This window comes from Pyxicephalus adspersus, chromosome 6 (assembly GCF_032062135.1).
Source record: "Pyxicephalus adspersus chromosome 6, UCB_Pads_2.0, whole genome shotgun sequence".
In the NCBI taxonomy this organism is placed as follows: domain Eukaryota; kingdom Metazoa; phylum Chordata; class Amphibia; order Anura; family Pyxicephalidae; genus Pyxicephalus; species Pyxicephalus adspersus.
This window is the reverse complement of record NC_092863.1, coordinates 35,896,111-35,968,199: the sequence shown is the minus strand read 5'-3', so window position 1 is coordinate 35,968,199 and position 72,089 is coordinate 35,896,111. Positions and strand designations below refer to the sequence as shown.

Genomic DNA, 72,089 nt, shown 5'->3' with positions numbered 1-72,089 from the left:
TGCTTTAGATGGCGTGTGGTTGCAGTAGCTTTCTTGTTGTGCGGCTAGGAAAATTGTGATATCTGCATTTGAACGTTACCAAAAAAGAGTTTTAGCTCTTCTGTTGTTTTGTTGACCTGTCATTGCTGCAGGGTGGCATACCTGCAGATTTTGTCAAAAGCTCACTACCGTTGACAAGTATAATTCTTCTTTAAAACCATCTCATAAGCCTCTTCCTCAAATATGATATTTTTCTGAATGTAGGTGACCAGTGTAAGAAAGAGAACTTCTCAACATATAGTAGTTGTAGAAGAAGATGAGGGGGAAGATATTGTGCCAATTCCCAAACCCGAGAGGGCAAAACGGTCAAAGCTAGCTGATGTAAAAGAGCCGAATGAAGTCGAGGTGAAGGTAAGAGTAACTTCCTAATAAATTTACATGCATTTTTTTCAGGTCTACATGGTAACTCCAAAAATACAGGAAAATCATATCGAACCTGGCTGCTTGTGAAACTATTAAAAAAGTACATGAGCTGAAGCAATGCAGTCTTCTAGATGTAAACCTAAGGGGAAGGAGTTGGAGTGCACTAGACATAGTAGAATGTGCCATGACCAGTCATTTAGGGCATGCTGAGATTATGTACTTTCCATCAATGATAGTAAAATTATTTTACCAGGAGTGCAAAAAATGCTGTGTTTGAGGAAATCTATTTGGTTTAATCACGTGAAAACTTTAACATTTGTCCAAAACTCTACATTTCTACTGTGCAACAAACTGTTATTCTTTTTATTTTTTATTTTTTTGGGCTTCCCTTACTGATAAAATGTGTTGGATATGTGTGTTAGGCCCGTATTGCCTTTTAAAACTCATATGTGACTTTTCTCTGCAGGCTAAAGACTCGGTGTCTGATTCTCCTATGTCATTGCAATTTTTGCAGCAGACAGACAGTCCAGGTGCTGATGACCTTATATCTACTAAAGCCGCACAAAAAGGTAATAAAGCAAATTATAAAGCTTGTAATGCGCTTACTAAATAGTATAACATATTTATTATTTTCAGCCAGATGGTGAACTAATATTATTATTATTATTATTGTTATTAATAAACAGTATTTATATAGCTCCAACATATTACAAACTAAGAGTTTTAATATGGGTCCAGGTGAAGATACAGACTCTGAATGACACCTGATGTAAAGATGGCACCAAGAAGAAAAAAATATAAATGCATTGTCAAGAGATCTCTGTAAGGGGTTAAAAAGTAGAAAAAATGAATGCATTTAACATAAAAATATGTATTTGAGACTAAATTCGCTGTAGGTCTTTGATATGAATAATTTAATGTACAGCACTGCGTAATATGTTGGTGCTATATAAATCCTGATTATTATTATTAATATTAGGAATAATAATAATAATTATTATTATAATTTCTAGAGAATTACATTTATTTGCAGTCCCAATAACCACTTTTACCTTTCCTCAGATAAAGGTTTACATGTAGAAGTGCGTGTAAACAAGGAGTGGTTCACAGGGCGTGTAACTAATGTAGTAGCTGGGACAGAGGGTGTTCGCTGGAAGGTGAAGTTTGACTATGTTCCCACAGACAAAACGCCACGGGATCGATGGTAAGATTTGTTTGTGAATGCGTTGAGTTTGCAAATCTTAGTGATATTTCACCACTTGCGTATGTTTTCATTTCAAAAATATATGCATAAATGTAAGTATAACCAGCAATTACCTCCTATCTGATTGGTGTGGGTGATGTCACTGTTGGCCACCAAGCACTTGAAGTCCTTCGAGAATGACGTTACTTCCCAAAAAACTGGAATGGAGGGGAATTATTGTTTATTTTTATTTTTTGCAAACTATCTTTTATTGCAGATGTATATTAGATTTATGTAACACAGCACAATGGTACAGCCTTTTACTTTAGGAGAGCTTTATTCCCCTTTCAAAAAATACATTGCAGCACATGAAAAAGGTTTGCGTATATTGTTAGTATAACATTAAGAATAATTCAGACTGACCTGGGAAGTTGGCACAATGGCTGATTTGTGATTGCTAAACATTCTAATGACCTTGCACTAACTTGAAAACATTTAAAATTAATGTTAATTTCTATGAGAGATTATGAAAGCTGCCATTGCTAGCTCTTTCTAAAGAGCAATTACAATTTACATAATCTCTCAGTGGTATGTCCACTTTAGGTGAGCATTTAGTTCTTGAAAAGTATACACAAATGTTTATCCAGATCATTCAAAGTTAGTCTGGGGATTATTTTTGAAAGGTTTGGTTTTTTTTAGCTTTAGTATGTGATTTGTGTTTTTTAACATAGTGTTTACATTCTTTCTGTTTGCACTTGAAGAAACATTATTAATTAAAAATTTAGAATAATAAATGAAGCTGTGCAGCAACAGATGATCCCCTTCCCCTCCCATTCTTCTGTGCACAACACATTTATTGCTGGCTACAATCAGTCAGAACTAGATCACATTAGTAGTGATGTGCTGCTGCAGAATGAGGCAGGTCAGAGCTGTTTTAGCTGTGTCCTAGCTTCCACTCTAGGTGATAACGCTATGATGTCACATCCCTTCATATAAAACACAATTCAGAAGCATTGCAATGTCGGTGATCTGCTATATGCACGTCTATTCTAGCATACCTACCCTAGCCTGACTTATTTCCTTGCCTCACCACAAGTGTACTATGTATCAAATCATCTAAATAATTTTGAATGAATGGTTTTACTGAGTAAAATTAGAAATTTTGTAAACGGTGTAAATTTTTTTATTCTTAGGGTGGAGAAGGGTAGCGATGATGTTAGACTAATGAGGCCACCGTCACCAGAACATCCAACACCAGATACACAGGTAGCTGAACCCTCTACCTCTGACAACAGCAGAATAGAACCTGACACTACGGAACCAAGTGGTAGCCTTCCACAGGTGGAACAACTTGCACAAGTTTTAAGGTACGTTTAACCTCCTGGGCACTTAATTTCTGTCCAGATTTATATGTCTAAAATCGGTACATTGTCTTTCATGAATTCATTTTACATTGCAATCGAAACATGCCCAATATTTTTATAAATGTATTAATAAACTTTAAAAAAAATCTGTGTGTGTGTGTGTATATATATATATATATATATATATAATGATGTTTACTTTGTATTGGATTCAATACAGTTATTTTGTATTGAATCCAATACAAATGAAATTTAAAATTCCTGCCACGCTCCCAGGCACCCACCTATACACTGACTGGGAACTGCTGGGATAAATCAGCACACTCGCTGTTGGACCAATCCAAGCAAGAGGACTTGGCCAGAGGATGGGAGGGATCAGATAGGCTGGACACCGAAGGACGCAGGTGGTACCAGGTAAGTATTTATTCTTTATTTTTTAAGCCATCACCATGCTGCTATCCAAATGGAACTCTGATTCAGGTTTTCAGGTTTATCAAATTTTCAAGGAAACCTCTTGCCTTCCCGGTTTCCGGTAGGTCAGAACTTTTCCTGTGTCAGACAATTCCTTTTTTGGTGTAAAAAAGAAAAAATCGATGTTTAGTATATCACCAGTTTTGTTAAGGTTTTAGTGTTGATTAAAAGTAAAATTGCTGATGTACAAAATCATTCGTTTTTCTGGGAGACTTGGCTAAAATTTGCGTTGTATGGGTCCTAAAACAATTATAAATTTGAAATTGCTGATACAAGTGAGAAATGTTTTTGCTATATTTTGATGGACGTTTCCTTTTCAATTTAGGAACTGCTTAAGGTATTTCCTACCACCCAATTTTCATATAACCAAGAATGAACTGAGCACAATGAGCGCCGAAGACCTTATAGCCTTTCCTTTGGTGAGTGAGGTGCACAGCAGTGACAGCACATCTGTATTGAACTTGTGTATATAAGAGTAGTGATTTAACTTTTACTGCAAATATGATCATAAGCTGTTAATTTCAAAATTACTTTCCTTTGCCTTAACCAGCAAATCGATTGAATTTGTCTAAACAAGTATGTATGGATAGTGCCTGTTTGTGTAGAATTTGTTAAACTGGTATTATGAGATTGCATGTTTCTTTTTCTGTAGATCAAGACAGCTGGTATACATGTTACTTTAATTCACATGATGTCTCTCACTATAAATGTATATATAGCTGTTTACACTTTTTCCTTAGCCCATCTGTTTGTAATAAGAAAGCTGTGTTACAGAATCTTTACATCTAACAAACTTCAGAGTGTGTTGGATTCCTATGTCCCCATCGGCCCACAATGGTTCTCACCCTCCAGTCACTACTGTGCCCTAAAGGCTGGTGGGTGTAACAACAGTGTTGTGCAAAGGTACAACCATCTGATTTACTGGAAGTGTGCAGGTTGTGATTATTTTGCTGGAGGCTTTGCTGTTTTATGAAGCTTGCTGTTGTTCTGTTGGGTGAATATAGCAGAATCAAATTAATAAATAAAGGCATTATCTCAACATAGGCAAATGGTACTTTGGAACTTACAACAAGCAGCCAGTAGGTGAATGCCTGCTATGTACAGTGGTAACTGGTGGTCTGTTCACCATACCAACAATTCATATTCTTTGTTATACAGCCAGCTGGAGTCACAAAGTTGGCCTTTATATTAATATTGTAACATTCACAGAGCTATTTATAAATATATCCTGTTGTTACATCATGTTGTAAATTGATAAAGATAGAACCACAGACCTCAAAGTGCGTGCTGAAATCAGGATAAACATATTATGTAAGGTGCTGGAAGAGTATGACTACACCATAATGCCTTCTATTGCCTTTGTTTGGTCTCTAACCAGAAACAAAAACTTTTGGTAAAATAAAATTATTTGCAAATATTTTAGGACACCCATGAGACATACAAACTATGTATATATAGTAACCAGTGACAGAACCCCAGTCCTCTTGCTGTTCTCATGAAATCTACTCCTCTCTATTTGTAGAAGGAATATTTCAAGCAGTATGAAGTGGGTTTACAGAATCTGTGCAACTCGTACAAAAATCGAGCTGATTTGCGTGCTAAAGCCAGTGAAGAGCTCCAGCGCAACACAGAAAATAAGTTAAAAGAATCTGAAGAGAAGCTGCAAAAATTAAGAACAAACATTGTTTCACTACTACAGAAAGTTCAAGAGGTGAGATGCACCCTTCAATAAATGACCACTATTGTAAGATACTCTTATCTTTCTAAAATGTTCAAGAAAGCATTTTATAATACAGTGACTTCTGCAATTTTTAGAGAAAAAACAAAATGTCAGAACATACTAGAACAGGGGTGTCAAATCAAATACAAGGGAGCCGAAATTAAAAACTTAGACCATGTCAGGGGCCAAACTTGAAATTTAGTGAAAAAATTAAGGAAGTTTACTACTTCATCCATAACTAACAAAAACAAACCCCTCTACACACAATTTAGGGTTGAAAAGACTAATTTCTATCTATGCAGGCTGTGTGTTGTTCATCCTCTCACATCACAAGTTTGTCTGACACAACATTAAACTGTTTATTTAGTGCCAACATATTACGCAGTGATGTACAATAAACAGGGATAGTTTGCCCTTGTCAGTGAATTCTTTTAATGGGCTTCGGGTCTGCTGGAGATGTAGTGGGGAATAATTATTACTAATTATTATTAGTTGTAGTCTATAATATATGTGCACGCTAAGCAAACTGGTTGCGAAATAGAAACAGAAAAAAGAATGGAGGTGGGGGGGGGGGGGGGGATGAGTAGTTCCCAGCAAGTTAATAACTAAACTTGGATCCTAATACAAAAGACCAAACCTGAAATCTAAAACTGCACATACTTGTTTGATTAAATACTAGCACTATTTGTTATATTAGTTTTTACTTTAGTACACAACCTTTAACCTGTGTTCTTGTTTTTCCAGGACATTGATATAAATACAGATGATGAACTGGATGCTTACATAGAAGACCTAATAGCAAGAGGGGACTGACCTGACTGAAACTACTTAAATTTGATGAGGGACTGAATAAGCTGATTTGCCCCTCCCCAGTTACATGGGAGTGCCAAAGGGGTCCAGCCCGATTTCCTGGGCAGACATATATTATGATGTTACAGTTTCCTATGTTTTCATGGTTTTTACATACCAGGCATGTGCTTTTCTTAAAGTTTTAAACATTGTAGTTCATTTCTTTGTTTATAAATATTTATTTTTTACTGGAAAACAAAGTACTTTAGGTGGTTTATAAATCCTTCTTACAAAGAAAGGAGTCGGCCTGTTGATTTAAAGTGGATCAGTAACTATCAGTAACTAATCAGCAAAAATTATCTCCTGTCGTTTCACCGTAACTGAAAACTTTCATAAATACCTTTTTATAAAAAAAAAATCGATCCTCGAGCCTTAGGTGATTTTACAGGTTAGATCAGTGTGTCTCAACCTTTTTAACATGGAAGAACACTTGAAATAACTTTCAGGTTATCAGGGAACCCCTGCTATTATTATTATAACTGCAGTATTAGTGGGATTGTCATTGGGAAGAATGCCTCCTACATTGTTGGCCAGTGGGAAGAAAGTCACCCTTACAGATAGCCAAAAAGATCAATGGTGTCCGTTATAGTGACCTGTGAAGAACAAATTGCTCATTGCTTAAAGCGGACCTAAACTCAAAATATTTACTTTGCATGAAAGGGCTTTATTAAAGTAAAAATTTTATTTATTTATTTGAAGTGCAACACCCTATTTTAGCTGATCTTGCACATGCACAATGAGATGGCAATCTTTTTCCCGATGTACATCACCTGATCTCACGCCTGCGTAGTGCGAGATCAGGTGACCAGAGCAATCGCCGTACCGAAGAAGGATACCAGGACAACACGGAACCCAATCAAAGAAACCTCCCGATGGATATGGGATTAAAGGTAGGTGTGTTGTTTTTTATTTTAACTTTAGTTCTGCTTTAACCTCCTTAGCGATAATCCCGAGTGTGGCTCAGGGTTAATTTGCAGTACCAAAAGCGGTAACCCCCGAGCCACACTAGGGGTAGAATTGCCAGGGAGTTTAAAAAGCTTACCTGATAAGCGGTGCTAACGGCGTCCTCCAGCGTTGCCCAGCATCTTGCCCTTGTAATGCTGGCCAGCATCTGCGTCCCCAGCGTGTGAACTTGGGGATGCAAGGCCAGGAGAAGCAGGTGCTGGCTGGGAAATTTAAAATACTAAGTATTTTTAAATGTACCGCTTTTACATTTAAAATACTTAATATTCATACCTCCAGGGGCGTTAAGGAACAGTTTAGCATCCTCTGGAGGAACCCTGGGTGAGAAACAGCTCTTAGGAATGGCTTCTTTAAAGTCATGGGGTATTTGCCAGTAAATGTTTTGAATCCTGGACAAGATCTATTCCAGGTTTGCTTGATCACCTAGCTTCACTAAAGAAAGTGTACCATCTCCAGCCTTGGAGAGCTTGAATAAATCAGGCCCAATGTTCTGACAGATATCTAAGCAGGTCTATGAGGGGCTGATCAGTTTGAGACTAAAGGCTTCTTTTACCATTGAGTCAGAAGGTAAGAGGACCACCGTGTGAAAGATCTTTATTCTGGCTAATCACTGTGTGGGAGCAGCAGGGGTCTAAGTTACCCTGAGTGAGTATTCCTGTATAATACAGCCAAGGCAAAAATTTTTGTACAAAAAACAAAAATATGATTGTGCCTTCTGAAGTCCCAAAAAGAGATGCTTCTAGGCTGCTGTAAAAGACAAAAAGATGATCACTTTGTTAGGAAAAACACTGATGGATGTGAATTGTGATAAACACATTTGAGTAGTTAACACATATTATATTTACTGAATATGAAAAATAGGCTACTGCGTTTACTCTGAATTAGTAGTACACGGTTATTTATATTACTTCTACAATGCTACATCAACTATGAGATACAATCCAGCATGATCCTTATCCTCATCCTAAACTGCCTAACACTCACTTCATCCCAGTTTACAGTCATGTTATCAATAACATGCGTGCCACTAGACTGAGCATATACCAGATAATGCACTCAAATACTGAGCCCTGTCTACTACCATCCACAATAACGTCCCACTAAAGATTTGTTGTTAGTGACATTCAGCCAGGTTTCTATAAACTAGTGAAGGTGTGAATCTTTTTGATTTGATCTGTAAGCTAGGGGTAAAATACAGTGTAGATAGCATGTCGGAGGAATGGACCACTCTAGCACCAAGTGCAATGCCCTACATCTACAGCAGTTCTATACACCCTCTGCACAGTGCTTCAATCAACACCAACGTTAAGCAATCGCAAGCATTGTTAACCACAGCACTGTGGCCCTCTGGGATTTCATTGCTAATTTTACCAGTATTATATATGCAAAATAACTATAGAATTGGTGGTGACCTTCATTAATGCAATTGCTCAAAATGTAAATTCTATATGCAGCACTACTTAAACATGCCAGATATTTAACCAAACATTAATAATCTAAATGAAGATTGAAAAAAAAATTCCTAGAGAGCAACAGTTCTGTGGGTGCAGAACATGTTTTTTAAAACACATTACAACTTATTCACTCCTGAAATTCTGAATAGTATGAAAGCAAAAGGTGGTCATACCTGGTTTACCTAATACACGCTAAGTATATTTGTTAGTTATATGTCTAAAAAACCAATAGTTTTTTTTTTATCTAGTAATGTTTGAAGTTTTCAAGGTTGGCCATTGCTTGGCATTTTACCTGATGAAGAGTTCAGCAAACACTGCCAGAGGAATGTGGTACATAATAAGCAATACAACCGGAATAATCAGCTACTCGGACAATGTAAACTTTTACCAGATTCCAGCCAAGTTCAGGGAGCAATGATATTGGTATGCTTTTTACAATACATATTCAGCTAGTTATATAAAATGAGATTCTTTGCCAGGACCATACTGCATACATGATATGTTCTATAATGAGAAACTTTTGTTTTTTGCTTCATTTATTTTAAAGCTTTTTTAATTAACTTACCAGCTATGTTGTCCCACTTACCGAGGCAGCGGGTCACAATCTCTTGTATGACAAGTCGTAATATGCTTGTATGATTTCCATGACAGTGAGGATGTATACTTGGATTTTTGTCACAAGGGGTATGTGTACTAGTCTAGTGCTTTAGAGTTCAAGGGCTTCATTGGCCTAAATTTTATCCAAATGCCATTTTGCCAGAAGATAATATTAGTCATGCTGACATTATTAAAATATGAGCGATGCCAGCATGCATATTTATGGAACCGTATTTATGCTACTTGAACTTCCATTTAACATTTTGGCCCTCCAATGCCTAAAGGGGGATCCTAAAGTCAAAGCAAGGTAAAAATAAACTGAAGTATTTCTTCCATTTTGCTACAGGCCAAAAACTATTAAATGTACCCAGGCTGCACTTAATTTGATCAAAATTTTAATTTTATACATACATATGACTTAACAATAAACATAACTGATTTTAGAATAAAGCATATATAAAAATGTTATTAGTGTTAATAAATCAGTCTAACGATAAGAAATATCCGATGCGGTTTCATCAGTCAGACGTCTCCTTCATTTGAAAGCTCACAGTCAATAGCAGCAGAGTAGGAAATTTCACATTTTCTCAAGTACCGCTTTTAGTTTGTCTGATGCTTAATTTCCAGAGGGAATTTGTGCAAGAGTTCCTGGACTTCAGCTTGTAAAGCCACATGCCAGTCATTTATTTCTCTAAGCAGGCTCTCTGCCTTTTGGAACAGAATCTCCTGACGGTGCTGCAGGACGGCCAAATGTTGCTTGTTGTCCTCCATCTGCTGCACTGTGCCCTGTATATTACTTCCAGTCATGTAACATCCTTTTGACTTCTGCTCCATTAGATGATTAAACTCCTCCTCTGTGAGTCCAAGAGATGAAAAATTCATAGTCTCAATGTAAGATGATGCAGAACACTAAATAGGGCAAACAAAATGATTATTTAGTAACTGATCACCAGTTTTTCACTTCCTGTCTAAAATTAGTTCATTACCGTTCTAGAATATGTTAAAAAATGTCTTCTAGCAGCTGTTACCTGTGCCAGCGATACACCATGACAGATCAAAAAATGACGGTGATAACCTCTGTACAAACAACAGATTTATATTGGAGACTATTATAATTATTTTGGGTGATAATTATTTAGCGTGTGTACACAGCCTTATACCAGCCAATAGAAATGCTCCCCACTATGTTTATTAGGAATCATCAAGCCCTGGTAATTTAATCATCATCAAGCCCAATAATTTGTTTCTAAAGGTAAATCATTCAGCTTTAACCCCATAGAGTTCACCTAAAATGCTAATTTTCACAATAATGATCATTTTAGTACAATTAGTTACAGCAACTTATTTAACAAACCATGAGCGTGGGACATATTACTATTGCATTTAAATCCATTATGTCATTCCCTGTGGTCTGTGCAAATGACATAAGATTAGCCCTTGAGAACAAAGTAATGGGGTTCCATCTGTTACACAGGAAATCATATTTTTAAAAAATCTGTTCAAAAATGTATCATGTAGCAAAGAACATTTAGATGCCATGAGAGGCCCCCTGAGATCTGATTGATGTTGCCCGGCCAACTCCCTGAACAAAGGATGATCCATCTTTCAACTTATAAAACAATATTAAACACAGACCTTGTTGAAATTCTTTCTGAGGCTTTGCTACAGTATGTGGTTCTGTTATTCACACTTGCCAGACAACATGTGTTATCAGCATGCTGTAAGGTAGTTGTCAGAGAAACAACTGCCAGACTTCAGATGACCTCTCACCTTCGACTCCTATGTTCTATAGTTATCTTTATAGAAAGTTAGGTTTACAAAGGGAAAACTATTAATCTTTTATAAGCCTGATTATTATATTTATTGGCCTTGTTTCATGTATAGGTTAAGAAAAAATTCTCTTTCATTTGCTGAAAGCTTGTTTAGGGTCAAGGACAAAGGCTTAATAAAATCACACATTGCAAGGTAACTAGTGTTGTCAGAAGGTGGCCAGTAACGGCAGACCACATATTTCTCTTGACAAGTGTTATTTTACAATGTCCATATATTCATGTGACCACTAAACTACAGTGATGACAAACTGAATCTGAGCTGTTCCAGGTTTCCCACGTTATTAGCTATAAAAGTTCATAATAAATGTTATCACTTTACATCACAGATCTGAAGGTCACAATCTGTTTTAGCAGTGTTGTAAAGCACATAAACTAAAATATGCTGTGCAGCTGTATGCAAAATAAAAACTGTTAATGAATCAGGGTAATTAGGAGTAATAGATGATTTTTGACTACTCAGGGGTAAGCTTATAAGGCAGCAATTTGTTCACTTTGGTATCTGACAGAATTTCCAAAGCCAGCTTGGTAGCAGTTTAACTAATCATTTGACACAAAACCATTATTGTTTCATAATAAATCTGTATTTAAAGATACAGAAATATAGAGGCTGCTATTGCCAAGTTCCTTCCAAAAATCTCACACATACTTCCAAAGAACAGACCTGGAACAAGAATGTAGCTAGTGAAAACAGAAGAAAGTTAGAACTAACATGCATACTTGGTTTAGGTCAGTAAGTCAATGTATTTCAGCCAACATAACATATGCATTGTGGTAGCAGTCTACTTATTTTCTCATTACAGTATGGTTTAATGTTCAAAACTACTCAATGCTATGAATTCCTGTACTTTGCATGCCATTGTTACTCTATAATTTGCTAAATTGGCTGCTAAAGTGCTAATGTCAGCTTGCTTGTGCTTGTACTAGTACAACTTACCGCCACATAAATATCAACTGAAATGCAAAGGAAACTTGATGCTGGTGAAATAAAGGTCAAGAGAGGGTCAACTGCAAGTAAACTTTATATGTCAGTGGAATTTGGAAAGATCTCAAAGGTGTTTTAAACGGAAGTCACATGCATACTGCATTAGCAACAGAAAGCCTGCCAAACCTAATTGTCAAATACTCACAAAATTGGTAAACCAGTAGGCACACTTTCCCGTCATTAGTCTCTTGGGATTGCAGAATCTGGTGATATACTTTAAATTAGAAAAAAGACGAGGTGGATTTGCCTTAATAGTGATGTAGACAAGGCCAGATATGAGGTCATCAGTGTTAGCCGGCTCCTTTGTAGATGCTTTTATGGCTCTGAAAAGGTGGTCACAAGCCTTTGTCACACAGGACAACTTGTCTTGTGGAGCCCTCTTGGAATCTATTTCTAACAGAGCTACAAAAGAACGAGAATGTTATGGTTACTAATTTTTTTTTTTTTTAGGTACAAAAATACACAAAATATTTTACATGGATTGAGAAAAATATGAATATGAACAATATAAGCCTATTTAGTTTCACTGTCATTTATCTAGAGCTGACTGGACAGGGATCAATTATCACCAGCAGCCAAACAAACACTGACATGTACACCACAAGGATACAAGGGTCTACATACCACTCACTCAACGCGTGATTACTGGCTGAATCTGGCATGTACAGATTTACCTATTTTACTTACAACTCATTGGTAAAAAAAAATATATACTTCACTGACCCGAAACAGCACTGGCAATCTGATCAGCGACTTCTTTATCATGTTCACACAAAGAAAACTGAAGGATTTTTGGAGTAACCCAGCTCAGTGATCTAAAGAAAAAAACATCTTTAAAGATTACTTGCAGAATGCACGGCCAACATGACACACACACACACACACATGAAGAATATGCTGAACATGACTGTTTTGTTGACTTCCCGAAATGTAATTATATGCAGTTAATTACTAATAGTCCCTGGATACATGCAGCAAATCACCAAGTTTCAAGTTACTACAGCTCACATTTTTTCACAAAGCTCTCTACTTACAGATCACCCATATCACCATCTGGTTTGCTTCCCATTGCCTCCAGCAAAAACAAAATAAAATCAATGCCTATTAGGATCAGCAAGGATTTCTGGAGAAGTAAATATAGAAGGCTTTTAATAATTGCGCACCTAATATGATTCTGAAGTGAGAGATCTTTCTGCTCCTCGTGTGGATCATCCATACAGAAAACAGACTTGTACAAACGAGTCATGATTAGTTTCTCAATATTATCCAGTAATCGATCTTTTTCCTCTGAGGTATCTGGAAAACATCAAATGTTCAATTCATTAACACATTACCATTTTACAGTGAAATTACATGTTACGTATTAATATTTTAAGGATATAACCATCAGTTTAATCTAGACGATCTGCTGTCCTGAACCATGAACACCATGTGTGTTGAGTATTCATCCTGGTGAATAAAGGTTTATTGAATATAAAAAAGCCAGCTTCTTTAATTATAGGGATACAGGAAAGCAGAGACTTGATGGGGCTGCCTCCAACTTGTGATGTGAATCTCCCAGCATGCATTGTAATAGGCATCTAATCAGCAAAAATAAATGATCAGGAGTACATCTAGAGCTCATTTTACTACCACAAAGTTAAGATGACTTAATAAAAGTCAGATAGTGTTGTTGTATAATAATGATCTATACAAAGTTTAGGCCTTCTTCTAAGTATGCAGAAACCCAATCAGGTACTTGTAACTTGAAATGACAATCACTTATAATGATTTGAATATACAGGTAGTCCCCAGGTTACATACCAGATAGGGACTGTAGGTTTGTTCTTAAGTTGAATTTGGATGTAGATCATAACTGGTACAATTTTTTAATAAATGCAATTAGGACAGATGTTTGTCTCAATGTGTTATTTGGCAGCATGGTGTCAGTTACTGTATAAAATGCTTTACCAGATGCCCCATACATAGACATGCATGTTCAGGTACTCAAATCAGGTTGAATAAATAGAACATATTTACATGTATTCAGGACAGATTTACATTAATCGTGTCAAGGACCCTGGATAGCGAGCGATCATGTAATGCCATCTTTACGTACCTATATTTTCAAAAATCTGTAGCTTTCTGACATGTATGATACATTTTATAAACTGCATGATGTGTGGGTTAAGATATCATTTTCATGACACTAGAGTTAAAAGAAGTAAAAACGGATGAGAATATATTGTCAAAGAAATCCAATTACTCACCAGGAATTTGGTCCCCAATTTGCTTATATAAAGCTTGAACATCTTCTGCTATTCTATCCACAGTAAGATTCTGCAATACATTTATAAAACACTACAAGTTAAGGACTTGATCTAAAGGGTTATGGTACATATGACCATTTCTTTCATACTGTCCACTTAGATAAAACACACATACACAGTATACAATAAAAACAGCTATTAAGTTTCATCTGTTGTCTGATTGGGTAAAGAAATATCTTTACCATTACATTCCAACCACTACTACTAGATAAACTACTAGTTATAGTTTTGAATAAATATGAAGAATTCCTCACAGATATTTCAACCAATATGCTGTGAACAAGCATATATTTGAGCTTCCCAATATATGAAGACAAACCTTTCTCTGCTTTAAATGATAAAGCTTGCCATTCCAGCAATCCAAATTATTTGGCAACTTCCATCTGTGTAGTGTGTCTATTTTCCCCTATTGGTATAGGCACAAATCTTTTTTTTGGGGGGGAGTATTTCATTATGTTAGTAAAACCTGTTATAAATACAGAAACGCCCATAAATACTCATAAGTGTAGTAGGTGTAATAGCTGGCATTTATAGTACACATACTATCGTTTGGGTTTGCACCTGATAATCTTTTAGGTTTCCCTTATTTTTCCCAGGGAAACCTTTATGTTTTGGATAGAGTAGAGAAGGAATAAGCCCCATCAGGTTATTTTCTGTTGTCTGTGCACCACTGGAGAGATTTTCTTTCATATAGTCTTAGCAATGCAACAGCAAGTTAAAGGAAATCCCCCAAAGAGGGACCAGTTGGACACAGACTGCAATAAAAACTATACAATAAAGTGTAACCTTCCTCCACGCTATCCTAAACTAAAATCTTCTCTCTAAAGATACACTTCGTACATTAATTGTAATGACAAGTAACAGCAATATTTTCTGATAAAAAACAAGCTATTTTTAAATTTGGAATAAAGGACTTACATTTGCATTTTGTATCCTTTGAATGAAATTAGTGCAATGTGTCAGTAATGCTTGTGCCTCAGGTCCATGAAGGGCTTTTAGAAAGTCTGAAAAATTCCCTTGACCCAGAGAAAGAAGGTGGGAGTGAAAGGGAGGGTGCACAGAACCTGTGGAGTAATAAAAATTACAAGTTAGTCATTGTCTGATGATAAACATAGGATTAATAAACCTTCATATGACAAGTTTCAGTAAAAGCGCACCTACAAACCTAGAAATATGTATCTGTGCAGGAACCCAAAACACTGCCTCCTCCATGGAAATGAAAGTGACACACCACCATAAACAATTGACTTATACCAATCATACACAACAAGTTTTAATCTACGTAAAATGGGCCACAACATTATTTATTGGTTATGTAGCATACAAACTCTTACTAAAATATTAATTTAAATTAAATAAGTTATAATATAACTACTTTCTATAATGTAAAACAGATGTTTGGCCTGAAAAGCCCAAGCATACAACTGGAGCATCCAAAATATTTACTAACAAGCCCCCCTCAGAATAAGTGACCAATCAAATAAATAAATGCTGCAACAAGGAAGGGGGGTGGGAAGGGAGCATTTCTAGAATAAGCACGACTGTCCAAACTGCAGATATTAAACAATGATGTACTATTTAGGAGTTCAGTCATGTTTGAATGGTTGATTTCATGTTTCATGGTTCTGAAACTAAACAACTTACCTTTGGCAACAAGATCTTCATTTTGTGGGCCAACATACTGCTTTCTGTTGACATTATTGTTGCTAGAGGTATGGTGTTGATAACCTGGACCCGCATCTGGTTTACAGAGAAGTGTATTGTGATGCCTAAAACTGAAAAAAAAAAGTAAAAAGCTGTCCTATATATATTTTGTAGCTCCAAAATAATAAAACTATGGATGGGTCTCATAAAGGAGAACCCTGACAATTACACAAGGTGGTGTAAGAAAAACTCCACACATCAGGCGTGGCATAACTGGATTTACCAAGTGGTTGTAATAAGCAAGTAAACAATCTTGCTCAGGACTAGAGCTGTTAATATAACAAAGGGAAATCTATTAATGAAAGGTAATCTCTACAGCAAAGCAAAAGTCACAGGAACAGAACTGATAGAACATGCAAATAAATCTAAAAATGCCTTGCATTATAATTGATAAGGAGGTTGCAGTCTCTACCCAAATATAAGTTCAAGACATATCTGATCCAGAGAAATTTCAGTAATAGGAGGGATTTTTATAGCAGGATTCTAAAACTCAAACTTAATTGGCACCCTGATATTTACCAGTTGCTACTTTGTTATTCAAACTAAATGCTGATGACGTGTCTCAATGCTGTTTTGCTTTGATTGGGCAAATGCAACTGATATGCAAACTACATATACCTGAATATGAACCAATAAGAATATCAATAAAGGTAGGTATTTTTAACCTGAAGAGGCAGGTAATCTACTTTAAAATGTAATGTGTCAGTTACTGCTAGCATTCACTATCCAATAGAATTCACTTAATAGATTGCTTGGGCTCAGATGTAAATCTTTTTTTCTTTTTTACAGGTAAGATATTTTCTACTTTTGATTTTTTTGAAAACGATCTTTTAGAAAAGGTTGTTGACCACCAATAGATGGCACTGTGTCCTGTGAAAACTGTGTAACAAACTCTTAGTTATCAAAAGGCAATAGTTTGTTACACACTTTACATGAGAACTTCCCACTAGTGTGACCCAAGTAAAAACCAAGATTATTTTTCAATTGGTATTCGGGAAAACAAAAAATACCCTAACCCCTATGTCCAACATACCAAACAATAGATGCACAGTCTGCAACCCTATCTTGCACTTACTGCTTAACATTACACCCTATGTAGAATCTGAACATCCAAAAATACCTTAATTAGCCAGATACACCTTTTTTGTGTCCCTCTCTAATTTAGTTGCATTTTGTTGCTACCGGTAACTTCTAATTGAATTTTTGCAGAGCAGACTTGTATATGCATACCACACACACTGGGTGCTTGAAACAACACAATATCTATACATGCACCTTATGAATGATGGACTAGTACTTACCCATTTGTAAGGGGCTGAGTCTGCTGTCGCTTTTGGATCCAGCATCTGGAACAATAGCCATGCCATGCAGGGTTTCCATAGAAGCCACAATCTTTTCTGCACATCTCTGGTTTGAAGACAAGTCCTTGGAAAGGTTCATAGTCATTGTGAATAAGGGAGAGATTTTGTATGGGGGGAAACGCAACATGTTCCTGTCCTGGTGAAACAGAACTCATGGTCTGTAGGAATGAGAAACATACAAAAAGAATCAGCAGAACTTAATTTAATCCTTGAAAAAAAAAAATTAAAGAGATGTCAAAATAAAATTAATTTTATATACGTTATAGTATACCAGATGTTCCTAATAAATTATTCAGGGCCCACATTTAGTTTGTGAATAAATACAGCTATTGCTAACCTCCTCCAGCAAATGCTCAGCTATCATGCTGCACCCCCCATCTATAATGCTTTCTAAGTGACAAAAGAAATATGTACATAGTTCCAATTACTTGACTTGCTACAAGTTTGTTTTTGGTCAGTAATTCAAACAGCACTGGAGCCAAAGACAGCCAGCCGATTCTTAAGCTGCGTACACACGTCAGATTTTTAATCGGCATCGGCCAGATATCGGGCGAGAATCTGGCGTGTGTACAGTCGGCATCGTTCATAGTCCGTGGATCCGTCTTGGCGGATCCACGAACGATGAAAGACAACCAATCCTAATGCAAGGGAAGGGGGAGAGTGCGCAGCAGGGTGCCGCTTCGTGGTTCTCCCCCTCCCCTCTCCATAGAGCAGAACGGTGCTGTATGTACAGCACCGTTCATGCATCGTGTAGTCCTTTGTCTTTGGAAAGGATCGTGAAAGATCCTTTCCAACCACAAAAATTGCACGTGTGTACGCAGCTTTAGTTTCAGCCATAGATCAGAAATGATGGTTGGATGATGTAAAAAACAAAAACACTTTTACTTACCTAATTCATTTGCTACATGAGGCTACTCCTCCTTGCGGCAGTATCATGCCTAGACATCATTCCCTACTAGTGATGACTATTACGTCCCAAAATCCTGAATGTCCCATGGAAGAGGAATGTACTTACCTCCCCAATGGAGAATAATAAGAAAACTAAACAAAAAAGTCCATATGTTGTTTTTGGGAGCTTTATTCCTGAAATTCGGCTTTAAGGAAACTTTATGGAAGCTGCCACTGCTGACCTCTCCTTCTTCAAAAGGGCTATTTGTCTGGTGCTCATGCAGAGACTTTATACTTTTTTCAGCACAAACTTGGAACATGTATAGAGATGTGGAGTTCTGGCAAAGTATACTTGTTCTAGATGAGAGATTCAGAAAGTATTGTAGTCATAGTGAGGTATGTAATTAGAATTTTTACGTCAGCAGTGACAGCCTTCTTTCTCCCAGTGTAGGTATCCTTTAAAAATAACAACCCATATTTATAAACAGGATATTCGGTATTTCTGGCATCTCTTCTTGATCCTTGTGCAACAGCTTAAAGTTTATACCTAGCCACAGGTTTGTTTACTTAGTCAAGTACATAGCAGGGAAAGGTTAAAATACAGGTAATTCTTTCCAATGTGCATCCCAGTAATGCGATGGAACAGGAAAATAGGAGAAAATCTCTTTTAAATGAACCCAATTTTAATTCTAGAGTTTCGTTGAACAAGTGTTCCCACTGCGGGATTTTCCCTCACTTAATGTTCTGATCATGATTTAAAAGGTTGATTTCAAATGATTCAGAATGTCATTATATACACACAATTATACATTTTTTATTCAGTTGTTCCAGGGCTACTTATTTAAAAAGTAACCAAGGAATTTAAATCAGCATGTAGGTCAGTCAACTAAAAAAACAATAAAAAAAAATGTCAGAAATAAGTGCACTACTTCTATCATTAGTTACTGGACAACACGAATCTGTAGATCTAGCATACCAAGGAAACAAAAATGTTCTTAATGATCATATCAGCCAATGGGATGCCAAGCATTTCCTTACAAACACTGTACACAAACCTAATTGGTTGTTTCCAACATCTTTTAAAAAATGTGGGTGGAAAACAAACAAAAGCAGTATGTTTTGTGTGCCTTAAAGTGCACAAAGCCTTATATTAGTTCTGGCAATTCAAAACACAAGAACAGCCCTACAACACATTTACTGAGCTATCACAGGTACAACAGCATTTTAAATGATTCACACATTTTCCCAAGCAGTCAGTCATTCAGCTTGTTCCACTTCAAACCGTGGGTTTATTTACGTCAAAGACCTCTCCATGGTCTCCCAGAAGGTTCAACAATTGTCTTTTATGGTATAACTTGTAAGGCACAGCAGGAGGGCCACACTTTGATACCAGGAAGGAAAGCGCTATAAATAAAAATAAACTAATAATCCTTTTCTAATTATATAGACCTTTCCAAATTTTACAGGAGCAACCTAGGTGCATGTGTATTTTCCCACATTCTACAAACATAACAAGGAACTTCTATGTTTTATGACTGAAAAGCATATTACGCTAAATTCAGCTGCATTGGCCAGCCCCGATTTACAGCACAATCACAGCACCGAACGTGTTATTAGTAAAATGTAGCTATAGATTTTTAATGTGGCTTACAACAGTAGATTTTGTTGAATCAATGTAGAATTGCCTCATGGAATCATTTTTTTTTTTTTTTTACTGTTGGAGCAATTTGAACCAGGGGTTATTTTGCTTTCCTCTGGATCAACTGCCTATAAGGTTTATATCTGGGATATGTTTATTTCCCTAGTGGTTGAACTTGGGGGACTTATGTCTTTTTAACCTGACCATGTGAAATGTAACAGTAACAGACCCTAAAACCTATAGCCAAGTTCTACATGTAAACTTTGAGAAAGTGAGAGCCACAAAACATCCAATGTATTGTATATCTTCAACTAGCTGTAAATCACCTGGCCTGTCATCTTTCTGGTTGAAGAACCCTTCACACCAAAGAACAGTTTTTGCATGGACATAATGGGATACAGGAGTGGCATCACTGCAGGGAGCCTCTCCTCCATGGGAAATGAAGATGTAGTGTGAGTAGATAATATGATATCATGCACATTGGAGATACACAACGACATTATTCACTACACTACACTACATCCCATCCCTGGGCTCAGCTGGTGGAGGGGTCAGTCATGTGACCCCCATAGTAGCTGGCAGACTACATATCCCAGCATTCCTACATGTGACCACACAACGGGTAATTATAAAAGAAGCCGCGAGTCTGTGTGAATTGCAGCCCAACCAGCGCCAAAGTCAGGAACAAAACAGGGATTTTCATTTAAAAAGTTTCAGCAACAATCTTAATTTTCTACTAATTCACATTACTTTGATAATCTGCCCAGCACCACAAATTGCAGGGGAGACTCATTCACACAGAATTCACCTTCTGTATGTAAAGCGTCAATGTACATTCACCCATGTCTATTCATACTTTCCAATGTACATTCACCTGTGTCTATTCATACTTTCCAATGTACATTCATCCGTGTCTATTCATACTTTCCAATGTACATTCACGCATGTCTATTCATACTTTTCAATGTACATTCACCCATGTCTATTCATTCTTTCTAATGTACATTCACCCATATCTATTCATTGTTTCCAATTACATTCACCCATCACTAGTTACATTCCAAGCACATTGCCCCTCCTCAGGAATATTCTAGCATTGTTCTTTATAATTCTTCCCCTGAGTGCTGACATATAATTCAAACTTCAATCTTATCATCCCATTACCACTGCTGGGGAAATATCATCTACACAAACATTGCGAGCGTCTAATGGTGTCCTGACAGATGGGCCTGCAGCACCCGGAGCTGTCATGACAAATATACCCCCACCCCACCCCCAATACCCCAACCTGAGCCGCCCCGCCCTCTATGGAGGCAATTCAGGGGGAGCCCACACTCACTCTGCTGCGCCTGTCACCGTAAGGTCACGTGTCCGGCCGTCAGCTGATCGCTCCTTCCTGCTCGGGGGGCCGGAAGTGGTGTGTGTGCGCGTTTTCCTCTCCTCCTCTCTGTGTATGTTAGCCTTCCTGGCGATTAGATTACATTTACAGGGGTAGATAAGTGGCAGGAGGATGAGGCACAAGGACGGATTCTTGTTATGCCAGAGGGAGGGGAATAGTGTGAGCAGAACTCAGGGCGCCTGAGGTAAAATGCCGAGACTGTTGGTGTTTGTCAGAGGTGCTGTGTAAATAAATATGAAGTATAGATAAACCTATGGGAATGATTGAACGCATGCCACTTCATGTTTTTCCTTATCTGCCCCATTGGAGAGATTTCTATTTACTTCTTCTGTACGCAAAGTCCAGCCTGAGAGGAATGTCACTATTGTTGTCACCAATGTTGTCACCTCTGGAAGCTGCCCCCCTTCCCCTGTTCATTGGCCCTTTATTAGCAAATAACTTATTAGAGATGAAAGATTTCTGGGTGATTATCTATTTGTCAGGGTTATCACTGTGTCCATCGCCCTGTACTATGATGTTCAGCCGGGTGCTGGAAAAATGTCCAAAGGTTTACCATTTCATTTTATTTAGTATTTGTCCTATGTGTGTTAGGTTCAGGCCTAGTGCTAAAATAAGCAGAAAATTATCTCAAAAACCCAACGAGCAAACCCATCTGTATAAACCAAACCCAGCTATATAAAACAAGAATAATAAAACAAGGACACCGACTCAGCATTGCTTTGATTTCAGGAAAGCTGGGTTAGCAGAATCCCCCGGTGTCTGAACAAACCCTTACTGAGCTATCCAGGGTTCTCCCCGGCCCTTTATCTGGGGCAGAACCTTTCAGTTACCACTTGGCTGGTTTTGGGTGCTTACTGAAAGGTTGGGTCACAATACGGGTCAAATAATATCTGGAGAGAATAGCAGCATGTAGACACACTGACAGTTGGGGGTTGTATCACTGATTTTTTAATACGGTCATTACAACAAAACAATAAAAAATCAAAAATTATGAAACAAACATAGTGTCAGGATAACAAATCCACTATAAAATAGTATCCAACATAGAGAAACAGATGAATTCTGGGTCAGTAAGTCTTATATAGAAAATACTTTGAGTTAAACTTGCACTGTGCATTTTCTGTGCACGAACCAGGGGGACCAATATTTATGGAACTTCAATGTTTTATTCATACTTTCAGCAAACAATTTTTCGTATAGAACCGATTCCGATACATTAGGTACCTTCCTACTTATCCATTATGAGGCTATAGATTGCCTGGTTGCACATAAACAATGTGTAACAATAGGCCTGTTCCATCGGGTATTGCTCAATCCCTAGATAAAGTAAGGCCAGAGATGGGTTCAGTTTGACTAATATACCTGGATCACTGATTTTAACTAGCTCAGTGCCAGAAGATCATAGAAGTGATTCCAGCACCTGTGAAGCCACCTAGGCACTCCTATAATCGGCAGATGTGACACCTTCTGCTTTTCCTGGGCTTTTCTTTTCCACCAGGGAGCCTGGGATCATAAGAAATAACTTCATGATGGACAGCATATAGGAAAGATTGCAGCTTCAATTCCTGCTATGTGCAGTAAACATGGTGATGTTTATTCTGCAGTACAGAAAAGTCTTTCACTCAAGGGAAACCTTAGAGCCCTGATGTTCTCATAAAAGAGACCCTTTCTCTGCACATTACTATCACATACTAGCTAGTGATGGGTAAAAAAAAGATGAAATAATAGGAAATAAAAAAATGTACAATGTAAAAAATACATGCATGTGTATGTAGTTTTCAACTGTACTTTTTGAGTTACACATGCTGGAGTGAGAGGAATTATTTTCTTAGGCTATTATTTGTGGTTTACTTAAACTAATCTAGAAGATTTTAAAAATGCCACTTTTGGACTAGAATAAGTATCATAGTTTGTCATTTTTTTGTCACTGCTACACACAACTTATAGGCATGACATCACTGGAATCTCTTCAAGACCCTCTATTTCATTCTACAGAGAAAAAAAACTTTCTGCAATAATGGGTGGCTAATATTGTACAAGACTCTACAACTGCTAAGACAGAAACCTGAGGTTCCAAACCCCTTGACCACTCTATTCCTAAACAAAAAATAAAGATTTTTCAGGATAAAGCTGGAGTGTTACAAAATAAGTGTCAGTCACATTTTGCGGGTGCATGTGCTAGGAATGCCAGTTGCCTTTGGTTTTGATACTCTTTCAGACATTAAGCTGGAACAGGTAACTAATGAAGCGAGAACTCCTAATCTTTGTCCTTGTTCTAGGTATGCGACTGAAGTGATTGACGTTATTGGATCATCAGACTGAAGAAAAACATTTTTAGGATGTCTTAAATGGAAGACTTCATGTCAGAGACATAAAGTATCAGTGCTCTAGTTCAGGTCAGTTAAGTATAGCTTAGGAATTGTTGGTAAAACTTAGATTTTCTTAAAATCAGTGCTTTAAATTCTTTTCTGTAGCAAATTATTTAATAACCCACCCTCCCATTCATTGTCTTACAGTAATACCCAAATTAATACATTTCCTTCAAGATATATTTTATCTTTAAAGCATACATTTAAATGGTCATTTTCACAGTCTATTGAGGCACTTTGTCTTATGCAGCCTATTCAAAACAAGTAAGAATAGGACCAGTATAATATTTTCTATTGCAGGGCAGAGTTAAGTGGTGCACCATAAAGCACAGTTTAGATGTGTGTTGAGATGCAATTAGGTTTGCATCCCAGTCTGTTACTTTGTGTTTGAATAATAATAAAAATAATATTATATTGGAAATCCATTATCTGTGTATTAGTGTGCAAACTGTACAAATGCAGACTATGGGGAAAACACTTTTTACATATTATTCACATGGGTGTGTGTATATATAATATATGTATATATACCTTTGTGTTGGAAGTTTATTTACTATGAACTGCATGTAAGGAAAAGAATACATCAGACCAAAACAGCTGTGCTTACAGCATATCATATACCAAATTTATCAGCCAAAATTAGGACCACCTGCCTAATACTGTATAGGCTCCTTTTGTCATGCAAAAACAGCTCTGAGCCATCCGGCATGGAAAGCACAAGAACTGTAAAAGCTTCCTGTTATCTGACACAAGATGTGAGCAACACATCCTTTAAATCACACTGTCTCTGCTGTCCTTCCTTCTTCCTATAGTGCATCCTGCTGCTTCTTATTCCTCAGGTAAATGACACACACATGATCTGAAAAAAAAAATAGATTCATCACACTGGTTCACCTTTTTCTATTGCTTTATGGTCTAATTCAGACACATATGTTCCTATTTTAGGTGCTTTTGACAAAGGAAAGGGGTCAGTTTGGGCACTCTGACGGGTCTGCAGCTACACAGCCTCATGGACAGCAAGCTGCGATGACCTGTGCTTTCTGGTAACTTCTTTTATGGGCAGCATTAATGCAGAACTAAACCCTGCTATGCTCACCTGTCTTTGTAGGATGCCGCCACTGTTTTTTCTTCCTATATACGGACTCCTGCAGATGTTCATTCAGTCCCGGCAAGAACAGGGGAAGCGGGATTGCCGGGTATCCTGGCAACCAAAGCTGAGATCCATATGAGCATACATAACTTGGTGTAATATACAGGTTCCTGGAGTGATCAGGCAGAAAACAGTGCTTATTGCAGAAGAGATGCTTGTTTTTCAGAAATCAGTGCTATAGTAACTTTTCTGGAAGGTTCGTTTTAGAGCTGACTGCCCATTGTAAACCAATATTTTCCAGCACCTTGGAGAACATTTGTAAGCAATAATGAACCATTTGAACTTTGTTCATGGTGTTATTTATTTATCATTAACAAATGGAAGTGATCATTTTTTTATTATTTATACATATTTGGAAGTGATCACATTCACTGCTATTTTAGATTGCATTACTTGCAGCTATTGAACCATGTATGGACAGTAGATTAGAGTTTACTCAAGTTAGAAGATACATTTTAATGAGTTTTCTGCAGCATATTCTGCTACAATTTGCACAGTGCTTTATCCCTCTAAGCCCATTTATCAGTGCATTAGAGTATGATGTAGTTTTCAAAAGATATCTGTATAAATTAGCACAAGACAGGCAAAGGGTTTCCAGTATAAGCCAGATCTGCTGTAGGTAAAGGAAAAATCACAGCAATACAATGTGATTTGACTGTACAAACAGAGATATGTTTGGTGACAATGCAGTCATCATCTTTGTGTCCCTGATAAGCACCCACCAATCTTCCAGCTGAGCTTTTCCCTTTCCTGTCAGAGAATCCCTGCAGCTGTCTCAGAATAACATTAATTTCCTTCCTGGATATGAATCTCCAGCAGTCATAATACCATGTAGGCAAGAGGGGGGCACAAGGTTAAGCAGAGTGGACTGCTAATAAGAACTTATTTGTTTGAATATTATTGCATTCCCAGGCCGCCGTAAGTCTTGTTCTACAATCACCCATGTTGTTTTGTTACACATCTTTACATAAGCATGGGCCCCATTGTATGGACAAATCCTTACTACATAAACTGCTTATTACATGTAGTGAAGAAAATACTTTACTCCATTGCAGACTTGTTTTAAAGCTGCATGTTTAAGGTCAGTAATTTTTTCCTCTATTTTACTGTGTGGTAATTCACTGACCACAAGTATTCTGATACCTGATATGCATATATATGTTCTTGCCAGCTACTTTGCTATCATTCGGACAGGGAGAGAAAAGCCAGGACAAACCACTCTAAAACAGTTGAATCTATTGGAAGATTGGAAGCTCCCTTATTTCTGTCTAGGTGGGATCTTTGACTCCTTTGTGACACTACACACTAGATCATACGCAGTACAGGGACCCCCATCATGCAATTGTTTGCATCTTCCCAATTCTAGCCTTTCATTACAGTATACAAAGTGCTTTTTTAACTAAAGCTGTTCTTTATTTTAGTACCTGTATGTCTTAATATTGGCCTCTATTAGATAATTTCTATGGTTGCATTACAATTGGAGTAACATAAAAAGGGACTAATGGTATACTAATGAAAAGTGAACTGCAGACCATTTAAAAAAAGACAAATGAAGAGACATGCTGTTAGGAGGGGAGAGATGATCTCTTCAGTCTACTGCTTCTCCTTTAACTGTCCACTTACAGACTGGAGGAGGGACAAGACCTTTAAGTTTTTTTTTAACTGCAGCAAAGCAAAATTAGGTCTCCATTTCTTCCTAGCAGGGGACTTAATTGTGTGACTGAGCTGTGTAAATATAATAAGACTGAGAAAAAATCCTTTGGAAGCTAAACATTTCACATATATTTATTTATGTGTTTTTGCTTTTATCTTTTAACTGATCTCCCAAACTAATCTCCCAAAAGGATTTGTCTCTCTGTACTTTACATTGCTTATCCTGGTGACTAGATTACAGTCAGAATTTTGCTGTAGTGGTACCTACCCTTACTTTGACATCATCATAACTGGCACATGAAGCATAGGATACAACTCTTATATTCTATAATTCTTCCACATTTCTATTATGTTTTTCTCCCAGATGGACCCCTTAAATAATTTCAGTTTCTGAACGTGCAGTTATTATTAACAAACTGCATTTACATAGCGCCAACATTTTATGCAGCCCTGTACATTAAATAGTGATAACAAATGACAGACAGGAGGAGGAGAGGACCCTTTCCAGAAGAGCTCACAATCTAAGGTGGGATCTCTTTCCTATGTTATGTTGGGGTTTATTTGGGGTTTATTTTTAGCAATCTTTATAGAAATGTTCAAACTAGGATAAATTCACTGATCTAATTCTATGGCTTGCACAAATGCAAAGGCACTCTGATGGTGCACAAACTGGTAAATCTTCACAAGTAACAAGATGAGGAGTGAGAATACTCATTATCAATATATTTCAATGTTTATTGGAAAAAATGTTTCAATTGAGTACAACAAAGACAAATTAACAGAAACCAGGAATAAGAACATTACACAACAAGTCAAACCCCCTACAATGGGCATTCAGATAAAACTTGTTACAATCTCCTGGGACATCTATACATGTTTAGTGAACAAAGATCTAAAATGGTCTGAGGAATATTTTACAAAATACAAGTAGCCCAGGGGTCAGGGAAAGGAAGTAATAAGGGGTACAATGGGGAGGAGACAGGAGGACCAGGGGACGAGAGGGTGAGTAAGAAGCAAGATGAAGAACATTTATGAAAAGAAAAGTCAAGGCCTATTTTGATATTGAAACCAGGGGTCCCAGGTGTTATGGAATGGTGTAAATCTATTATTTAGCATGCAGGTTGTCTGTAACACACGGAGAGACAGGACCACTAGAGGGCGCTACGGCTTGCACAGAGGTGGTGTGAGCCCTGAGAAGGGCCAAGGGGCAGAGTCCAAGCAGTAACCAGGTCTTCTCCAAAGCCTCTGATGGTGAGGATGTTGCACCGCTGGTTACTGCCAGGTTGCGGTCCTTGGGCACACCAAGGTGGGCAAAACACAGTACCAAATCACAAAACAGAAGGATAGTCGAGGAAGGTCGGGGTCAAGGCAGGCAGCAAACAGGAGCGGTCAGGTCACACGCCAGGGGTCAATTGCCAGGGATCCAGGAGACAGACACTGGTGACACAGGAGCCACTGCGGGTACAGGGAACACAGAAGAAACTGGAAGCAACAGGAGGCACAGGTGACTCAGGGATATCCACAGACAGACAGGAACACTGGAACAGCACAGGGAAGTTGGCTAGGAACCAACAGGCTGGACAAGGAGGGGTTAACGCAGGAGCTCGACGGAGGAAACACTGAATTAAGCACCAGTGAACAGGAATTAGCTCAACAGAACCAGGGGCTCAGCACAACAGAGACACATTGCATGAACACTGAGTGCTGTGTCTTAACTAGCTAAATAGCCAGAGATAGTTTAGAGGCTATTCAGAACTGCCCACATGCACGGGAGAGAGATGCCTGTGCTTCAGAGCAGCGGACCCCAACTGGTGGTCCGTGACTCTGGCCGGTGCGCCCCCAACCTGGGTCAGGAGAAGGACCCCGCTGATGGGGTGTACCAGCCAGAGCTGTGGACCACGTCCCCGTACAAATCCCAGGGTCAGGATAGTGGGCGGTTTGTGTCTTTGGACACAATCCGCCCACTTTCCCATCGCAGGCTCGGATCTGCAACGGGGGAGTAGCCGGGGTTCTGACATCATGACGTCACTATAGGGGAGGTTTCTCCCCTTTGAGTGACACCCGGCTCCACGCACATGTGGACCGAAATGGTTGGCGACCTATGCTTTAGAGGAGAAGTGGTAAGTGTGACATTGTCATTAACCATTACCTAATGTAAATTACAATACAGAGAGAGGGATCCAGTTTTCCAATGATAGGCTATTGCAATATGAGCTACTAGTAATATATGTGAAATAAGGCATAGGAGGTTTAGGTAATGGGGTATGAAACTTTATAAACAAAGCAATTTCAGGAGTCTTGGGGAGGCCAACCTGGGCAACCAAGAAAAAAAGATTGAATAATATTGTCCAAAACCTTTGCACCTTGGGGCAGTGCCACCAAATATGTACAATGGTTCCCAGTTGATCACATCCCCTGAAGCATAAAGGAAATATAACAAATGCATTTGTTAAGTTTGCTGGGCACCAGGAAAACATTGTAGAATGTTTTTGTGATTAGCTTCAGTCAAGAAGTGTTATGAGAAAATTTAAATAATGTAAGCTGATTCCTGAATTTCCCAAATGTTACTCTGGTCAGCCTGGGATTGTGTCATGTAGAAAAGCTTCCTAGTGTTATTAAATAGAAAGGAATAAATCAAAGAAATTCTACCTCTAGTACAATCTGAAGACCTGTAGGGGCGTTCCAATGAGGAAAGTAGAAGAGGGGAATTTACCAGTTTAGGTTTTTCTTTATTAAAATAGAATGTGAGAGAGGGATATAATGATCCTTAATTAGAACTTCAGGTTTAATTATATTGTTGCCTTACACAAAATATCCTACTTTTTAAGAAGCCTTTGTTGAGCCACCATTAAAAATCAGAGGAGAAAACGCAGGGATAGAATTCTGGATTAAAGGATTCTAGGTAGAACGTTCATGTTACCAGCTTTGATTCTCCCGAACCCAGAGGGGGCGAGGTCGACTATTTTGCCAAATCAGACAATGCAGACCAATGATTTAGTTGGGAGATCACAGAGTAACTAACTATGGTAAAACTATGGGGAAAAAAAACAGAGACAGGTGCTAAGCGCAGTTGGAGGTGAAGAATTATGTTGTAGGTGCTTAGATGGTTTGGATACTTGTTGCCACAGCAGAGAAAAAGTTGTTTAGTGCCCCCTGCAGGTGATTTGTCAAAAGGATGCAGAGCCATTAGGCCAAGATCCTTTAAAAGTATTTCCCCATCCTAGAAAGAAGAAAAGGAAGTAGTTTATATTCCAATACTAAAAGCATAGTCAAAAGGGGTAGGCCCAGCAATATTTAATTTCTCGGGAGATCAAGAAAGTCATCAGCAGTTTGAGGGTGCTTTTCTTCGTAATAGTTAGTTGCAAAATGTCAGTAAACAACCGTACAGAAGACAAGCTATTGTAATATCCAGCAGAGCTCTGACAGATTTCATGATGGCTTCCTTAGTTTGGAAGAAATTGGGCTTTACAATGACATCTCAAGGGAATGCATCAGCTCAAGGGGATACCAGTGCACAATGAATCCAATCAAGTTCAAGTGTAAGTTGTCAAGGTCAGAAAGTAAACCCCTTTATAAACTAAAGAGTAAAGCTTTCCAGGTCTTTTACTGATTCCCCCACCGAATGCAAAAATTGTAGCAGCGTGATCTGTTCTTGGTGCTCTTTTTACTATGGGCTAATTCTAATTGGTTTTCCAGAAGTGCGATAGAGAAGGTTTTGATTGTTTCTGTGTTTTGTTTCATCCATCTTTTGCTTAGTGCCATCTAGGCATTATCTCAGGCTGACTAGATGCTGCTTAATATCTCCAGTTATCTTGGCGGTCCCTTTGTCAAGCTCTCTCTGTAGTAGATCCCAGAAACGTAATGAGGATAGAATCTCCTGAGTACTGGATATGATTGGAGGGATCACTAGATGTGCCGTAGGGACTACAACCCCCCATAAATTAATCAGATTGAAGTACTTAGCCCCCTAAGGAAGGATCCAGGTGAGGCAGGGAAATCCCTATCACTGACTTCCTGGGGGGGGAAGTCCGAAGGTCCAGAGCATGCAGGAGGAGGACAGGTGGGTTTACCCAGCATGTGGTCCTTAGGAGGAAGAATCTAGAATGTAGGACATGGCACTTCTTCTTGGGTGCCTGTAAGAGTGGTATGCTCTGTGTGATGTTGAGTGCTGCCCCATCTTAAAGAAATGCCCCATCCCAGGCTTTGTTGGGCATAAGGAAGGCACCTGAGCTGTCCACCATGTAGGAAAGGAAAGCTGCTCATGTTTTTTGCTGTTTGGCACTGTTTAGAAAGCTACTGGAGTCAGAGGGTTGCTGAGCCTGGAAAGCGAATGCACCCCCCTCCCCATTATATTTTTATGGTAACTGATCTGTAAAGGGTGCTGGGATTTTCACAACAAATCAATAACATGGAAGAGAGGCAAGTATAAATGACTATGGGAGTTGTCTGCTGCAGGATTTTGTTTGGTCTAGAGCAGAGGCTGGCACATACAGCAATGGGCCTTTGTGCAGAACTGACATGGACTCCCCCCTCAGCCTAATATGGGGTCCTTGATAGCTGAGGAGGATCTGGGGTCCTCATGCAGCGGCCCAATTTGCACCTCCCTATGTCTACCCCTGGTCTGGAAGACGGTAGCTAGTTTTTGTTGTCCCAATTAAACTAATAATAGAATGGTGGTAATGTGGAGGAGTGTTTGTATTACTCAAAACATGGGAGACCACCACAAGTACTGTGCTGTACCACTGTCTCCCATTTGACTACAGTCTCAGTCATCTTAGGATGTGTGTTTTTAAATACAATGTACCACACTTGGAAAACAGTAATTTTTTTATTTGAACAGAAGAGGGCGCTCTGTATTTGGTGAATTATACATACATTCGTACAGTCCATGTCATATAAAAGATTTTGGCTGTGTTATAAAAATATTTAAATATGTATTGTTTTTTTCTAAATCAAGTGGGGAAAATTGTATTTTTATGTTATCAAATATGTGAAATTGCTGTCTAATTACATTAAAAAGGGCAATGTTGCATCAATTGTGAAATATGTTACACAGTTTTTGGCAAATCCATACATAGAAGCCCTCACTGATCAGATGCCAGACTGTTGTGCACTATATAATACCTAGATTCGGCACTTGTTTAGATTGTCACAGGCACCCTTAGTTGTTCTTTAAGCTGGCCATTTACTAGTATGAACTTACATTTGCTTGATCACATTTAGATTTATGTAAACAGTGCAATGTAGTACAATATAGTAAACAAGATCTTTGTTTTAGGGTAAGTTCACACCAGCCTTTTTGCAAGCATTTTAAGTGGTTTTATCTTTTAGAACTGCTTACCATTGAAATTAATATTTTGTTTTCATTCTTTTTTTGCACGTGGCTAGTCATTGCAGTGTTTCCGTGCATTTATTTAAGAGAAGAAAGTAAGAATATACCCAAATATATGTATATTCAGAGGAATTTCTGTAAATTCACCTAACATGATATTTGAATGTACATGCACTTTATATAAATCTCTTCTCATTTGTTTGTTATATCTGTCATCAACTGATTCTAGATTCCAAGACATATAAATAGTATATTCAGTGTATTCAGGGTGATTCAGTATTTACCCACGGCAAAACTTCAGTTTTGGGTGGTTAATACCTTGTTGAGTTGCTGTCCATTGTTGTTGTAGCACATTACAGTGACGACAGCAAGTAGGAAAGCATGCCCGTTGGTACCAAATGTTCATTATTAAAATGCCACAGTCTATCTTGGTATTGTTCTAACCATGTCCATCTCTTTTTGACTGCAGTGTACCCATGTACTGATCGTTACTTCCACTAGCTTAACACAACATATCACAAGGCTCAAATAATCTCATACACACACACTACAGTGGTTTTGTACATAAGATTTTTTTTGTTATGGATACAATGGACAAAATGTGTTTTCTTGTCTTAGTCATGTACATATAAAGAACTGAATAACTCATGCTCCACTTTACACCCACAGCTAAATGAGTCAGTGTCTTGTCTGTTATGTTCATATAGAAAGTCTGAGAAACAAACAACTTCTTCTGTGCCCTCTCATTTTAGAAAACCTATACAGATCAGTAACATAGCATTGTTTAACAACAATTTTACAATTTTAACATCTGTAACGAAATATAATTAAACCACTATCCCTAAATCACACTCTGCAATTATGTGCACCCACAATTAGGCAGTAAATGCAGGTCAGAGATTCTATAAACAGATTCGTGTTGTATTAGGCTATCAGAGTAATCAGTGCATCTATTAACTGATAAAAGATCTCCTTTCCAGATTCCAGGTCACACTAATGTATACAAGCTAGTTGTGGTGCATGAACACTGTAGAACAACAGTGTGTCACATATTGGAATCTAAAATGTACACCTCTGAATTGTCATTAGTTTTTTACAAGTTTTTAGGAATTTTTCCCACACCAAAACATGTTTACCTATGTTACCCTAAAACTAGGCAGACATTATTATTGAGAGGATCCGATGCCAGTGTTTCCCTACCAGGTTTCCTCCAAAGTTTGCTAGGGGTTCTTTGAGAAAACAGCAATTTGTGCCTCTGAAGTCTGCTTAATTGGCATCAATTATGTTTTTGGCTACCTGTAAGGATGAATTCTTCTCACTGGTCAGCAATGTAAGTGACATTCTTCCAACTGACCACCATTCTAATATACTGTGAGCTGTGGATATAGAAGGGGTTCCCTGAGGACATGAAAGGCATTTCAAGTGTTCCACCATGTTATAAAGGTCAAGAAAGTTTGCCCTAGGCATACGCTACACAATTTTCTCTTAATCTTAAATGAATCATTTCAATAAACTATACATATTTGATGTTACTTCTGCTTATTTGATCTCCGATCTGCATTGCAAAGGTTTCTATCATCTATTATAAGTATCTAATTTAAATAATATATATGTGATGCCTTTCCTGATTACTTTGCGAATGACATTGTGGCCAAAGACTTGAGTGTAAATATTTTAATATAATACTTTTGGTTGATTTTTGACAATTTGATATTTTTTTGTCTAATTGTTTAAAGACATTGCAATATCTATAGCTAGCTTTAAAGAAACTCACTCATTAAAGTAGACATGGATAGGTGTCCACTTGTAGCAGCAGACTAAAACAACCCATGGCATTAATATGAGGGATGGAGTGGTTTAAGTGTCAGTGTGATGAAGGTGGAGTCTCCTTAATACAATTCAATCTTCAGCATTATCACACATGCAAAATGAGTCCTTTATTTCTTACCTGTAATGTGTTGTAATTTCAGATGACAAAGGAGGAAGTAACTTTCCCTAGTGAGATACAGGCAAATGAATTGGATGTTAATCCCAGTACAACGTGCTTTGTATACTGCTAGCATTTGTATTTATTGTGTTCATATAACAGTACTTGTGTATTGATGGACCTGTAATGGTCTGTTAGGGATGTGTATGGCAGGTCTAATGCCTCTTTGTTTGTTTCCTAAGCTGTCTGTTTTCCATTCAAACCTAATATCTTCCTTTCACTTACATGAGTCAATTGTTCTCTTAATTCAGGTATAAATGTGAGACTTCTGCCTTCTTCTGCTATGTGTTTCAATTTTTTCTTTCCTAGCACATTTATTTTTTTAAATCACAAGACAGATGACAGAACATATTTGCAGGTGGCCCCTAGGTCTTAGAACAAGGAATCAATTTATTGTTGATATCCATTGAAATTTTTTCAGCCCTGTCCACATAACTTCTGTGAACTACACAGCACCTACATTTTTTTATTGAGATGAATTTGTAGTCTGAGGGTCATAATGCTGTTCCTTTATTAATGCAGCAAAGTTATTTAGCAGACAGTTTCACTAGTTGAAACAGCACAGAAAAAATCATTCAATCATCCAACCCAAGAACTAATAATCTGCAATGTCTTACAATTTTTGTTGTCGGACTTAGATACACTTAGAAAATATCAGACAGTTCAGGAGTTTTTATGACAATCATCTTGATATATTTGTAGTGTTCTCTATGGATAGGAAATGTATACTGTTTGTCACACTTACCTCTCACCCCTCTAAAGCGCAGGCATTTCTCTCCTGCGCATACGGGCATTTCCGACTCTGGGCGTGCCTTCATTCCAAAGATTTATAGGCTTCGTCCAACTCATTGGCCAATCAGGAAAAAGCCTCTTAACCATCCCTGGCTATTTAGCTAGCTCAGACACAGCACTCAGTGTTCGTGCGACGTGTCTCCATTGTGCCGACCCCCTAGTTCTGTTGAGCTAGTTCCTGTTCACCTGGTGCCTAATCCAGTGTCTCTTGCCTTAACCCCTCGTTGTCCAGTCTGTTGGTTCCCTGCCAACTTCCCTGTGCTGTTCCAGTGTTCCTGTCTGTCTGTGGATATCCTGTGGAGTCACCTGTGTCTCCTGTTGCTTCCAGTGTCTTCTGTGTTCCCTGTGCCCACAGTGGTCCCTGTGTCACCTCTTCTGCTTGCTGCCTGCCTCGACCCTGGCCTTCCTCGACTATCCTTCTGCTTTGTGATTTAGTACTGTGTTTTGCCCACCTTGGTGTGCCCAAGGACCACAACCTGGCAGTAACAGAGGCGCAACATCCCTACCATCAGAGACTCTGGAGAAGACCTTGTTACTGCTTAGACTCAGGGCTCACCCCACCTCCGTGTAAGCCTTAGCGCCCCCCTAGTGGTCCTGTCTCTCCGTGCCTGACACTGTTCATCTTTAAGGTCTTCCTGATCCTTAAGATACATGGACCAATTTATATATATATATATATATATATATATATATATATATATATATATTACTTAAAAAAATAGTTGTTAACCAAGCAATGCACAAACACAATTAGTTACATGACTATGTAATCTGTACAGAGCTGTGTAATATGTCAGTGAAATATATAATTAAATATACTAAATATTACATTGAAAAAGCAGATACCAATATGTAAAGAATACAAGGTTTTTCTGGTATGGAATCTTCACAGACAGTCTGCACTGTATGTAAATATTGCTAAAATACTTTTTTCCAAAACTACACTTGTTCAACTTGGTATCGAAATTAAGATTTAAAGTCCAAGGCCTTGTTCCCGAGAACATTATACGTGATGATATGATATGTGCAGGTCTCAGTAAAAAGTTATAGTATATTTGTGATCAAAAATATTTTGCCTTATTGCCACAATAATAGTAACAAATACTTTTTTATTCTGCAACAAATGCAGCCCTTACCTAGCTTTCTACTATGGATAGACGGTAGACTGATGAGCAGAATTTAGGTAGCATTGTTGGACAGCCCTGCTATAGACTTGTATGGCTAACAGTACTGGTTTCTATTTAGGTGCAGCAATGTTATCATTGTCAGTTACCTACATTAGAAGAATACACTTTGCTCAATTCTCTAAAGCCAGTTTTTATTGACGGTGTAGGTGGCACAAGATGTGGCCTGAGAAAACTACTGGTGTCCTCCAACCAGGAGCAAAGCGACCTTTCACTCTGATGATCATAAGGGAGAAAAGCAGATATGATGTTTTTCACTTATGTTTAACCTAAAATGCTACTGTATATATAATAATTGTGACAGTGAGAATATAGCAGTGTTTCCCAACCAGGGTTCCTCCATTGGTTGCTATGGGTTGAGCTATGTACCTCTCAGGTCAATTATTACTGACACCGATCTGTAAGGATGACATTCTTCTCACTGACCAGCAATGTAAGAGGCATTCTTTCTTTTGACAACCAGATGTACTGTAAACTGTGGATATAGTAATTTTAAAAGGGGTTCCCCTATTTTAAAAAGGTTGAGAAAGGCTGGGATATAGATTTCTCCCCATTCCCACCTGAAAAACAGACATTTGCCCAATATATGCTATATAAGTTATCCTTATTCAATTTCTTGTTTTGGTAAATGGTTCTTGCAGTCTGACATTCTCATGCAAGTGTATTTTTTTTTTTCATTTAATATTCCCAGAGTTTATCTTCAGCTGCAATTAAGCCCCAGTGTTTTTTGTTGGCATTTATTTTGTTTTTCAGCAAAGCTTAACATGGAACAAAGGGTCACTGGCTCTTATCATAACTTCATAACTGGTTACATAAACACTTGGGAAAACATCTGGAAAACCTAGGAAGATCTCAGAGATAATTTTACTTCACCAATGTCCCATCAAAGTTTTACCTCTCTTAGTCCCAAGTAGCCGTATGAACAGTCTTCGTGGTAATGGTAGGTCTCTGTGACCACAAGCTGTCATGGTAAGTTACACTGCACAGCAATGTGACCTACTGTAGCTCAATTGAAAGGAAAAAGGGATTCCCCCTATTCATTTTCATTGTAGATAAGGTGGGGTTGATCATCAAAATCTCCAAAAACAGTTTTTTTTAAGTACCTTAGAAGATCATATTTATGAGATTTACTTAACTGAATGTAGGTAACATAACGTGTCACTTCATCTGAAATTACCACATCTGTACATACAGAGAGAAATCTTAATGACTTGACCTGCACTGTCATGTGAATAAATATGTGCACCCTTTAGTGGGAATTTACATATTTACATATTTACATAATACAACATATTTAAATGGGCAAGGAATGGCTCAAAAAGAATAAATGAATGAATGAATCCCATTGGAATGTTGTGGGGAATTTGAAATAGTTCATGATATTAACCCCACAGAAATCTTTGCAGAGAGTAATGGTAATAACTAAATTTAGTGTCAAACACTGATGAGAAGTTATGTAGAATACATGTGGGATGTAATTTCTGAAAAAGGGGGCAAAATCAGCTTAAAGGGCTAAAGGTTTACTTTTTCTCTGTATAATATTACATCTAATAATAGTTTTTCTGAATTAAATAATTGAAAAAGAAAAATTACCCGGTGTTTTTATGCTAATATATCACCTTTATCTTTAATTATTGCTTGAGTGACAATCTAATGTTTGCCCGTTTAAATATAACACAAAAACCTCAACAATATCATGAGGTGCACTTACTTTTTTCACATGACTTTACTCGAATATTACATTCTTTGGAATATGGTGCAACTAACTGAGTATGCTAACAGGGACACAGTTCCTTTACCATGAGTGGGTTACACTCCAAATCACTTAAGACACTTGAGCAAGTTGATCCCTTTTTTAAGTTAAAAGGAACTGGGACAGGAAAAGCTGCAATGCATATGCTGAACTGAAGTGAAGTCTGCTTACCTGTGAAAAACCCATCAGGAAGGAGAGGTGTGAAGTCCAGTGTGTTGTCAGAAGGGATGTGCTGAGAAATGTCTCTGCTTTGATTTGCAGTAATTGGCAGAAATTTGTTTAACTGATCTTAACTAGAGAGAAGGGAATTAATTTGCTAATAGGGATCAACAAACAGCACAAAGTTAAAAAGGATTCACTAGCCTTTTAATGCACAAATCACATAAGAAAGATCAGTTCTAAGGTGTGAAAATAAATATTTGCTATTTTGACTGTACATATCATGGCCTTTCTTCTATTAATGACTTATTTGCCATCTCTCCAGTTGAAGTCCATAGGAGGCAAAACTAAAGATATCAATCACTTTTTTTTTACTTGTTAGTTGAAGGTGTTTAGGCAGATATAGTAGGAAAAACTTACCTGGAATATGTGAGATACTGTATTGCAAGCAACGCTTTTATTGACCAAATCACATAGAATCAGGAGAAGCATACCACAAACTGCAGCAACACATAATTTCTGCCCAGTTGGGATCTCACACCGTAACTGTCTCCTATGAGGCCTTTGTGAATGTCCAAGATACCATACCTTTACCTTTTAAGAATCAATAAATTCTACCTTCAAATATTATTTTTTAACCACAGTGGTCAATATGCAGTAGTCAGCAAGACATAAACAATTTTCTTCTGCACAGAAACTTTGTGTGTGCAGGTAAGCCCAGAAGAACCTCAAGCAATAAATATGATTTTCTGCAGAAGTTTATTTTTCGGGAAACATTTTGACACTCCTATCTTTTTCCTATCAGTCACTAACAATCTCTTTTACACCTAGAATGTACCAATTGTTTTTTTGTTTTGTACAAAAATTAATTTAATATAGAGCCAAGATATACTGGGTTTCTAATGTTTGTTTTTACCTTGTGCCAGGATCATTGTTTATATTGTATACTGTTGTACCCAGAATATTTATGTTTCGCACATATATGTTATCTTAAGACTTTGTTTTGCTCTTTGTGTCAGCTTCTACTTTTCCTTTAAATTTATGGCTTTAGGAAGCCTGTATCATGTCACATTTATCAACACTTCCACTGCTGTTTTTTTTCTTAAGGCCATGGCCCATATACTTTACTCAAGATTTGCTCTTTTTTCTCCTCTTAAACATAAATGTATAAAAAAATCTATTCATAAACATCTCAAAAGTGAAATAATGCTAAATATACATTGATAGTTAAGATTCTGCCTGACTACTTTGTTGGGGCAAGCGTGCATGCAGAAATTATATATATATATATATATATATATATATATATATATGTATGTATCATGTGTCAGTCAGCTTCTGCCTGACTCTTATCACAATATCAGACATTAAACAAAAAATGTGCCCCACTCCAATCTTGCTACTAAAATAGTTTTTTTCACACTTCAAACTTTATTGGCAAAACAATAAATATTAATTCGCAAACCATGTACATTTTTGACACAATGAAATAAAACAGAATCATAGTTTGTCAAATAAAATATCATAATAGAAGTCTCTGAATGTGTTCAAATATACAGCATTTTCAATGAGTAGCAGTTTAAACTTTCGTGTACAAAAGAAGAAAAACGAAGCTTCTAAAATTTTGATAGCTGACAGGTGGGAAACATTTGTCGGGGAACTATAAGAACAATTTAGACAATGTGTTATTTTTAAATTATCTCACAAATTGCCTGCTTACATTGTCTTATATCCAAATTTCGTAAATTTCTCACAAGTGAGAAAAGTCTTTTAAATGTTCTAGACATTATAAATTGGGATTTACAATCTTCAGTTGCACTGATAAGTAGTCAAAGTACAAGGAAGCTAATTTTAAAATATTCTACCCCAAAGTAATGAAGAGCTTAATAAAAATATTAATAAAACGTTAAATGTACCTCAATATCTTATCACTCACAATACCAAGTTAGTATTAAAAAAATCAAAAGTTTATTTTTCTTAAAAACTTTAAAAAACTGGATAGGTGAGTAGAAGTAGACACCAAACATTGACATACAACAATTAGATTGGCACTGTTCAACTAATGTAACTAACAATCCAATTTTGTATTAGACTTTTCCTATTTATTTAAGCTCCATGATTCCTGCAGACACTGCATGTAGTCTAATGCATGGAGCAGATTGGGATATAACTGTAACTGCTGTATATCAATGATGTAAGTATAGACATTTTTATGAATAAAATAATCTTTTAATCATTGTTATTGTTGTAATGATAAAATATCCTAAATACCTTAAATCTCCCATTAATATCTTTTTTTTCTGACAAGCTATACCATACCGTGTGATTCCAGATACAATGTACAGTGGAGATATTTACAGTGATTTTATAATCTTCTGAAAATGCTAGTTCCCTGAATGTGTCTGACATCAGTGCTTTTGGGTCCCAGACCAGGTACAAGCATGTCTTACATGAGTATCAGAATTTTTCTCTTTCACACAGCACCAAAGCAGAAATATGGCAGCCAGGGAACTAGCAGTCTAAATATTTATGTCATGTTATTTGAATCCACTGTACAGCAGAAATTAGACTTGAATCAGACAGAATTGGCAGGTATGTGCTGTTATGCAATCAGTGCTGCATTACAATGCTCAGTGCTACCAATGTAACAAGTCTTCTGGCAATGGGTGTTAAGGGGAAGTAGCTTCAATAACAGGTGGAAAGCACAGGAAGAACCAAAGTTATAAATGGCCTTCCACTTAGCATACAGGTCATACACGCCGAAATAATGCTTTAGTAAATAGGTATATTAGCAGAATTGTATGGTTTGCTCTGTACTCATAACAATATATATGTTTAAAAAAAATTACTGACATTTGTTTTCCTAAAATTTCTAGTTCCCTGGCTGATCATAGGGCTCCAACGTTTTGTCTTTGATCACAAACTTTGCTTTGAGCAAAACAGGCAGGCAAGTGTTATTTGTGAAAGGAAATCAGCAAATTTTGCTTGTGTTAATGTTGTTTGAGTAAGATCTCCATCCTAAAAGAATTTCCTTTTAATTAGAAATGTTATCATTATTGACAAAAAATCTGAGAAATTCTTGTTCTCATAAGGACCGGTGAGCCTGTGCAGGGTTAGCAATTGCAAATCCTTATGTTGATTTTTAAAATATTCATGATCCAAATAATAAAAAACACTTCAATTAAAGAAACATCCACTATTGCTGACATGACTGCCAAAACGTCCACAGACCTTGGGATTAGACTGGGGTATTTTAGGCCTTCACTTATAATTAGGACATTTCTAACAGGTTCAGAAAATCTCATATATTAGACATCTGTGATGGAAAAACACTTGTATGAAGGCTGCATTTACTTTTGTATACAGTTGTCTTACAAGCATGTCTATAGACGCCAAAGATTAGGTGTTGATATTAAACAATCATTTTGGTTAGATTTTGACACCACAGAATGCAAATATATTGCAGAGGACTGAGAATTATTGGACTGTTGTATCTGTAGATGCATTTGTACCTGAGCATTGTTCAGGAGGGCACATAGCCATGTTGGTAGTGTATGATTTAGCAAAGTATGGCCAGCACACAAAAAGTCTTCATTGACCTAATGAAGCATAATTGACATGCATGAGACCACCATTTGGCTGAGATCAACTTATCAGCTCCAGCAGCAGCTGATCAGATAACAGTGCTCTACATGTAACAATATTCTGGGATCTAATTTGTTTTGTCTAAAGCACATTTTCTGATAAAAATTCTAATGTGCATACATTTGTGCCCACTGATAATGTGTCAATGAAGTCTTATGTATGCTCACAGCACAATAAGTGACTCTTTATGATTTGTTTCTAATGGGTGACATTAGCAGCAAAGGCTGAACGGTTTTGTTTCCTTCAGTATGGATGCTATGGGACAAAACACTTCTTCAGAAACAGGACCAGGGTTAAATGTGCCCATCATGCTTAGTAGAGACTTCATTGCCCATGTCTTTGCACAAGCCATATAACACAAATCTCAAAGGTCATAATGTGAAAAAAACCTAAATAGGCTTTCTATTTAAAATGTTAAAAATAAAATGGTGCTGGGCCTGATTTTGTACTTCTGTAGCATATCATGAGTCCACCACTCTTAAGCTTGGCATTGTTGTATACCATTTTGTGTCTCCTGCCTTTCCTCCAGCTGCTGTCTGTCACAGTGTTATCTCCCCTGGGCTCCTATTGCTAATGAAGTTAAAACAGGTTGTTAAATAGACACCAATTGCTCCCAGGAACCCCTTCTTCTTCTGAGGTGTGAATTCCACCCCCATCCTGAGATCTGAGACTGTTTTTACAGTATTCTGATCCTTTTACTAAAGCTATGTTTAAAAAGGAGCTCATGTTCAAAAGTAGGGATAAATTGGAACGGCTTGAATTGCATACATCATTATCTTGTCTTAGGCATTATCTAGTTCCCTAATTCTCTTTTGCACATGTATTATATTTTCGGACCATTATGGCATCATACATTACCAGAATGACCCTGGTCTGAATGAAAATTCAGATAGCAGTAGCAAATTTCCTATTGATAGTGTCAGAAGATGAGATATCTGGTTACCACCATTGCACCACATGTGCTGGAGGTCTTTAGATACTTACTTGTGATCATACACTCACAAGTGTACACTCACAAAGTTCCCCAACACTCTCGTATTACAACAAGCAATGATAAAGGATTGCATGGATGATATATCAAGTTCTGCTGAGGAAAACTGAATTACAGTTATTGTACTAGTAATAGTAGTAATAGTTTAGTAAATTGTATGATACTAGTAAATTTAATTTTAAACTTGGTCTTTTCCATGCTGCTCGTGTCATCTGAGGTCACATCCCATGTTTATCTTAATATGGTTGGTCATGTACTGTTTCTGTTCATAACTGTGTTACTGTTCATATGTAAAGTGTTCCATTCAGAAACCTGGCTCAATACATACAATTTCTCAGCCCATAGCTAAATAGATGATGATACAAAAACCATTGTCACAATGTTTTAATCACTAAAGTATAATATAGAAAATTTAGGTATGAGAATTTTTTGTGTCCTCACATATAATTCTTAATATTGCTTCCATAACTTGTTTACATCAAATGTTAAAAAGTTAAATATTCTAAATCAATCTAGATACTGAATAATTGATACCTATGTCAATTTAGACGTCAACTTGGAATTTTATCAATTACTTTTAAGACTTTAGTCAATTGACTATTTTATCACCATCTTTTCTTACAATAAACAATAAAAGCAAACATTATTATTATTATTATTATTAATTGGAGCATTAGCTATATAAATCCTGTTTAATAATAATAATAATAATTAGATTGCAGCCTAATGTCCAGCCTTTGTCTGTTGTCTTTGCACATAGCAGTTCTCTATGGTCATTAATCCTGCAAGTTCAAAGCTTATCTTTTTTTCAATTATTGCCATATTTTAAAAAACTTTAATACCTGGATGTATGTGTTTGAAGACATCTCTACCAAACTTGCTATGTTCCACCATCATTCGGAAACGCATCAACACATTTCAACCAAACTTGCTAGACATATGACTTTTTAAAAAGGTTACAATAACAACAAAAAGGGGTTAAATACCCAAAAGACCGCTAATCTTTTTGCCCCAACACTTCAATGTCTTTGAACTGCTGAAAAAATGACATGTACTTGTAGTGTATGGCACCTTAGAGCAGTGGATCAGCTAGAGCATTGAAATTGTGTTTGTTTTATAATGTATTAGGTCCAACACAGTGTAAAAGTGCAGCATTGTTTTGTGCCTTTTTAGTTTTTTCTTCTCACATTTACTGAGTTTGTAATATGATCAGATGAGTTTGTAATATGATCAGATAACAATCTGCAGACAGTTTTATCTCCCATTGACTTGGTAATACATCAATTTGCTTAGATATGTAATTGTGATTAGAATGCCTGTAATTCATTTGTTTCGGGACTTAGTCACACTCACGCATTTGTTTTTGATGTTGTTTGGTTATGTTTGATCACAGCTCAGCAAGCATGTAAGCGCCCGTATTGGTTACTACAGGCATTCTCAGGATTCTGTAAGTTATGTATGCTCGTTGCTTGTTGAACACTTGTAGGTCATCTGGGTGAAATTGGCGTTATTTGAATACATTACAAGAGATTTTCATGCCCATGATCCTGTCATTCCGAAAAATATGTCCCAAAATATGTTGCATACTTGACATTATCAGCTTGCCTAATGAATGCCACATTGGTATGATGCAGTAATCAGCAACTCATTGTGGAAATTTCATGAATTGATCATCAGTAGAAAAATAAAAAAGCAGACTGGAAAAGTATTATATGGTATTTATGCTCCATTGTTTATGTCTGTAAAATATCTTGAACATAGCCATAAGTGTAACAAAACAACAGTGCAAAAGATAATCTGAGCAGGAAGGATATGAACAGTACAGTGATAAGACTTGGAGACACACTCATGTACTATGCATGGACTGACGTCTGTAGACTGTAGCTGAGCTTTGTCCAACACGTGTCTGCAGTAGGCTGTCTCTTGCACATTGTTTGCAGGGACACGCATTTAATCTATATATCATGACATGTCTGTTTTTTTTTTCTTTTATTGCCCTTATTTTCCTATGGTTAAGCACATCCATGTCCTGTTTTCTTCACTCACCCACAACAATAAATGACAGTGGGTATGCACATTACCAGAAATGACTAAAATGTTTAAGGCCAGGATTTGCAATAGAGGTGCCCATGGACTATACAGGAAGAAAGGAAGAATATGTGTGCGGGCAAAAACCAACCTCACTCTGCAGTCTGTAGTATCAGAGCTCCAACAAGTGCGATTTACATGTAAATGGAGAAACATTAGCAAATGGTGCAGGTTTTTTAGATTTTCAGTTTACTTGAATGACTGACTTCTCATATGTACAAGTACGTTAAATACACCTATACTGTAGAAGAATATCTTACTGTAAAATCAAAGCTACAAAGTTTAGACACATCGTTGTAGTATCTGTAAAGGTTCCCAATTATCCAGGTCATAGTATTGTTAGTAGTACTTGGTCACTTTAACCTGGCCTTGCTTTGTAAGGTTTGAGATATTTTGATATGCAAGTATTTTCTAACAAGTGCCCTTAACTGAAAAAGCTTTTTTTAGTGGCACAATGTATTCAACTTTATAGAACATTTCCTGCGTAATTGACTACTAGTCATACCTGAATTGTTTCTAAATATACTTTCCAAATATCACCGGAGCCTTCAGAAGCAACCCAGCTTCCATGGTGTGAATAAAATAGGCAAACCACTTCCTCCATTCCACAAGGCAGTGCAAGCCTGACCTATCACCTATGCCTAACACAAATATAGTGAAAGGGGCACTAAAAAGTGGTTTACAGGAAAGAGCAGATGTGAGCTTCCCATTTATGATGTATAGTGTACAGCCTTAAATTTCACTGTGAAACTTTACATGTACTTTACATGTAGCAATATATAGGACAGTGTTTCTTCCTGCTATAGCTTTCTAGATAAGTGATAATAAATGATTTCTCAGGAGTACTATCTCATAATTGTTTTTTGCAACTCTTTTGCGTACACAAGCCTAATTATTGTTGTTGGAAATTATGGCTAGGTACAAACCTGCAATAGTTATCGTTTGAAAACAAATGATACAGGATTATTCACAATTATTTTGAATGGTATTCTGCACAATTCTGTACATGCTGTAATGATACAATCGTTCAAATATAATTCACCAATAATGTACGATCGTTCAAACGATGCAAGAAGTGACATGTACAGGAGAAAGTGTATCACAGAACAATCCACCATCACTGAATGACCGTACACACAATAGATTATGAACGATCGTCGCCCAATCAGATCCGCCGGAACGGTCGTTCGTTTCCAGCGAGATTCCTCGTTCGTCAGTGTCGTTGACCAGTCATTGTGCACTTTTTGTGTTAACAATTATCGAACAATCCTATATTGCACCTGTGTATGCATCCTATTTTTCACAATTGTTTCCAGCTGTGCTCTCCTCCCTTCACCTTTGTTGTGGTCATTTGTCATCTGACATTTATAGATCCATTAGGACAGATCTATGAATTATGTCTTATAGGCCGAGAATCATCTGACGTGTGTATATAGCCTTACAGTTTCAGGTTGAACTGTTTATTTTATTTATTGGCTTTACAACTCACAAAAATTATACTGTTTGGCCTAATTACAATCATTGAAACTGTTGGGATAGAAAAAAAGTGGTGCACATTTATTGTGTTATAATCTTACATTTTTCAAAAACATCCAAGTCATTGCCTGACCCCCTCACATTTTAGGTATCTGAGACAATTATCATTGTCCGGTACCACAATGTCTAGCTGTTCCTAGGTACCACCGATGTCCAGTAATCATTCTTTCTACGTTTCTGGGTGAGTTGCTATTAGACTGCTGTTGACCTGTATTTTTCAGAAGCTTCCAGGTCCCGAGTTCATCAGTAGGCCTGTGAAACCCAATAGGTGATTCTGAGCCTTTGTACTGGTTTAGAACAGCTGCATCTCTTTCATTTTAGTGAGTTGTGTATGCAGACACTCATTAGACCTAGTGCTGAGTGAGACACTGCAGTGACCTAAGGAACAGAGAAAAACTTGTTATACCGATAACAGTGCTAGGACCAACTTGGAGAAAAAGTGATATAAGACGAAGGAAATCCCTAGTTAGAGAGCATCATGCCTAGGGATGTATACATTTTTATTGACATGTATTAAAAACAGAGAAAAACAAAAGATCTGCCTAACTGAGGTGTGTTTGGACTTAGGTTCCTTCAAGCTAAACATTAGGATGGACTGTCCCTCTTTTAGAACCAAATACCTCTGTCCCTCCAACCAAAGTTTGTCCATCTTTTTGAGTGATATACACACACCTATAAAACATATATTACTAAACTAAGAGACAACCCATACAAAACGCATAAAAATAATAAACACTGATCTCCTATAACAATCTAAAACAATGCAGTTAAGCTATATAAGCACCACTCTGCTCAGTTCTGAACTAAACTTATATTGGAACCTTTAGGATCATTATTAATATTTATTATTATTACACAGTATTTATATATCATTGCAGTCTGTTCATGTGTACTTCACCAAACAGGCCCACTTACCAGAGAGAATGCTAAATTTCGGAAAGTTCACCAGTATTACCACACAGAAGGTTGATATGCTATTGTATGCAGTATCTGTGTATTGTATAGTTATATAGAGAACATTTGTATTTATGCATTGCACATGCCCAGCTGTTTGTAACTGCCTTGCCCACCTTATGTCAATTTGCTAAAGGCAAAGTAATAACAATGACAAGTTAACAGTTTTAAACCTGTAAACAGTCTGACTTATTATTTTTTTTATCCAAGACCATTCTATCTTACAGAGCTCTTTTGTATTCGTATTGTGCTGGTGCCTGAAACTTCTATTTGATTTCTATGAAGGTGTATATTACATTGGGTTTAATGGCAATGCGTCTGGGTCTGGGTTTAATGGCAATGCCCCCCCCCCCCCCCCACACACACACACACACTGTAAAGTACAGTAGACCCTTCTTAAAAAAGAAAACATGTACTGTAGGTACTGTCTTAGGTTACTGTTCGGAGCATGCAAATTATTTTTTGGTGACAAATTTTTTGCTGATATATTAATTTAATGTAAATGTAGGATACCTGCAGTCTGTGGAGATCAGATACTATTCACTTTATAAAACTGATAAGATGGTAAAAGTCCTCCAGAGTTTGTTAGGGGTTCTTTGAGCAATGAGCAGCTTGTGACTTTCAGGTCAGTGTAACTGACACCAGTGATCTTTTTTGCTATCTGTAATAGTGACGTTCTTCCCACTGGCCAGCAACGTTAGAGTCATTCTTCTTACTGAACACCACACTAATGTACTGTGAACTGTGAATATAGTAATTACAGTCAGCATTCCCTGAAAACCTGAAAGTTATCTCAAGATGATTTCCCCATGTGAAACAGAACTCTAAATAGTTCTGCCATTAAAAGAACTTCCATCTCTCCAGCATACCTACCTGCTGTATTCTTGTCCAGTTACTGAAAACTATAAAAACGTACTAACAATTCCTCAGGGAGGATATTCTGAGTTAAATAAAACATTTATTAACAATCTGCTGACAGTGTTTTGTACTTCTAGCTGTCCAAATGTGACAACTCAACCTTATACTGTACAAGGCTGTAAAAGATTTCATGTGGTAAATGTTTTTGTATTTCTCCAACTCTGTCATTGGAAAAGACAAGAACCTTCTGGAGTTTATCAGAATCTGCAGGGATAAACCTTAATTAATATATATATATATATATATATATATATATATATATATATATATATATATAAGCCACAACTGGTCAGCTTATAGGAACTAGCTATTTAATTAGATTTACACCCTTATTTTGGTAGGAATCTTTTTACACTAAAATAAAAAAACAAATTACCTGTCATTGTAAGTTAATGTGCTATATAAGGAACATCATTGCACATTTCTGTTTATTTCAATGAATATAACATCAGGACAAAAATGTATTGTCTGGATTCAGACCTGTGGGTTCTGCTGCTGCATTTTACTCCATATACAGTGCAGCACTTTATTTTGAATAGACTGCCAACACAAAAAAATAGACTGAAATTTGCACACTTTGTTTTTTCAATGTAGTCATCACAACACCTGACATGTCTATTGTTGTGTGGCTGTGTTTGGGTGCCATTCAAAAATATTCCTAACACCCTGCTGTACATTCATTGTAGTAACAGGCACTACAACATGCAATTAACTGCTTGTTACTGAAAAGAATAGGTAGATAAGCGTGAATCCTGCTTTTAAGTAATAATTATTAGCATATAAGAATATGACCACAGATACATAAGTAGCCTGCTGTGAAAAACAGTAAAATTCAGCAACCCATGGCAACCAATCAGAATTCAAGTTTTCCTAATTAAGAACAATGGTTAAAGGTTTCTTATATTGCTATTACTACTTAATTTTGCTTCTTGTCTTTGTATAGGCACAAAAAATAAAAGGCTTAATTCAGTATTATTAAAAATGTAAATTCTGATTTATTACTGTTGGCAACAGCTCTGTTTATGTTCTATTTTTGATCCTATTTGATATTAAACTGTGTTTACTTCAGGTTTGAGTGAAGAAAGTACAATGTGTGCTATACACAAGGCATAGACAGAGCCTGCAGGAGGTGAGTATTATGAATGGTAAATAGTGCACATCAGCCGTTCATATGGGGTGGGAATTGTAAATTTGCTATTCAAGTACATTATGTATGTTTTCCCAGCTGTAGTTACCTTTTAAGTATATTCCCTGATCTCAATTTACACAGAATGAATAAACAAGCATTTTAAACAAATTAAATATGCAAATTGTTTTAAAATAACCACTATCAGTCCTAGGGAGAAACACTCACTCATTGTTAGGATTCACATAGGTTTTACCATTATATGACTACACTAATTTGAAATCTGATTGGTTACTACTAGTTTCTGAACTATAAAAATGTGTGTTAAAAATCTGGTATTCTAATAATTGTATGGGGTCAGTACATATACAACATTATTCAGTATCTGACTTTCATTTAACATGCTTTTATTTATATTTTGTCCATAATATATGAATCATTTGGACCAGCAACAGTGATAATGACAGGATTAGGTACTAACTATAACACTGCCATGGGTGCTTAGTCAGTCATAACAAAACGTTAAAACCATGGGAATAAAAAGTACCATTTGTAAGGACCCCTGGCAGTGCCGGAGGTTTCAAATAAATAACTTTTCATGCAAAATACTATATTACATGCAATAATTGTATACAGTGTCAAGAGTACAATAGTTTTCTGTGATAGTGGTCTTCTAAGTACTGCACTTATTTTTCAAGTCCCCAAAACTTGTGAATTCAATGAATCCATGAAGAATTCTATAGTGGTGTAATGCTTGTATTGTACACGGAGTGGGTAATAAAGAGGTAACAGATGGCTTATCACAGGAGACAAGTTAGAAATAAACAGGCTTCCCCCATGATAATGGAGGGCCATTCCTCCCAAATGTCAAGGCTTTCCATGTCTGAGACTATCCAGAGCCCTACAAAGTGACCAGCAAGATGAGGCTGCTAGATAAACGTTATGACTGGCAGACCTTCTATCTACTTCCCCCACATCAGAAGACAAGAAAGGGAGAGGTTATCTATAGCTAGTAGTAAGATAGCAACTAAAAAGATGGAAATGCATCTCTCTACCCAAAGATTTGTAAGGAGAATGAGACAGAGTAAGCATATTTCTACTGGTATGCCGTATACTGTTGGACTTCCTGGTGGTTTACTGATTCCATTTTGTTTGTAAAGATCCCACTCCTAAGTAAAATTAACAAGTATTAGTTTGTATTACTTTTTTTTTTATTTTAGCTATTGAAATCCTTATTTTTTTTTTAAATACAGCGTAGTGCCATATGGTCGGGGAGTCTTTTTAAAAGATACGCACAGCAGCACACAAAAATGCCCTAGGATGGCAAATCTGCTTCTTCTCTATTGATATAGTACAGTTTGACCTCACACATTAAGTGTGTTGTTGGCAGGATCACCAGCAGAAAGTGAAAGAAACATTCTAAAAAAGAAATCAAATGCATCTGGTAAGCTGCAATATATTACACATTAGTTTTGGGGTTCAAATACTTTTTGAATGAATTGCAGCTCATTGCAAGACCCATAACCAAGGGCATAGCAGAGTGAGTTTTATCATGCAGCATCACAAGACAAATTGGTTGAAAATATAGTATTTTTTTGGTCTTGGGTAAAGAAATATGAGAGCTGAAGCGGGTTATACTTCCAAAAAATAGGCAGAATATTTGGCTGCCAAATTAAAAAGCTGTAAAAGGAGATGTGGGTGCAAGACTTTGCAGTTATTGTAGGTTTCTTTGCATGATCTTTTCTTGAGCCTTAGGCTGGGTACACACGTGCAATAATTGTCTTTGGAAAGAATCTTTCACAATCCTTTCCAACAACAAAAGACTGCACAAGTGCTGTACATACATCGCTGTTGTGCTGTATGGAAAGATGAGGGGGAGAATGATGGACTGGCACCCCGCTGCACTCTCTCCCCTTTACTTTCTTTACGATTGTTCGTTGTCCGTTGATCCACCAGGGGGTTGTCGGAACGATGGTCAACGAGCGCTGTACACACACCAGATTCTCGTCTGATATCAACCCTGATGCGATTATCTGATGAGAATCATCTGACGTGTGCGTAGCCTTAATCAATTTGGCTGCATTTTCTGCCAGACTAAAGGTGCGTACACACTTCCAATTTTTATCGTTCCAATCGAACGACGAACGATCGATTGGGCAAAAAATCGTTCGTAAAAAAGTAACCAACGATGCCGACGAACGAGGAAAGTCGCTGGAAACGAACGACCGGACCGGCGGATCGGATTGGACGACGATCGTTGAACATCGTTCGTGTGTACGGTCGTTCGTTGATCGTCCATGTTCAGAGCATGCGTGATGAACGAACGTCCGTTCACTTTCCTGTCGTGCACATAGTTCCTCTATCGCTTAAACGATCGTATCTATGTACAATATCTATGAACGATCGTGTCGTTACCTCTATGTGCAGGATCGGTGCTATACGATCGTTCGTATATATCGTGCAGGAACGTTCGTCGTTCGTTTTCCGCCGATAATAATTGGAAGTGTGTACGTAGCTTTAGGTTTAAATGATATTCAGTTTATTTTATTATCTTAAGCTCTGTGATTCTCATAGATGTGTCTTTTGTATTCCCCGATACCCTGCTCACCTCCCTATTGTTTTGTACATTTTTGTTTTGTATACAGTTGTTTTGTTATGATAGATGTTTGTATTCCCTTTTATGTGACCTGATTGCACTGTTTTGTATTATTTAACTGACAATTATTATTAAAAACAGAATTACCCATGGGTGTGAATTGGGTGTGAAGACAGTAAGGTATATATAACTTTAGCACAGTAGTAGTATAGTCATAATCATAGTGATAAATATAAATATTAGAATAAACTGACATGATGTTTGATTGTAAAAAGGACTTGTAAAGTTAGTTAGCACTCTGACATTGCACGTCTGGTATTTTACGTTACTTTCCTAGAAGGAACATTTCCTATGTGGATTTTTTTTTGTAGTCTCTATTTCTAGGTTGCTGTCTCTTTCATCCCACACTTAAAAACATACAGGTAGGATTATTGGCTTTCACCCAAAATGACCCTAGTACATGTGTACTTCTATGACTGCTGTACAATGGATTGTGTATAGTGCTGGCAGTTTATGGATATCTTTTTAGAGAATGTTAGGTTGTTCCATCTAATGTTCTTATTGCAAACACAAATGCAAATTAGCGCCTGTTTACGTACCAGAATGGTTTTGGATTGTAGGACAGTGAATCCAGAAGAAATTCGAGAATATAAAGCTTTGTCCAAGATAGTGTCACTTAAGGACGTCAAACCCCATATCCCTAATTTACAAGTCATAAATGCTTTGCCAGCTACAAGTTTATGTACAAGACAGTATTCATTGGCATCCGCCCAATAGTTTCAGGGTGTGTCATGATATACCTACAAAAGCTTGCAGCAGATATGGGAGATGTGCTGGCCTTTTATCAAAGGCCACAGATATCTGAGGGAGACCAAACATAAAGACACAATCCTCTCATTGGAAGATTTTTGTAGGAGAGCAGCCGAACACCTCTGGCGTCAGTTTATCTTTGGGGAAATCAGTTATCAGCTGAACATATCAAGTTGATCAGAGTTCAGTTAGTTGATTAAAAAACATATTTCGTTCATTTTTGTGTGTAAAAATTACAGGCTTATTTGGTTTAATATATTATTTTCCTTTTATGGTTTAAGTAAATAAACAAACAACAACAAATTTTGTTAAGTACAAGAATTTTATTGCATCATATAACAAAAAGTATACCATTCTTTGCCAACGAACGCCCCTCTCCGAGGGGATATGTTATATTCAATTATTTGTTTATTTACATACATACATTGTAGTGCTCGATAATCTACAACCATACAACTGCTGTGAAAAGACAAATTCCAGTCTGGGATTATCTGAGCCTTGCTGGTCCTTGTAGTTCCACAGCAGCTAGAGAGCAGAGATTGCCCAACACGTCAAGCAGGAAATATAAGAGGGTCACAAACCCAGGTGATAATTCACCCCTTCTGTAAGGGCAGCTTAAACATTTGTCTGCCACAAAGTAGACTCCACACTGAAAAACAATGTAAAATAAAAAGAATTCTAACATTTGTCTTTCAATTTATAAATCCCACAAATAACAGTGTGTTAGATCTATAACATCTCTCTATAAAAGCTCTATAACATTATGCAAGTGCTTCATGAAGACAAATATATACAGAATTAAAGTCTGTAAGTAATGCACAAAGTACTAAGAATAAGTCGGTGTAATACTGTATTTTCCGGCTATTAACATTAAGGGTTAAGTATGAACATTGAACCCAGTGCATATCTTGCCCTATCCTTCCAGCTCCCCTGTACTACAGAGAGAGACAGAACAAGACTTTGATGTCCTGGAGACAGTACTTTCTGTCTGTTATTCCTAGTGCAAGCTAAAGGAGGCATCAGTAAGATGTTTCAGGCTCCAGAGTAAAGTCCAGCAGACTTGTTTCTTAATCAGCAAATGCTCTACCAGCAGAGATAAGTTCAATTAGCCTCCAAAATTTCACATGAACAGTGTCTTTGCTTTTCATGTCCATCCTTTATATCTTAATTAAACTTTAGTTGCCAAAGAGTGTATTTCAGATTTTTGCGTCTGGGCACTTAGGCTGGAGGAGGTGTTGCTGATTTGTCCATGGAAGGTTTTGTTAAGTCCAAAAAAAAAAAAACATTGGGAGCGGAACCGAAGGTCGAAGAAGGCATAGAGGAAAGGATTAAGGCAGCTGTTGATGTATGCCAGACATGTAGCATAAGGGTGCAGGCTAAGAATCAGGTTAAACTGTGAGCAGGTAAGGTCTAGAGCACCTATGAGTCCTAGGGTATGGATGGTTTTCAGAATATGAAATGGCAGCCAACAAATAGCAAACACAACAACAAGTGTGATAATTATCTTCAGGAGTCTTCTCTTTTTTTGCTCTTCTTTTTTAAGGTTCTGAAAATGGACAGTTACCTTGCAGCCAATGAAGCAGTAAAAGGTGGTCATAAGAAGCAGCGGAAGAAGAAAGCCTGGCACAGTGGTGAGGAGGCTGAGCCCTCCAATCCAATAATTCTCGTTCTCTTTTTCGGAGAAGCCAGTGAAGTCCAGGTCACAGACAGTCTTGTTGCCATCAGGGCGTGTTTCACGGAGAATCAAACTGGGTAGTGCCAAAAACCCTGAGAAGAACCATATAATTCCCAGGGACAGTACAGTTGTTGAACGGGAGCGCAGGTTGGCACTGGAGAGTGAGTGAACAATGGCCAGGTATCTGTCAAAGCTCAGACAGGTGAGGCAGAAAACACTGGCAAACATATTGAGCAGCACCAGGTAGCTACTGATCTTGCACAGCGCAGATCCAAATGGCCAGTGGAAGCCAAGAGCGGTGTAGGTAGCCCATAAGGGTAAGGTGACCACAAAAGCCAGGTCAGCAATGGCAAGGTTACCTATATAGGTGTCTGCAGATCTCCTTTTGGGCTTTGCTTTCCATACTGTGAAGATGACTACACCATTTCCAGATAGTCCCAGGACAAACACAAGCATGTAAAATACAGGTAGCAAAGACGATGATAAGTCCCAGTCCTTTTCAGTGCAATCATCAGTTCCATTTAGGTTGTCATAGTAAAAATACTCTGACTCATTATTTTGCATTTCTTCTTCATAGTTTGGCATTGTTGGAAGCTGAGAGGCAGTTAAGGATTCTGAACTTGTGGAAGCAATAGATTCCAGGCTCTGTAGTCAGTCTGAGCTCTGACCTGAGATATGAAAACAGCCTTCACTCAAAGTCTTTAAAGAATCCCCTGAACTCCCCACCCCCAGAAAGACAAATTAAAGGCAAAAGGCCACCCACTGACATCAATCAGGAGGCTACCCGTGTTATTTCAGCTCCTCCCCTCCTATTCCCCAGGCTCTGAGCCTCCCTCACTATCTTCATCTTTCCTCCCATCTGCATCCCCTGCAGTCTCCCCCAGAAAATATGTACTAGTGGGATTACTGCACCATCTACTAGTGTTTCCCACAGGCGAGGACATTGGTATTTCAGTTGGTAAAATAGATCCCCTCTCTCTTGTAAACAGTATAAAAAAATGAAAAGATACAAATGCAAAACTTGTGTCTGCCATATATGATAATTATTTTCAGCATCACTTCTCAGATTTATCAAAACATTTGCTTCTTTTTAAAAATCTGAAGGAAATATGCACCAGGAAAACACTTTAAAACTTTAGCTCTTTCTAAACCTCTGGTACAAAACAAGCGCTCAGCAATGTCAGAACTAATTATCTAGATCTACATGCTTGCTCTGGTCACTGAGTTAGGGTGTTAGAGCCAGAAGATTGTCATGACAGCCAGACGACTAGCATTCTTTTAAGTGATCAGCAGCCTTTATGTGTCTCACACTAAAGGTTCCTTTAAAACGCCATTTCTGCAACATTCCCCACGTTTATGAATTTGTGAATATACTGTATGTTCCAGACTGGCAATTCAAAAGAATTTTTAAGGTTACCTACAATGACTCTTGTATGCCAGTATTTACTAACACTATAAATGCAATATTTCATGGCTTGCTTTATCAATACAAGACAATTTTGTCTGTAAATGTGGATTTGTATAACATGCAGAACAGCGAGCATTACAGGGAAAGTATGTAGCAAAACTTTAAGATGCCCATTGGCACGAAATACTCATCATATGATCTGTGTGATTAGTAGATTTTGGAATGTTTGTATTTAAGTGAACATATTACACAGCCATATGAATTACATATATTTTAGAGTATGTTAATGGAGCAATCATTCTGAAGCTTGAGTGCTTATCTGACTGCCCTCACATGCCCATCCTTGCCCATGCCGTGCCCTGGTCATCTGATATTTTTATCAAGCAGATTTTCTTTACAGATCAGTCAAATCTACCAAATATCTATTGGGGTTCACTGCATGTTTGACACTTTTAGCTGCCAATGCAATATTCTTTTAGGGTGGCCATAAATGTTGCAATCTGATTGTGTCTTCTTTTTGACAATCCTAAGCAAATTTATTCAGTTTTTATCTAAAACATTACATACTAGATCTATCCTTTAAGAGAATGTACAATCAATTTGTGATGTTTGAGCAACTGTAGATTTATCAATAACTTTGTAGTTATTGATAGTCGATATGAAATATGGGAGCCCCATACATTGCATAATTGTTGGTAAATAGGTAGGAGATTGTGTGTTGAGATTAGGATTGTTTTTACACCTTTGATTTGAGAATGAAAATGACCAAATGGGTTGAAAATTTTTAATTGTACTGGTTGCAGTAGTTCCGATATAATTTTAATTGTCTAAAGCTGTGTACAGACTTTAGTTTTTCATTTCAACCATACAGCTGTTCCCCAACATCATGTAGTCTGACCACTAAATGACTGCCAGGAACGAGCGATGTTGCTTTCTAATAAGGGAGACGTATTGAAGCACTGGCTTCTCGCCTTTTCTCTTCCCATCTCAATAGAACAACTCTTGCTGGATGGGATCACTGAAGATCATTTCTAGCGACAATGCTTGCACGTGTGTAGGGGGCTTTAGACTCAGAGAAAGGGTCATTTACAGTCCAACAAAGCAGTCAGTCTTAAGCACATAATGAAATGTTTTCACAGAGACAGTTCCCTGCTTCCAATTGACTTTTGTTGATGTAATCAATTCAGCCAGATTTAAATTGGTGTTTTGAATGTCTGATGATTATATGATCGGATTATAATCAATGGAGAGCATTACATCCAGTGAATGCACAGTGGAAGCATCGTTCCCTTTCTGTATGTATATAGAAACATATAGTTATCAATGATTTATCAGCGTCCTGGAAATCTATTTGTCCAATCCTATGCTAAGGTTTGCTTGCTTGCCTGAATAAATACAGGGTGTTGGTGTGCTGCCAATCTAGATCCAGCTTAAATATATCAATTTTACTGAGCACAATGCCAGCATTTTATGTGTACTCATGCCTGAAATTGCTGTTGTTAAAATGAATATATTGTTCACAGACAACCTGATCTTTCTATCTTCCATTCTTTTCATGTTAGATGTATATTGCTTTTCTAGGATTGTATTTTCCCTATGCTATTTACTATTTTGCTACCTTAATCTTTAATTATTCAGCCACTTATCAATGTCCTGACTGCTTAAAGCTGAAATGTGTCTGGTTGCTATTGGTTGTTGTACATTGTAATGACTTGTTTGGATTTATTATAAAACCTTCTTTCCATGCTGCCAGTAAATTACCCTTTTCCCATGTGAAGTGTGTAGGTATATGCAGGATCACATTACAGTCTTATGTCTGATACAACTGAGCTGTATTGCTGACATTATAGGAAGGAATATCCACTTTGTACACTAACATCTGTTATCATAGCATGTAGCTAACTGTGGTGTAAGTGTGAGTATGACACGTCTTTGATTTTTTTTTTTGAACAAGGGCAGCATTTGGTTTAATAGGCCCCTTTACACCCTTGGGTGTGTTCTGCAGCACCTCGACGTATGGCATACTGTCTTTCAGCCTATCTTTTCTGATGTCTCTTTTAACTCTACATATTGCATGACCAGCTCAGTGGCAGAAATTGCTCTACAGCAATATATTGGACTTTCTCTGTGTTTTTATTACAGCATATATGTCTTATGTACTGTTTTTACTCTCACACTTTTCTTTGTCTCCATTCCCAAACTCCTCAGTCTTTTACTTATCTTTATTTCCTCTGTCACTGTCTTCCTGCTGCACCCTCTGTCATTTCCTTACATAGTTTTTCCCCTGCTTACCTCCTATTGTTTGTTATGCTGTATATATTTCTCTTAAAGTAGATGTAAATCCTGAGTAGCATCTAGTTGGGTAAAACACTATGCATCATAAACGAATTGCCTGATTCTTAAAAAAAACTTTTTTATATTGTTTTTATCTTGTTTTTATCCTTCTTTGCATCTTAGTGTTGTTAATCTCTTCACTCTCTTTCAGACACTCCCTGCTTGTATGCATATACTCATCATAGCCCTGGACTGGCCTTCTAATAATGACAACGGTAAACCATGTCTGTGCAGAATCTTGCCTGTAAATTCTAGGTGAATGGGGCAATCAAGGTGGAGCCCAGAAACAGTCAGAATATCAGGTAGCAGCATGGAGGAGGCAGGAACTGTCATGTCCGATAAAATGTCAAGTTGTTTTCCTGCTAAAAGATACCAATTACAAGCAGGGGTGCTTCTAGGTTTGAAGAGGATGCCCTCCTTAGAATAAAACACACAAACTTTTCTACTAAAAAACATTACAACTTGAGCACCCCCTGTCCACTGAGCTACCACTACCCTCTTTCACTGCCATCTGAGCAGAAGACTCACAAACTCTCATACTGGGGACATCACTAATCTTGAAGAGGTCCTCTGCAGCAAGGGGCCCGCTTACAGTTGTCATCAAGACCACTCCTGATCCTACACCACCAACAAGGTAACAGTGCAAGTTTGTAAGTTTATAAAAGGAAGTACCTGAGCATGGAAATATGTGATCACCGGGTATTCTTTGAAATGCCTTTAAATTTAAAAAGATTAAAAACTTCCTAATTTACGTTAACATGACATTAAAGCTTTTATTATATTTCACTGTTGATTGTTTAGATTCAACTTAAGGTGTTTACATACATAAGCTGACAGTTCTTGAGCTAGAAAATTCTTCAATCATCTAATGTCTGTGGGACAACTACAGACACCATTGACACTAACCCAATGACCTGAACGCAAGCATTACCTAATCTGACATATAGACATGACATATGACATTGTTTATTTGCATGCTAATTCTCAAACTGAATTTGTTAAAAAAAATTGGCATTTTTCAAGGGCATCATTCCATGAAAACCACAAGCAAATGCACATCCCTTTGTGCAATCACTACCAAGTGTCTGCATATACCTTTAACTGTAGGACGCTGAAGCTCAGTCCCCCCTTCACTAGAACTGCCTGTCTGTTGAGCACTGGTGCACATAACTTACAGCTTAGTCAGTCTTCCTGCCGAGCGGACCTAGGTTCTGGTGCTTCCAAGCCACACAAAATATTTTTTTCACACAACTAAAGCTACAAACAGACATAGGGGTACATTGTCATGGGAATTGATATTTTGTCTTTCTATGGGTTTTCTTTTAATTTCTTTTCTTCAGGCAGGGGGTACAGCAAGTCAATAAGTCAAAATATACCCCCTGCCTTTTCTGTGCCCTTAAAAACTTGCCCTGCTGCCCTTTGCTTAGCTGTTTCAGTGACACCTAACATAATAATTAATACTTTCCAAAAATGCTCACACAATAACAGAAGACACCGCTAGATGTCAGCAAGAACTATTGACTTCTATCAACGCAGCCCCAGCTTGCCCTGAGAGCCCATCTATAAATACACATCTTTTGAATCTTGCAGTACAAAACTGGGACCTTTCTGTCTGTAACTGAAGCTTCAGCCTTGCGATACAGCATAGACTGACCATTCTCTAATTTTCAAATTTGTGTTACAGATTCAGTGTAGGGCAGCATGATGGGTAAATGCCTAATTCTTTCCTTGCAACTGAGGGTCCTGGATTTAAGCTCAATCAAGGACATTATGTACATGTTTGTGTGGGTTTTCTCAAATTTGCAAGTTATTGTAAGTTCCTTCAGTGTCAGGAGCATGAAAATAGCTCCCATGCCCTGTGTAAAGCACTTCATACAAAGTATCAGTTTATTATCAATAAGTATAATAGTGTTACCCCTGAAAAAAGAAACAAAAAATGTGTTCTTTTCTCAAAAACATAGAAATAAAAAATGTAAGCTTATTATAATAAGCATAATTCTTCTATAAAGCCATTCCGACTGTTAAGGAAAGCTGAACCAATCCTTTCCAATGCCAGGAGGATTACAGTGGTCCAGCTAAGCCAAATTTAATGCATTCAGTATATTTAGGTTTAGGCAAGTCCAAACGTGTCACAATTGTCACCTCACACTCTAATGCACCTTTCACAAGTGTGTGTACAGAGATGGCCTGCAGCCTGAAAAACCATTCTTTTCTCAGAAATCTTGCCTTAGTTGTGGGATTAGAAGGTGTGAAATGGCTTTATTGACTCTGAAAGACTCTCTTTAGGTGGGATATACAGTGTTCCAGACAAAGCTTTGATGTCACATGTGGATTTACCTTGGGTATCAGCTGCTGGAAGGTGTATATCCCATTGGAAAACAGTTTTGTGTTCTCTGGGTGTCATCTTCTTTTGTGTTCCAAAATACTTCCCATATTGTTACCTATCCCTGCCAAGTTCACCATGGCACACAAATTCAGTGTCACATAAATTAGGGGAGTGGTGAAACCTTTAATTATATTGATGTTATGTTTGAATACAATAGGACCAGCAACTTCTTTCAATGTGATGCAAAAAGCTGACAATCATTTTGCATGGCATGGGGAAGGATTACAACCACTGTCAGGGTTTCATTAGAGAGATTTCCATTGACTTCCTAAGACCATTTTTTCACAAAACAGGAAGTGAAAGAAATTCTTGAATAACAACACAGATGGAAGTATTACACAGCTCAACAATTTTTTTTTCATTGAATTGGCTCTAGTTCTTGTGATACAGGAATCGGAATAGAAGATTTTACCAACAACAAATGTTAACACAGCAAAAATATTATCAATATTTACACTGATGTTTTGCATTTTTTATATTAAATGTAGCATAATTTTCATGAAACGTTTATTTGCCTTCTTTTTATTCATACATTTTCTTTTTTTACAGGATTAAAAGTTCTTTAAGAAGAAGTTGTTTAAATGACCCTAATGTATTTTGCTACATTTGTGGTGAATATTCTCAGCAAAAACAGAGAAGAAACATTACAGAATTTGTGAAACAAGCATATCTTGCATATTTTGGTAGTAAACTCGGGGACCAAGATAAGTATTGGGCTCCCCATATGGTATGCAAAACTTGTGTAGAGTGTCTACGTCAGTGGAAAAATGGAAAACGAAAAAGTTTGAAATTTGGTGTACCTATGGTATTACATCATAATGATTGTTATTTTTGTCCAGTGAATGTAAAAGGTTTCAATCGTTACAAGAAAAACAAGTGGGAGTACCCTGATTTGGAATCAGCAAGACGACCTGTGCCGCATGGTGCTGATGTTCCCATACCAGTGTTCAGTACACTCCCTGATATTCCTGTATCCGACATTGAAGATATACAGGGTTTGGTCTGTGTTTAATCGAACCAGCAGTTCTCCCAAGAAGAGCTCAATGATTTAATATGTGAACTAAGTCTGTCAAAACAAGCATCTGAACTTTTAGCATCCAGGCTAAATGAAAAAAACTTTCTGAGACTGGAAGTTAAAATAACAGGTTATAGGACAAGAGAGGTGACACTCCTACCATATTTCAGTGAAGAGGGAGACTTTGTGTACTGTCGTAACATCCCTGGACTACTAGTCCATATGGGAGTACCAGAATACCGAGCAGAAGGACAGCAAAGTGGATACACAAAGTACCCATGTTTCATCAGCTTGTGGGATAGTAGAGCAAGGCAGGATCAATGGAAAAAAGTGAAGTGGCGTCCAAGGGAAAACATGAAAAAAGGTGCAGCGAACATCATTAACCTCCTGGGCGTTTCACTGATGTCTGGATTTCTGTACCAAAAGCGGTACACTGTTTTTCATGAATTTTTTTAAATTGTAGACCTGTCACTTACAGAAATATGTCCAAACAAGGGCCTTGTAGATATTCTGAATATAATAAAGTTTGAAACACACAATCATGTAAAAAAAAATAACTTTATTAATAAAATAAATAAAAAACACAAAAATCAGCTTAAACAAGAATGCATAAATAAATAAAAAATACTGAAAATGAAATAATTCAGTATACTGTATAGTAATATATTTTTCTAAAACACCTCCCTAGTGTGGTAAATTTTAAAACAGAGTCCAACGTCACATACCTATAGACAAAACCACATAAATATATTTTGTATTGGATTGGATACAGGACTTTGTATTGAATCCAATACAAAATATTTGAATTTCCCGCCATGACCCCCATCGACGGGCGTATGCACTGACATCATCAGGAATCACTGAGGGACGCATACGCGAACGCCGAGTGTTCTCATTCTCTCCGTACTTCCATGCAAAAAGTATTACATTTTTTCCATGGAAATTTATTTTAGATTGTAGGCTTTAATTCTTAGGCATAACTCACCGAAAAATGGCCAAAATTTAATAAATTTAATAATAAACTTTAAAAATAAAAATTATAAAACATAAAAAAAAAAATCTTAAAAAAAATAGTGTGTAATGTAACCGCATAGTAGCTTTCATAATATATATATTTTACAAATATATATATATATTATATAAAGATTTCTTTGTATTGGAGTCAATACAGCTTTTTCGTATTGAATCCAATACAAAGTGATTTGAATTTCTGGCCCCGCCTCCCGCCCGCACCAACGCATGGACCGGCGTCACCCGGGAAACCCCAGAGATCATCACTGCACACGCTGGGAGAAGATTGAAGATGTCTCCGGAGGAGCTGCGGGGACAAGGTAAGTGGTTTTTTTTTCAGTTGTAATCTGATTGTCATACTATGTTGTATGACAATCAGATTGCACTGTAAAGCTTGTTTCTATTTTTAGCTACCCCGAACCTGGTACGGGGTAAACACTTGTAGCAAGTTTTGTTACCCGAACCAGGTTCGGGCTAACCGCCCAGGTGGTTAACGGGCCAATGGTTGACAAAAAATCATTCTCCCTCCACTACACATAAAGTTGGGATTAATTAAGCAATTTGTTAGAGCTCTGAACAAGGACGGTGATTGCTTCAAATACAATTGTAGATTCTTCCCTGGATTGAGTACTGAAAAATTTAAAGCTGGAATTTTTGATGGACCCCAGATTCGGAAACTTTTGGAAAGATTCGGATAAATGATTCAAATTTCGCAATTTACATGACTGATACTGAAGCTTCTGCCTGGGACAGCTATGTCATGAGTGTCAAGAACTTCTTGGTTAACCATAAAGCACAAAATTATGAAGAACTGGTACAAAACTTGCTCATAAACTTTTAAAATTTGGGTGCTACTATAAGAATAAAGGTACACTATCGCCATTTGCAAAACTTTCCAGAAAACCTTGGCGATTTCAGTGAGAAACAAGGGGAGAGGTTCCATCAAGATATAAAGGTATCAGGGCACATGAGATAGACACGTGATGGCAGACTACTGCTGGAGCCTTCAACATGATTGTCCTGATCAGCAGCATAAAAGGAAATGAAACAATCTGAGTTTTTCAATAACTTCTTTGTGATTAGTTCTGTAAATATACTGAATATAGAATATATTGACATTAAGTATTTCAAAAATTGAATTTTGTATACCTAGGCATATCTAGTTTAATTTTGCTTAATTTTCATGTTTCATTAGTTTTCTATGAGGTTATTATTGAGGTCAATATTTCAAAAACTACAGCCTAACCTAAAACTAGCAAAACCAATACCATATTTGGAATTTGTTCATCAAACATAACCTAAAATGACTTTAATCTGTTTAGCAAAAAAAACGTTTGTTGGCCAGTGTTATTATTACACAGTATTTTTTATTTTTGAATGTGGGAGGAAACCCACGCAAACAGGGGGAGAACCTGCAAAGTCCATGCAGATAGTGTCCTGGCCAAGATTTGAACCTCTGAGCCACCATGCTGCATAAATACTTTGTTGTAATTAACTTACAGGAATCACTGAGGGGCGCGTACGCCTGACCTGTATTCTAGATAGACGGTGGGACAAAAGATCATGCATGGATCATCCAAGGCCCCAACCAAGCAAATGTGCAAATCTCCTTAAATATGAATATAATATATGATATAAAATTATTTTTAAAATCTTCTCCTGAATAGTGATAGATTAATTTATTTATTTATTGCAGAGTTTTGGATGTTCTGTACAGTGTGTTGGATGACATAACATTAACCTTAAAAAAAGTCCCTATTTCACCATTGCCCATATCTCACTGTTGATTTTTATACTTCTGTTTTTGCATATTTTATCATTCTGTTCACTTTTGTTTAAGTCATTCCCAGAACTGACACAATCCAGTTGCTGTGTTTAAGGCAGATTATCGCCTATTCCTTGTAAAGTTCCCACTTATACAGTTATTAAGTTAGCCTTACACTAGTCGATGGGTGTACAACCAGTTAAACAATCAATATCTCTATGACATCATTGCTTCATCTGACATAACTGCTGTCCACCTTTCCAGCAACACAAACTCTGCCCCCAGCTCTGACAGGTTAATAATGAGAAGCATTGAGGAGAATTATGCATACTATGTTGTTATAGTAAACGGCGGGGAGCACTCCCTTTTCCTGTTGGTTGTAAGGGATTGCTTCCTGGTCACTTACAATAATCTGTCAATGTGGAGATTGTATTTTTTTGTTACAATCGGTTGGAGATTGTATTTTTTGATTGGATAATGATGGCCATTCCAGATCAATGCTCTATAGATAAATCCATCAAGCAATTTTTATTAAATCTAACATTCATTACATTAAAAACTTTGCATGCATGTATGCTTAAATTAAATATTCCAGACATACAATGTTTTAGCTAAATGTGTTTAATAAAAAATCTGGCACCTTGGATGGCAGTGATAATACTTTTCTAGAAAATTATTAATAAAAATATATATGCTATCTAACCGCTGCAGTAGAAAAAATATTTTCCCCCCATACCCTCTATTCAGTTTCTGGGAGCTTATAAAAAACTTTGAGACACTAGATAGGTAACTATATGCTGTGGAGGTATGGGACATTGCATTGTTTAAGTTCAGGTTAGTATGGGTCACTGTCACCTTGCTCATCCAGGGTAAATTGCCATTGCATTGTAAAGTCAACAACAAGGCAACAGTTATACTCACATTACCAGAACCACTTCCCCCCTCAGTCGCAGCCATCAATATAGATTGGTGCATCTGCATAGGAGGGGGAATGTGACCTTCAGTAAACCATTGCAAGTGGATGTATGTGGTTCTTATCTGCAAATGCTACAGAACTGTTAATAGACATGCACATTCTTTCTCAGATTGTGCACATTTATCTGAATATAAAGGGATTGGGGCAGGAAGAGTATGGAATGGGCAGGCATTGGCAGCACTGCTTATCACATTCGGGACAATGGCGATTAGTGATCTGCTGTACTCTTGAGGTTTTCATCCATTAGATATCTAATGTGAAATTTTTGTTCAATTCATCTGAAAACTAGTCTATGGCCAGCTTTTAGTAGTGGAAATGATGTAAGAGCGGAGTGCAGACATCTGCGCACCACATAAAATAAATCAGCTTGAATGAGATATACTTAATAGTCTTCCGTTTATGATAGGATACACATTTTATCCGACATACAAAATGTTGCCACTCTAGGGTAACCTGTAGACTCTTGAGTTACATCCTGTAGACAATGAACATGGCACCTGGGGTTTCTTTAATTTAACAGATAACTGAATAACAGGAAAAGACACTAATGTGCTCCTCAATATTACTGCAAACCAGAAGGGACCTTTGACCTTGTAGCTGTCTTTGTTTGAGAGATGTCTTGAGAATTTTAATGTTAATTTCCAGGCGGTCTGCTAAAAGCAGGGTTGAAATAAACATAGGTGAAATGCCAAAGGTTTTGTGATTCTGCTCAGGAAGAGTTAGGATACATATACTTCAGTTTCATTGCATTGTCAGATCCTGTAACACAGGGGTGTCAAACTCAAATGCACAGTGGGCCAAAATTAAAAACTTACAAGTTGGGGACCAAACTTGAAATTTATTGAAAAAATTGTGGAAATTTTTTCTTCTCAGTAGATATAAAACCTTTTCATATGGAAACAAAGAGGTTTTGCTTCACATTCAATCTGGAACAAGCTTATAATAGAGAAAGAGGCATAAGATTTTTTTTTTTAATTTTTTTTAAGGAAAAAATCTTATACCTCTTTCTCTATTTGTAGCCTTCTGAAGTAAATTTCAATGGCAACCTTTTTGCACAGGCTAACAATAATAACAATTTTCTTCTATGAAACTATTCAAGTCCATGCCTTGGAGTAGCAGGGAAAAGTACAGCGGAGGGGGAAGTGCTGGAAATGCCAGACGCGGCCGATGCAGGGCTGGAACTCCCTCTTCATTGAAATAGCGCTGCTACTAAAAATCCCGTCATTACTTGTGTCTATATACCAGTCCAATGCAGGGCCACACATAGGCAGAGAGCCCGTTGGTCTATAGACGCGAGTGATGCCAGGAATTGTAGTCACGGCACTATTTTAATGCAGCGGAGGGCCAGCTGCAGTTCATATTTAGGATTCCTTTGGAGGGGCCAAAAAAATTACGTTGGAGGCCAGATTGGCCTCTGGGACCAGAGTTTGACACCCCTGCTGTAACGCCTCTGCAGACTTCAGTGCAATTAAGCTATTCACCTTAATCTAGGACCTACCTGACCTGTAACTGCATAATTAAAGTGCAACTGTAGCCTAAACTTGTTTTTACTGTCTGCACCTTTGGGCAGATCTCACCTCACTTCCTGTCCTGGTGATGCCAGAACAAGAAAAGAAAGGGTGACTCTGGGACAGGAAGGCACAGAGAACACTGTCTGATAGACATTGTAACCACATGTAGTATACTAAATAATCAGGCATTTGTTGCTGTGTCTGTCACCATCAGTGAGATAAACTAGCACTTTGCATTCACATGACACCCAATTGCCAGGACAGGATTTAGGGGTAAATCTTAGCACCACAGAAACAGACCAAAGTAAAAACCTGGCAGAGTTTCGGAACCCCTTCCTATGCACTAATGATTGGAGTTTACTGGAATGACTGAATAATGTTTACATGTGCCCTGTGTAAAGCAGTAGAGTCCTATTACCCACAGTAAGTAATGCTGTGCTGTGCACTAACTAAGCCTGTTATACTCACCTATCCATGTTTCATCATAGGGCACTGTAATCTTCCTTCTTCCTTGCTTCCTGGAGATGATCTTCAGTAGCCATGATTGGCCAGGTTGACATAACTTTCTGGCTCCCAACACTAAGCTTTATATGTTCAGAAACATCTCCTGTACCTTTCTGCAATAAAAAGCTGCCTGAATCACCAATGTTCAAAGTAGGACTTTAGTGTTCCACTTTAGGAGTGTGTGTAACAGATAACCTGTATATACCAGTGATAAATTAAAGAAATATCAGGGGCAGCACAGGTTCAATTCTTGGCCAGGACACTATCTGCATGGATCGTGCAGGTTCTCCCTGTGTTTATGTGGGTTTCCTCCAATTACCTCCCATATTCCAAAAACATGCAGTTAGGTTAACTGGCTTCTCCCCAAAAATGTCCTTAAATAGACAGTAATAAAGACATATGACTGAGGTCAGGACATTATGAGCCCCCCTGAGGGACAGCTAATGATTTGACTATGGACTTGGATGTAAAGTTCTGTATAATATGTCGGCTCTATATGAATACTGTGTAATAATAATATCAGTAGTATGGAACTCATACAAATTTCCCAGTTTTCTAAGACCACAGTGTGTACATTACTGTGATGATGATTATTCCATTATGGAGAGCTTGTAAAGGATGATCCTCGACTGACACTATCTACTGACTTTTTAGTGTTTCTTTTCAAGGAGTGGGGGGCAGTTTCATAATATTACTGAATATACTGCAGAAAGTATATTGTATATTATTATATAAGGTTTCACCATGTGATTATTACCATACAACAGCACTTAACTATGTAGGATGCAATTAGAGGGGCATCATATTTAGCTTCTGCTATTAAAGCCTGCTGGCCACATTCTCCTTACATCTGACAGCTATGTATGACAGTATGTCCATCATATACTGATAAATGTCTCCTGAGCAATTTCTAATCTTCCCTGTGTGGGAGAACCACATGTGACCCTGTGGCAAACAGCAAATTAACATGGACAGGCTTGAACTTGATGCTCAATTACTCTGGCCCTGTAATCACACTGGTTGCTGCAAGAATAATGACTGCATCAGGTTTCTTTGAAAAAAGTCTTTCCTAGGTGCATGTTGCTCATTGTAAATTGGATAAGACAGTCTGCCAATCCAGCAGCTTTTATATCTGGCAACAAACCAAGTCTGTGAGCTGCCCCCAGACACCCCTGCCCATGGGGGGTAATAGCTATCACACTGCTTTCAAGAACCTTGTCTGATTGCAGTTTTTTCCCCCCAGTAAGTTGGCCCAGAAGGTGTCTGCAACAAGCCTCTCTCCTAATTTTAGAGACCCTAATCAGAAACAGTCATCTGAGGTGACTGAGTTTAGGGAAGAGCAGACAGACAGATTGAGGGTGGTCGGCTGATGTCCAGTTCCCTTCTATGGCTACTATTACTTCAACTAAAAGTTATAACCTGACCACTCAATAGATCTATTCCATACCACCAAATTCAAAGGTCTGCATGTATCTGGTGCCCATGGCACCTTGCTTATCTCAACTCAGCCTAGAAGAACATTTGTCTATCAGTGGTTATCTGCTGCCATTTCAGTTCTTTGCAGACAGTCCGATAATCATCCAAGACTTTTCAAACTGCAGATGATACACAATTGGGGTCTAATATTGGTTGCTGGAGACGGGCTGGTCCAAATTCTTGTAAAGAAACATTAATTCTTTCATATACATTAGCAATGTATATATTTTTTTATATTTATTGCTAAAATTATTCATTGTTTTAGAGCAATAAAGCAGCTTAACTTCCACCATAAGGATCGGTACACACAAGCAGATTTTTTATTTCATATGGTTTTCCCATTCAATAAAATATTTGCATCTCAAGTCAATGTAAAGTAAAATGTACTTTTCGCCAATCATTATAAACTGTTTTAAACTGATTTTCTGCATTTGGATGGAAATGATCAAGTGTATTGGTAAATCTTCATCAAAATACATAACTATGTTCTTTACTGTAAAAAGAGTAATGTCACTGTAAATGAAAAAGTTTATTATGCAGTGTGGATCAAAGGTGATTTGGGAAGAAAGTTCGCTATGCATTTTATATAGCAACAGGCACACGAGAAAATAAAGGATATCAGATAGTTGCTATGTACATGGCCAATGTGCTTTTGTTATACCAGCAAATGGGAGCTTATGTGTACCAGACCTATGGTTGGATATCAAAGCTCTAAATTTGTCAGATTTCTTCATACTCGAGTATGGCCTTATAGTATGTGGTATAAATTAAACATTGAACTGTTCAAACCTACTCATTACACAGTTACATGGCTTGCTTCTATTAGCTTTTTTAGTTGAAGCATGATAATAATATAGCATAGGTACATTATTGTGTGTTAATTCTGAGTAGCACCCAAATGCAATATACTGACAAAAATGGCAACTTTATTGGCAACTTTATTTGGTACACCTTGCTAGTACCATATTGGGTGTTCCTTTGCCATAGAACTGCCATACTTCTTTATAGATTTAAAAAGCTGCTGGAAACATTCCTCGAAGGATTTTGGTCCATATTGACATAACATCACACAGTTACTGCATTTGTCGGCTTCACATCCATAATGCAAATCTCCCATTCCACCAAATCCCAAAGGTGCTCTATTGTGTTGTCACCCTCTTAGATAGTAAACTCTTCTGAACAGGATCCTCTCCTCCTCCTGTGTCACTGTTTGTATCTGTCTGTCATTTGCAACCCCTATTTAATGTACAGTGCTGTGTAATACGTTGGTGCTATGTAAATACTGTTTGTTATTATGAATAATATTAATAATGGGATTGAGAACTGGTGACTGTGGAGGCCATTTGCATTCAAGAAATTAGTTTTGGATTATTTTAGCTTTGTCAGAGCATGTTATCCTGCTGGAAGTAGCCACCAGAAAATAGTTACACTGCAGACATAAAGGGATAGGCATGGTCAGCAATAATACTAAGGTATGCTGTGGCACTTAAGCAGTCCTCATTTTGTATGTAAGGACCCAGATTATGCCAAGAAAATATTCCCCACACCATCACACTACCACTACCAGCAAGGCACTACAAGACAAGACAGATCCATGCTTTCATGTTGTTGTTGCTTTCAGAGATGCTCTTCTGCATACCTTGGTTATATTCAGTAATTATTTGAGTTTTTTTTGTTCTTCTTTCAGCTTTAACCAGACTGACAATTCTTTTTTGACCTGCGGCATCAACAAGGCATTGTTTCTAACAGAACTGCCACTCACTGGATATTTTTCTTTTTTCTGGCCACTCTCTGTAAAATCTAGAGATGGTTGTATGTGAAAATCCCAGAAGTGCAGCAGTTTAAAGTTACTATTTTCACTTAAATCATTATTTTCCCCATTCTGATGCTTGTTTTTAAATTCAGCCGGTCATCTTGACAATGTCTATGTGCCTAAATGTTTTGAGTTGCTGCCATTTTTTTGGCTGATTAGATATTGGTGTTAACAAGCATTTAAACATGTGTACCTAATAATGTGGTCAAGGTATGTTTAGGTATGTTTGCGTATTGCAGTAAGCCTAATTTGGGGGGGTATTCTGATTAGACAGCCTTAACACTTCGTGTATTAATTAATTCATAGGTGTGAAAGGGCAATTTTAGTCAGCAAACTATACAGTTAATATAGTGCAAAAGAAACATTTAGAATGTTGCAGCATTAGTTTTATTTATCCTTTCATCTGATCTTGCCAGTAACACACTCCTAGGGTGGTTAACAGCTCCCACTCATCATATTGTATCTACAGATTAGCAGTGTTGTCACCCTCACACAGAAAGTTTATTAGGACTAGAGAACACATGTCCTCATCTTTATAATTTATTAGAGGTGCTGTAACATTCATGCAACTCTTTGCACAGGATTCAACAATTTAGTTGCGACAAGACTGCAGCAAGCCCTGTACAGCACTTTTTTGTGATTTTCCTACGAATAGGAAAAGTGATTGAAAAAGTGTAGATCGTTGTTGGGGTTTACATACACCAAATAGCTAACAGTGAATTTGAGTGAAATTATACTCATTGGTGGGTGGTGAGCTTCTGTCATATTTAAGTATGCACAGCATATTTGGCAATTATTGCACATACTTATCAGTGTACAGCTGCCCTGTCAAGGACCTGTCATCACTGTATCCTGGAAAGGCGCCATCCTTGCTGTCAGCTCTACAGCAGACTTCTGTGAATATGGTGATCCTCTTTAATCATTGGATGGCCATTGATGCATGTGCAGGCTTTTTATTGTCTCGGGTGGCTGGGTCTCTCTTGGTATGCATTGTACAGTGCAGAGCTTAGCATTGTAAAAATGGTTCTTACAATGTACACCTACTCTGTAACAGAAACGTGCATCACCACTTTCTATTGGCAATATTGTTTTGTAAAAACTATTTTACATTGAATGAAAATTATAATCAAAGAACTAAGAACTTTAGAATCACAGCTTCCCTTTCAGTGACTTGTGATGGAAAGAGGATAGGTGAGCAGCGCAGGTTTAGTTTGGCTTCAAAAAATGAAAATTTGTTAATTTCTAGTGTCTGTATTTACCCTGATGTAAAACTTCTACAAAATAAATGAAAAGAAAAATAGAAATACCACTTAGCTAGGAGCAGAAGGAGAGGAAATGGTTAATTATGGCTAATTAATTTTAACAAGGAGTTAAATAGGAACATTGTTTTTTTGTCTTTAACTCTAAAAGCTCCTATAATTGAAACTTTGCATAAAAAATTTACAAAGTTTCACTGAATAATCACTGAAAAAAATAATTGGTTGTAGCAGTGATTGTTCAAAGAAAAGTCATGTGGTTTGGTGTGTGTTCATGTTCCTGTGTGCTGTGCTAATTCAAACAGCAAATGGTTATCTTGGATCTTGACGCTTGCTAAGCTGGCCATAGACTTAAGATGATAATTGAAACAACAAACGCTCCCTGGCTGACAGTTCTTGGAGTGTTTAGACAGGTTTAAAAATTAGGCTAGCAAACAACTTCTTTCCACTCACTTTCAATTTGATTGGCTTATATATTTTTTGGGGGGATCTAACTGATCAATGTTCTTTAATTCTACACTTGATTATTCATTTTTTTAAATTAATTTTGATTGATTGAATCAAATCAAATTGATTCTATGATTGATTGAATCAAATTGAATCTATGAAAAAATCAAATTGACTGCTTGATCAAGTTGTCCGGCCTTGGCCTTGTCTGTTCCCCTGGTGAGTATTCAAATTAAAGTGGAAAAAAACTTGTTGGTGGAAAGTGAGCTTCTGCCATAATCAGCTAGTATGCACAACTTGCTTGCTGATTAAGGCACATACTCTTGTGCAACTGCCCTGCAGCGATTACAGG

The 72,089-nt window shown here is 37.4% G+C and overlaps 3 protein-coding genes across 7 annotated transcripts in view; 1 reads left to right on the top strand and 2 right to left on the bottom strand.

The window, feature by feature from the left end:
- The window catches only part of MORC2 (MORC family CW-type zinc finger 2), a 39,233-nt gene extending 33,006 nt beyond the window's left edge, over positions 1 to 6,227 (top strand). For all 4 annotated transcript variants that reach the window (XM_072415250.1, XM_072415251.1, XM_072415249.1 and 1 more), the window contains 7 exons: positions 244 to 390; positions 869 to 971; positions 1,465 to 1,606; positions 2,779 to 2,952; positions 3,746 to 3,839; positions 4,943 to 5,131; positions 5,885 to 6,227. In XM_072415250.1, the coding sequence (XP_072271351.1) occupies positions 244 to 390; positions 869 to 971; positions 1,465 to 1,606; positions 2,779 to 2,952; positions 3,746 to 3,839; positions 4,943 to 5,131; positions 5,885 to 5,953 (918 nt within the window). In that variant the 3' untranslated portion in view covers positions 5,954 to 6,227. The remainder of the gene's footprint in view (positions 1 to 243; positions 391 to 868; positions 972 to 1,464; positions 1,607 to 2,778; positions 2,953 to 3,745; positions 3,840 to 4,942; positions 5,132 to 5,884) is intronic.
- Positions 6,228 to 9,381: 3,154 nt separating this feature from the next.
- Positions 9,382 to 21,142, bottom strand: LOC140333529 (rab5 GDP/GTP exchange factor-like). 2 transcript variants are annotated; one of them, XM_072415246.1, is made up of 9 exons: positions 21,058 to 21,142; positions 17,132 to 17,349; positions 15,771 to 15,901; positions 15,045 to 15,190; positions 14,067 to 14,136; positions 12,981 to 13,113; positions 12,541 to 12,632; positions 11,963 to 12,219; positions 9,382 to 9,912 (listed from the first exon to the last, which is right to left on the bottom strand). In XM_072415246.1, exons 2-9 carry the CDS (start codon positions 17,344 to 17,346, stop codon positions 9,604 to 9,606), a joined length of 1,353 nt encoding a protein of 450 aa, XP_072271347.1. In that variant the 5' UTR covers positions 17,347 to 17,349; positions 21,058 to 21,142; the 3' UTR covers positions 9,382 to 9,603. The 2 variants fall into 2 exon arrangements, with proteins under 2 accessions (XP_072271347.1, XP_072271348.1); XM_072415247.1 differs by lacking the exon at positions 21,058 to 21,142 and adding an exon at positions 20,883 to 20,901.
- Positions 21,143 to 52,463: 31,321 nt separating this feature from the next.
- LOC140333528 (apelin receptor B-like) lies at positions 52,464 to 54,528 on the bottom strand. Its single transcript, XM_072415245.1, has one exon. It carries the CDS (start codon positions 54,418 to 54,420, stop codon positions 53,329 to 53,331), a length of 1,092 nt encoding a protein of 363 aa, XP_072271346.1. The 5' UTR covers positions 54,421 to 54,528; the 3' UTR covers positions 52,464 to 53,328.
- Positions 54,529 to 72,089: the final 17,561 nt, after the last annotated feature.

What these genes read in the sequence shown, in the direction of transcription:
- LOC140333529 (XM_072415246.1), bottom strand. Translation starts at nt 17,346, where the DNA reads ATGAGTTCTGTTTCACCAGGACAGGAACATGTTGCGTTTCCCCCCATA. An exon ending in ACTCAGCCCCTTACAAATGG is followed by an intron (nt 15,902 to 17,131) that starts GTAAGTACTAGT and finishes TTTTTTTTTCAG; the next exon opens with TTTTAGGCATCACAATACAC. An exon ending in TGAAGATCTTGTTGCCAAAG is followed by an intron (nt 15,191 to 15,770) that starts GTAAGTTGTTTA and finishes ATTACTCCACAG; the next exon opens with GTTCTGTGCACCCTCCCTTT.
- LOC140333528 (XM_072415245.1), bottom strand. Translation starts at nt 54,420, where the DNA reads ATGCCAAACTATGAAGAAGAAATGCAAAATAATGAGTCAGAGTATTTT.